Below are 72,089 nucleotides of genomic sequence, written 5' to 3'. Positions count from 1 at the left end.
CATGTTTATACAAAAGAAACAGTTTATTTATGACTATATTTTTTTATTTTTAAATTTTTTAAGTTAGAAAAAAGCAAATAATAAATAATGTTCATATTTTCTACTAACTAGCATATAAACAACGAGCACGAAAGAAAACAATCATACACCACAAATATTATCTATTCTACTTACCTACATATCGGTACATATGTATGTTTAACAGTATGTTTGTGTTAATAACTTTCTTAGTCTCTCTGTCTCTTTTCAGATACGAGTGCATGTTGCGTACGTGTGCAAACTTTATTAGCTTCTTATTAAAGTCGGGTAAACATAGAGGTTGAGTAAACACAATTTTAAGACCCTTGAAAAATTTTGAATTGTGGTGAAATATTTATACTTTAAAATAGTTTTTTTACAAAACAATAAAGAAATAATGCTAATTCTAAAATTAATCTATCATTTTTAACATGCACATAATTTTGAAAAACAAAATGAAAGAAGCCTACCTGTACAAGTAGAACAGAGAGAACGAGTGTGACAGAAAACGATTGATGGCTCTTTCTATTTCACTTACTCCTTAAAGTACTGCCAAACCACCTTTTGCATTTTTTTAGATGTTGCGCTTTTCGAAATAAAAGTAAAATTGCTTATTATTAAAAATTGTTTACTGTACTTGCTGACATTTTTAATTTTTGTGTATTTCAAGCCGTTAAAAAATATAAGGAAAACGAACCTTAAAAACACGATATTAACATTATGCGACCGTATTAAAATAATTATAACTATTGTATTTACGATCAGTGGGCTAAGTAACATATAATTTAAAGAGCGGCCAAACATCGCTAAGTTTTGTAATTTATAAGTTTCTTGGTTGGTATTCATTAGTTATAAGAACAAAGATTAGATCAGCGTGCTGCATAGAACAATAATTAAGTTTTAATATCATGTTTAGAGGATTCAAGATAAGAAAGAAGCCAATAATATTAGTTAGAGTGAATCCATTTGAATTTCCTAACCATCTTGCGTTTCGAGTCATAGTGTCCTGAGCAGAACTGCGTGTAAGCCAGTTTTTCTCGATAGTTGTCAAACTGACATTTTAACAATTGTCCATCTCTCTAGCATGTATCTCATACCTAATTTCTTTGAATAGATGGCAGGTAGCGTTGTTCACCAATTATGTACTTGCTATTGCCATATTACTATCTAGGTTTACTAACATGAAAGAAGCAACGTGACGGTAGCAGACGCAGGTCCGTATGTTGAATGGATGTACGGATTTAATCAATATTGTAATAAGTTGCAGATGCGAATGGTTGCCAAGCATGAATTTCATGGTAAGCAATAGACCCATAAAAGGTAAAAAGTGACTAAGTGCTTAGAACTCCTTAGAAAGATTTTGGAGCCTATGAATAGTGTGCAATACTTTAATTTTAGTGAACATGAAGTCCCGGTAGTGTCTCCAGATCATGCTCTACAAAACACAGTTGTAATGTTGATGATATCACCGGAGAAAAACACGATAATATAAAAGTTTTCTATAGCATGTAAGGATGTAAAATTATTGATTACTTTCATTTTTGTCAGTCATATGCATTAGTACCCAAGCACCTTTTAAAAGATAACGTTAATCTTCAAGCTCCCATTTCTCAAGATGAACTGAATTTAAAATATGAGTACGATGATCACATTAATTTTAATATGTCCTATAGTCAGTTTAAAGATTTATGATCAAGCTATTGAAATCAGTCTACTATAAGACGTGAAAGCGTCATCATGCATAAGGGAGAAAGAAAAGTTCTTCATTAGCTGGTGAAGGTATGAGAAGCTATTAAAAAGAATTATAGATTATGGAGATTTCGAAAAAGTAAGATTGAAAAATAACTAAATAAGACTTTTGAATTACTCGTTGATCTTCTACAGCAAATTGTGGCGCTATCACAGAATATAAATAAAAGGAGTCATTATTTAAGTTATAATTGTTTTAATAATACCCCTGTATTCAAGCTGCCTATCAAACGAATAAAAACAGTAACAATGCAGCAATGATGAAGATACAATGTTTGAATCAGCTGCCATTCACAATAAGAATAATGATGATATTAATGATAATAACAATATTAATGTCACCATGTTTATAAATATCAAAAAGATTTATTAGGTTTGTTGATTGGGCATTGAAGAAAAAATGAAAAGAACAAGTTTGAGAATAGACCATTATGTCTAGATAATAATGGACTAAGAATCAATAAGATGAGTTTTCTTACAACAGTTGGATTTATAAAGCTACCTGTGAATAAAGGTCCTGATAATACTTGCAGCATTCAAGATAGTTTGGATAAATATTGTGTTCTTCTAGAAATATAAAGTACATATTGGAAAAGATTTAAAAAGAAAAGACCTATCTAAACGTGTAATAGTAATGGATTGAAGAAAAGTACAGCTTTCATGTTTGATCTTGTCGATGATAAAAAGAAAAGATTATTTTTAACCAGGAAATTTAAGCCACAGTAATGAGATATTATTAATTATTCAAGAGCTACAAAAAGGGGGATGTATATATACTACGTTATAGATAAATCGAAGTTAGTATTCTAATAAACATTGACGTGTTCAAACGTAAGATAAGAAAGACTAAGGCAGCAGCCATGGTACTCCTGATATTTAATATAATGTCACTGCTCGTGGCCAGAATAGCTTATAAAACATAAGATTAAACAATTTTGTAGCAGCAATAAGCTCAAACAATGCCATGAATCTTAGTATTCCTTAGAAAGACAAAAAGTTCCAGTTGATGAGCAAGATGAGCTAAAAGCAATGTTGAGTAATTTAAGTCATTCGCGCAGTAAAGAAATAGTAAATGACAAGTAGAAAATACATACTACAGAAGAGATGTTCTCACGAATTGACAACAATACTTCAGAAGGTAATTAAAGCAGATGAATACATTGGTTTTACTTTTGATATTACCTCACCTTAATTTCCTAGATATCAACAAAAATGAATTGCAGGAAAAAAGTTGTAGTTGACAAATTCCATAAACTAGCTTGCCGGCACTACCTACGTTGAAAGTATTATACACAAGAATTGTATACAACAGGTTATAGATAAATGCTTACTATAATTTACATATTTTTAAAGCATGTATAGGCTGTACAAGTGAAACAAAAAATAGGAGATAACGTCACAGAAGCAATGAAATTTACATGACATTGGGAAATAGTATGAAAAAATTTACGCACCAAAAGAGGTAAGGAATTCGATCACAAAAGTTGTGAAAGTCTTATGAAAAACTACATTGTTAATCTTTGTTTTACTTACAGTAACCTTTAAGCATTAACCTTTAAGACTTACTTAGTCGCTCATTTGAATAAAAGGACGTGTGCTAAATTAAGGTGGGCTACTAAATTAAAAGATTTAGTAAATGGCAACTTAAACTGATTGAATTTACAGCCAGATTTATTAAGAAACTATGATAATTATTATACAAGCAAAAGATATCATAAGGACAAACAAAGCCAAGCTTTTGAAACGCTTTTTTTCTCTAAGTGAGCCTGGGAGAAAAAAACGAAGCTACAGGTGAATCATAAAGGGCATATAAACAACGCAGAAAATGCTTATAAATAAGAATTAATTAAATATTAAAAATAAATTCAGCTACTTTTTATTTAAAAAGATTACAAAGATTACCCAGTGCCCGTAGGCTTTTATGAACAAGAAGTTAGAAAGGCCATGTATTCTGATGTCTATCTCGTGAAGAAATTTCCTTAAAAATGCAGTAATTAACTCTTATTTGTAAAATCTAATAGTTCTTATAGAAGTTAAATTAATATATCTGATATTTAATGAGAAAAATAATAAACTAAGAAAGAAAAAGTAGAGGGAGCCTGACGAACGCTCTTCCCTTGTGAAATATCCTATTTTTCATTTTTAAATTAACATAAAGAGTGTAAAAGATTTTTGTAAAACCACCTCATGGGTATGAACCGTACAAGAGACAGGGTGAAATCATTTTTAAGCTACCTTTAAGTTTACTTTCAGACGTCTTTAAGTTATTTTCAGCCATATTTAAGTCATTTTCAAGTTATCTTTTAAACGGTATCTGATAATGCTAAGAACCTCTTTAAGTTGTACTCAAGACATTTTGTGTCCATGAGACTTTTTTTAGACATATAAGTAAAAGGTACTTACAAACTTTTTGGTAACCTGCCTGAATATCATCTCAGAGACCAAGTCTTGAATCTGATTAAAAGTTTTTATTTTTGAATTTATAACTACAAAAAATAAGGGCTCCAACGTTTAACGCTGCCTTCTATTCTCGGATGATTAGAGTGGAAGTAATGTGCACATGTAAATGCAACTAAAAAAGATGTGGATTAGCAGAACCTCTATCTAAACAGGCTGCAAGCTACAGAGAACTTATTTATCGACGAGTCGTTGAACTGGAAAGATCGCTTGAAGGAAAAACAGTGTAAGAAAGCCATGGAGATCATCATCTGTGCATGTGTGGTGAAGAGCCAGATCTTTCTGCTGCGGCCGGTATGCTCCCGACTAATTTTAAGCAAAGAATGATGGCTCCCATGCTTGGCTAAAATGGCTTAAAAAGTTTTTTTCTTTTTTATTTTTTTCTATACTTTATGGTAGAAGGTAATGTTGATAAAGAAATTTCTTTTCTTAGACGAATAGTGAATTTTATCTAAAAATTAAAAGTGTCTTAGTTTCCTCTCTTTTATTTAATTTTTTAGTAGTCATTTAAACAAATGAATTACTAACGTAAATAGTGCTTATAGTTTAACTATGTAAAGCTGGAAGTTCGAGCATTTTCTTAAAATTTCCCTTATTCTCTAATAGTACGATAATTTTTGGGGTATATGCCGTTGGAGTATCTAACTCCATCTCTTTATCGTAAGGCAAGTGTTAGATGATTTAGGTTTTTTTTAATTCTCCTCAATTTTGAATTTCAATTTAGTTGGTTCATGTTTGTTTGGTTCTTATTTTATAGTAACTTGGGGTTCTGTAATCAGTATATTAATAGTGCGTTTATAAATTTTTCTGAGACACTACAATTTATAGTCTTCTTGAAACAACTTTTTCTTTGCTTATAATTATTGCTATTATAATTATAATGATGATAGCAATAATCTCGTATTCAAAGTATTCCATGAAATTACGTATGAAAATAAGTACAAAAGTTAGTTTTTCCTCTAGTCAGTAGAATCACATTTATTTAATTTGATTTACTATGTTTTGTACAATCAGTTCTTCAAATGACCATGCTTTTTCATTGAACCTTAGTTTTCGAATTGATTTAGTTTATGTTATACAGTTTAGCTCAAGTTCACTCTTACCTAATAGGGATATTGTATCTGAGTGATGATCTTATGTTCACTAGTTCAGGTTAGTTTGTTTATTTTTTTCCGTACACTCATCTTTTATTCCTAAAATAATTATACCTTTTACTCGTTCTTATCGATCATACATTTATTCAGACGTTGAATTAAATATTTTTGCTCCAGATTCTAGTAGCATTAAAATTTTAGATTTGTTTATGGAATAGGGTTCCTTAAGTAGTTCCATAGCTGAGCATATCAAACCATATACTGTCTTATTACAGTGATCAAAAGTAACTTCACTTAATCATGAATACGAATAATGGTCTGCTGCTACTGCTAAGTAAGGGTACAATATTTCGATATAGGCAGATCTAGTTTGTTCAGGCTGAAGTATCATGACTGGATGTAGTCTATAAAGATTATAACGGATTCGATCTATAAACATTAAGTGTGTTATCACCATAGTTGCATTATCTTGATTAGCAACATCTAATTTCTTCAAGCTGTTTATTCTTTCAGTATAGAGATTTTCTATTAGTGCTACAAATTCTAAGTCCTGTACTAGGTTCTTTACATCTTGGGGTATGGTTCTAACTATCTTTAGAGAAAATAACTTTGAATGCGCTTGACCAATTTGTAGATTATGCAAGATAACCATCAGATTTCTATAAAAACGAGTAATATGATCTTAGGTAGCCTCAGATCGTCTAAGGTAAGTTGATAAATGTATCAGATATCTGTCAAGAGTAAAATCTTGTCCTGAAGTGTATACGTTAGCAACTTGTTTTAAAATATACTTATGGCATTTCGTAGTCTTCTCGTTTGTAAAGCTGGCCAAAAAAAATTAAAACTCGTCTGATAACTCATAATAAAACTTACCTTAAAACAAATTTTAAACCTAATACAAAAAAGATTTTAAAATTAATCTCATAATTAGTCCCAAAATAAATTTTAGAACAGGTTCTAAAACTTATTTCAGAATTTGTCTCAAAAGTTATTTTGAAACAAATCATAGAATAAATCTAAAAGTTAGTTCCATAACATATTCTGTGACAGATTATCCAATTAATATAGAAACAAATTTCAAATAATCTCATACAAGGCTTCAAATAATCTTAAAACTGGTCTTAAAACAAATTCCAAACGAAAACTTAAAACAGGTTTCATAACGAATCTAAAAACTAATTTTGAAGCATGTCTTGAAACTTATCTTGAAATTGGTTTTGAAAACCGTCTTACAATAAGTCTTTAAAACAATATTAAATCTTGTCTTTAAATAAACGTCAAAACTATTGTCAAAAAAGTTCTTAAAACTAATATTTAAACTTGACTGAAAAGTAGGCTTACACCAGGTCTCAGATAATTGAGAGGACTAGCATTTTGCTGTGTGAAGGCTATGCGATGTTTTCATTGTTTTAACGCACAAAAATAATTGTCTCACAGTAAGAATAAATATCGTATCAGTTTGAGTTGACTGAAACTATCATTAATGGAAGCAAGTTGAAGTAAAAATAATCTGTGGAACTAGGGGAACTACATCAGCTGAGTAACGTCTATGTGTATTTTAGTTGTTTTAATATATAAGAAAAATTTTTTTGAGTACTCACAAAAAAGCATCCACTTATTTTCTGTTTAATACTTGGATTTTGTTCTACTTTGACTATCGTTTGATCGTCAAAGAACACTTAGCAGGTTTCGGGATCGTCAAGGGATACTTAAAGTACTTATTAAATACTTGAATAGATTTTCGATCGTTACGGAAGACTCGGAGACGTCCTCGATCTTTGGAAAATATTGGGAAGGTTTTCTAATCGTCAAAAGATTTTGAGAGAGTTTCTTACAAAGGGTTTTTCAATCGTCAAGAAATTCTCTGATAGTTTTTTGATCATTGACGAAAACTTGGAGTATTTATCAATAATAGAAAAAAATTCACAGGTTTTTTCTGTTTCTTACATGTACTCGGAGGGTTCCTCGATCATCGAGGAATACTTTGATGGTTTCTCACTTAGCGGGCTTTCATCGTCAAATAATACTCAGAGAGATTATTGATGTTAAAAAAAAATCAAGAGTCTTTCTTGACCGTTAAGGAATATATTGGAGATCTTTTAAATGTTGAGAAAACCTAAGAGTGCAATTTGATAGTTTTAATACATTTAGAAAGTTTGTTGCTTGTAAAGAACTACTCAGAGGATTTTTTTATCATTAAAAAAAATTTAAAGAATCTCTTGATCATTAGAATAAATTTGAATTGATCGTTAATCATTGAGAAGTACTCGAAAGATTTACGGATTGTCGTACACGTATAGATATTACAAGTCAAATATCAAAAGAAAAAGAACTATAATTAATGAAATACAACTTTTACTGGTTTTAATAATAATTTATTAAAAATAATTATAATAAGGGTGGAAAATGATGTAAAGTGGTTTGATGCAACTAAAAGAATAACTTGCTTATGTAATGTGAATGCTATACTGTTTTGTTTTATTTGGTGATCTTACCATTGTGAGATTTTTGCACGACAATGAAAAAAAAGAAAAATTGTAATCATTGTACCTGTTTAGAAAAGAGCTTACATATTGAATACAATGAATCTTCAAGATGTTTATATTAAACTAGTTATACATGTTTATATTAAACTAGTTATACATGTGCATTCAAATTTCATTATTAATAAAGGTGCTGTAACTGTAGAAATAATATATACATAAAATTTTGAAAGTTAAGGTGTTTAGTGCTGTAGATGAACAATACTTACATAAATTAGTTTAAGTTCAATCCAAAATATCTTATTATAGATATTGCACTATAAACATCACCAATGTTATACACTACTATTACTATTATTATCATTGGAATAGTGATTTTTATAACGGTTAGAGTTATCAATTAGTAATAAAATTTTTTTTTCATCTGTTACTTAATCGACTATTGTTGATTGTCTTTTAATGACTATATTTAGTTGTATTCAGCTAATGTTTTATAAAAAATTATTGATAAATACATAAAATATTTTTCAGAAGTAATCGAAGACTCAAATAGGTGTGGTCGTATCCAATGTGAAGGTAAGTTCTCAAAACAACTATGTTCTTAAAATATAACGTACTATTGAAATTACTTTAAGAAAATTTGATTTTATTTTAAGCAGAACGTATGTAATAATATTTATGAGTAAGTTTGAATACACTCTTACACTTTTTAAGGAGGAAATAAAAAGTTTATTAAGTGTACCACAAAGAGCTAGACGGAGTTAGACAAGAAATATCATAACACCTTGGCATGAGAATCTCGTCTTGTTAGTAAGAAACTATTATAACAGCAGGTGTAGTAGAACAAGTGTGCATCATTTTGTCACGAGGATTCTGTATTGTGATGTTAGCCATAACGTTGTTGTGATGATCAAAAACCAAAGGCACAGCCCCTAAATAGAAAAATCAATAGTTTTTGTCAAAATAAAGGACAGATCTTTGCTCATTTACTCAAATCAAAGAAGGCAAATTTTTACCCAGACAAGGTGGATATTGCTGTCCAAAGCGTTGTCACAACAAAAAAGGGTGGCATTCTAATCAGAGCCAAAGGTAAGAAGGATGCTGATGCGTTCTCACAACACGTAGAAAATTTGATAGCAGGACAAGAAACAGTGGAAATAAGCAACAGAAAATTGACACTGGAATTTTCAGATCTAAATACCATTGTCAAAGGAGAAGAGGTCAAAGAGGCTTTTCATGAAACTTATACATCAAAAGCACAGCGTTCAAAGAAGTTCTTCTAGATCCTTATACCAGAGGACAGAAAATGGTGCTCACACTGATAAGTAAAGCTACGGTACACCAAACAGAGAATATTGACAGACTAAAAGTCAGCTTTGTCAGATGCCAAATCCAAAAAAAAGTGGTACCGAGATACCTGGGATACAGACATGTTTCAAGTGACTGTAAGGGGGTTTATAGTAAGTCTAAGCTCTGCTTCCAGCGTAAAAGCTCTAACTACCAAAAGAAAGAACTCTCTAGCCCAGCAAAGTGCTTTCTCTGGCCAATGGTAGAGAACAAGTACGAAACTGGCAGTGAAAACTATCTGACGTCCACCTGTGACCACGGCGTCATTTAGATCCCTGTGTATGCTGAATAACTCAAGAAAAATGCTGCAAAGGATAATCCATACGCGTTCACATGAGGTAGTAAGTCTAGCTGACAACTAGCATAGCTTCAGAATAAACAGATTAGCTGGCCACGTGCTGACCAAGATTTTAGAGTACGTAAAATGAACATGGTTAGCTGCTTACGAGACAAGACATGCTTGTATTCTGATTACTCTAGATCTTAAGACTGCCTTTGACTTAGTAAGTTGGTCTGGCATAAGAAAGACACTACATAAACAGGATGTACTGACTCACTTAGGAAATATCCTGAATCTGTCTTCAAGACTTAGCAGAGCATGTGCTTCAGTACAACACGAAAAAGGGGCCATGCGAGATAAAACGAACATCGGGGTAAAGGTGGTAGGCTTCATGAATGATATTGTCCTGGTCAATCTTTCAAGATACCGGACCTAAGCTGAGCTCAAGTTTCAGTTGGGAAACTTGAGGGTGTCAGAGTAGCTGGAAAACCACAGCTTCAAGTTGGCTGGACTCAAAACAAAGATAGTTGTCTTCACTAGGCAGCGATGGTTTGGTGAATACTTTCGTGTGAATGTTGTAGGGGCGACAATCTGTGAAGGCTTTGAGGTAAGGATCCTTGAAGTGTAAATTGACTCTTAACTTACATTTGGGAAACACACTTTGAAAACTGTAAAAAAGGTCCTAACGATAACAGGAGCTGGGTCATGACTCTTTCCAATTATTAATGGGCCGTAAAAGTCCAAAAAAAAATGCTGGCATCGGTGGTAACCTCATTCATGTTGTACAACTCGCAGTATTGGCTGTATGCCATGGCGATAGCATAGTTCTGAAACCCCTTTACATCTGTATAGCGATATGAAGTTCCGATAGTCGTCTGTGGTGATGATGACTACAAAAATTTTGCCAACTTTCCTTTTGGTTTAAAGGCACAGTTCAATTTATATTGGGTAGAATGATGTCAGACGATGCTCGAAGGAAGGAGAGCTTGCAACGATGACAGTAGAAGTGGAATGAGGCTGGTGTTAGCAGGTGTACTCAGAGACTTGTACAAGTCCTGAGTCTATGGCTAGAGTGCGGCCATAGTGAAATAAACTATAACCAGACCCTGCTTCTCTCAGGCCATGGATAGTTTAAGGCATATCTTCACATCCTGGCTCTGAGAGAAAAACTTAGTTGTGGTGACTGAGGAAGAAAGACAGACAAACAGATCGTCTGTGCTGCAGAAAGCGCTGGCCAGTACGTATATTTAACTTCTTATAGAAGGCACGCCTGAAAAAGTTTTACTAAAAAAACTACTGCTACTACAACTATGACTACTACTACTACTACTACTACTACTACTACTACTACTACAACTACTACTACTACTACTACTACTACTACTACTACTACTACTACTACTACTACTACTGCTACTACTACGAAGAAGAAACGTACGTTAACGCTTGGAAGTCGTCATTTGAATCGCTGCAGTGGAGGGAAAAAAGGCGAGATAATTTTCGACGGCATGTTCAGAAAAAGACCTTGAACACTGCCCTGAAACAAATAGAACGTAGTAAAAGAAACAGGAGCCCATCGGACAGCCCTGAGAAACGCCAGCATATTATGTCTTTAAAAAAAAAGAAAACAGTTAGTGGCAAACAAGAAGAAATTCCCCTGAATGACAAAACAAACCAGAAGAAAAAAGTAGACGCCACAACAACAGTAGTAGTGAAGATGGCTGGAGGACAAACCTTTGCAACGGTGCTGAAGACGATGAAGGCGAATTTTGACCCCGATAAGACTGACGTGTCAATCCAAAGTGTTGTCACTACAAAAAAAGGAGACATACTTATTAAGGCCAAAGGTGTAGAGAATGCTACTGCATTCTCACAGCAAATTGAAAAGTCGGTAGCCGGACAAGGTACTGTCAAAATAAGCAGCAGAAAAGTGACTTTAGAGGTCCGAGACCTGGATGCCATTGTTGAGGAAGACGAGGTCAAAAAGGCTTTCGCTAAGACTTTTGGACTTAAGAGCCAGGAGCCAGAAGTTACTCTCTTAAAGCCAAATGCCAGAGGACAGAGGCTGGCTTTAATCAAGGTGGACAAAACAACTGCCACACAAGTAGAAGAGGAAGGCAGGTTACGAGTTGGCTTCGTAAGCTGCCGAATACGAAGAAGAATTGAAGTAATAAGATGTTACAAATGCCTGGGATATGGACACGTCTCGGGCAACTGTGAGAACGAAAACAGATCCAAGCTGTGCTTTCGGTGTGGAAGCTCAAACCACCGGAAGAAAGAGTGTACAGGCCCAGCACGGTGCTTCCTTTGCCCAACAACGGACAACAAGCACGAAGCAGGCAGCGGAAGCTGCCCTTTATTCAGAAGAGCCCTGAAAGAGGCCAGGGGTAAGGCCCAAGCAGGATCAAAATAAGGCAGAAAGGCCTTAAGTTGAAAGACAGGCTTATGTGGACCCCGCTGCACTGGGTACTTCTTACCTATCAGCAAGGGAAAGCATTAAGCTAATAGTGGTGCTGGCTGAGTAGGCGGCCTACTATGGAGCGCTAGACAAGGTGCTGGTCCTCAGGGACCCCGAGTCCTTTTCAGGACTCGAGAGCATCAGCACCTCTAGCAAATGGTGGCGAGTTAGCTCGTTAATGCTGTGAGACGCGATGGTCTCCCTGGTGGCTCCACCCCGAAGTAATGCTAACGCGGTTCCGGGGTGGATCAAAAGCCACGCGGCATGGGGGGGGTTTTAGTGGGTATGGGTGGTCTAATAAAAAAAATCCACCGAGTCCCACACTACCGCTGTCCCTGCGGTGTGCCTCAATGCATTTCCCCTCCCTCCACAAAAAAAAAAAAAAAAAAAAAAAAAAAAAAAAAAAAAAAAAAAAAAACTACTGCTACTACTACTACTACTACTACTACTACTACTACTACTACTCCCGGGTGGGGTTTTCGCTAGTTTCTCCATACCAAGCGCTTTCCCGGGTAGCGGATAGGGGCATCCTCTTAAAATAAGAGGTGACGATGGGCAGCTGGGGTGGCTCTCTGTGGTGGTTGTCGGGGGTGTGGATCGAGGGGCGTGTGTGGCGTTGGCGTGTGTATCTGCCGCGATGTGGACAGGGGACTAGTGCCCCATGCCTCCATCGGTGTGAATGCATGGGCTGGCTCTGCTTGTGCTTCTTGTTCTTCGCTTTTTGCTGCTTCCGCGGGTGGCACTCCATTGCTTGATGCGGGCCAACAAAAACAAGCACCCGTCGTGTATAGAAGTAAGCGGCGATTGAAACATTCTTCTTAGATACATGCATCACACACTCTTACTAAACAAATACAGGGACACTTACGGATTGTTCTGGGTTGCGTGTGGCGGGTCCTTTTCCGGGCTTGCGTTGGGGGCCCGGCGACGGGTAAAGCCGGATGATGAGGCCCGGATAAGTCTGGGTAACCACATCTGATATAGCTGTACGCCTCATGAACAAAAAAGACGTGGTGGGCCGACTAATCTAGGCTTACTACCACTGAGGAGGCTATATGGTGGCACCTTAGTGCCTTACGCCAGCCACTTTTTGTTGGGTTGTCTGCGTGGTCTCGGGGTTGTACACCTGCTGCTCGTCTCGCTGGGATGACCGTTGTGTACCAACAAATACATACATTACCCACGAACACCCTTCTCACACTTGTAACTCAACGCCAGGGCAGTCTCCGCGGGTGGGACTGAGGGAGAGTGGCGACTCCCGGCCGGCCTGAGCAAGTAGCGGTCTTCTCTTGTGACAGAGAGGGCTGCTGCCCTGGTTTTAACCTTTCCCAAATACTTATTTCTAGAAAAATGGGTAGTGCTGGCCTTCGCGGGTCAGTACGACACTAAAAAGATGCCAAAATAAAAAACGTCGATGTAAAACAGGTACCCCAGGCGGTAACCTCTCTGAGGGAATCCGCCGTCAGTTCCGATCCGGTGAAAGCCCGGGTGACTGACGCAGGCCCCACGGATTCTGGGAAGGGGGGGCATAAAGACGTGTCTCATGGCCAACAGGGACTGCTAAATGTTCCATGGCCTTTTCTAACGGACAAAGGACGAAGAGGAAGCCTGTCGAGTATAGGCACTAACGACACCGAGGACAGCAACGTGTTAGTATTCAGCAACTAGACTAGGGAGGAGCTTGCCTCTTTTGAAGAAGATGGTGCTAAGCTTAGAATTAAGCGACAGCAATTGGCTAATAAAGTCCAATCAGCAACGGAAAATACAACAGAGACGCTACAATTAATTAACGATAAGAACGGCAACACAGCGAACGCTGTTAAGAATGGGCTAAAAGCTGCGCTAGAACACCTTCAAGAGGCAGAGGTGCTAAGAAAAGGCTTTTTTTACGAAGAAGAAAGGTACGCAAACGCTTGGAAGTCGTCATTTGAATTTCTGCACTGGGTACTTCTTACCTATCAGCAAGGGAAGCATTAAGTTTATAGTGGTGCTGGCTGAGTAGGCGGCCTACTATAAAGCGCTAGACAAGGTGCTGGTCCTCAGGGACCCCCAGTCCTTTTCAGGACTCGAGAGCATTAGCACCTCTAGCAATTGGTGGTGAGTTAGCTTGTTAATTCTGTGAGACGCAATGGTCTCCCTGGTGGCTCCACGCTGAAGTAATGCTAACGTGGTTCCGGGGTGGATCAAAAGCCACGTGGCATGGTGGGGGTTTTAGTGGGTGTGGGTGGTCTAATAAAAAAAATCCACTGAGTCCCACACTACCGCTGTGCCTGCGGTGTGCCTCAATGCATTTTCCCTCCCTCCAAAAAAACAAAAAAAACTACTACTACTACTTGAGAGGAGAAGTCAGCCTCTCAGAAAATCAGTATGGGTTCCGTAAGGGGCAATTGACGGTTATGGCTGTAGCTGAGGTCCTTGGGTCGGTCGAGGAGGCATGGAAACCCTCTTATAAGACGAGGAGCATCTGTGTCATAGCGACTCTTGACGTGAGGAATGCCTTTAACTTGGCGAAATGGTCCGACATAATGAGGGCCCTGAAGCGCCAGAATGTACCGGACTACCTGAGAAAGATCCTGGACAGTTACCTCTAGGATCGAGTACTCCGGTACGACACGAAGAATGGACCAAAAGAGAGGCGTCTGACGTTGGGAGTCGCTCAGGGATCTGCCCTTGGCCCTGATCTCTGGAACCTGGTCTACGACAAACTTTTGCGCCTTAAAATGCCTCTGGGGGTCAAGCTGACGGGCTTTGCTGACGACATAGCATTGCACGTCACAGCGAGATCGCGAGAGGAGGCCGAGCGCAAAATACGGTGGGCGGTCGCGATAGTGTCGGAGTGGCTCCGGGATCACGGTTTTGAGCTAGCTGTAGGAAAAACGGAGATGGTCGTCCTCACCAGGCAGAGGTGGTTTGGGGGTGACTTTTGCCTAAGCGTTGCGGGTGAGGTAATCTGCGCGAGACCGGTGGTGCGCTATCTCGAAGTCTGGATCGATTCACGACTCACGTTTGGGGAGCACATCAGAAGAGCAGCCGATAAAGCCGCTTGGGTCTCTGGGGCGCTTTTACGGTTAATGCCGAACGTGGGGGCCCGCGGGAAGCCAAAAGACAGCTCCTTGCGTCGGTCTCCAACTCGATCCTGCTGTACGGTGCGGAGGTGTGGGCGGACGCACTTGCGAGGAAGAATCTCCGAGAGCGCCTAACCTCGGTGCAGCGCATCGGATCCTTAAGAGTCGAGTGTGCCTACCGCACGGTCTCCTCCACTGCCGCTATGGTGATAGCACAAACGATACCCGTTGTGTTGCTTGCACGAGAGCGGTGAAGAAAATTCATGGGCTCCGGCGACCAAAGCGATAGCGACAGACGGGAGGAAACGTTGACGACGTGGCAACAGGAGTGGGATCGGGCTGTAGTGGGTAGATGGACGTACCGCCTGATTCCGGACCTGCGGCCATGGGTGGAGAGAGGGCATAGAAGGTAAACTACCACCTCACCCAGTTCCTCTCCGGGCATGGTCAGTTCGATGCCTATCTCCACCGCATGGTGGTGAAGGCATCTCCTAGATGTTCTTACTGCCCTGCGTTAGATGATGTCGTCGAACATACGTGGTGAAGCCGGATGATGAGGCCCAGGTAAGTCTGGGTAACCACATTTGATATTGCTGTACGCCTCATAAACAAAAAAGACGTGGTGGGCCGACTAATCTAGGCTTACTACCACTGAGGAGGCTATATGGTGGCACCTTAGTGCCTTACGCCAGCCCGTTTTGTTGGGTTGTCTGCGTGGTCTCGGGATTGTACACCTGCTGCTCATCTCGCTGGGATGACCGTTGAGTACCAACAAATACATACATTACACATGAACACCCTTCTAACAATTGTTACTCAACGCCAGGGCAGTCTCCACGGGTGAAACTGCGGGAGAGTGGCGACTCCCGGCCAGCCTGAGCAAGTAGCGGTCTTCTCTTGTGACAGAGAGGGCTGCTGCCCTGGTTTTAACCTTTCCCAAATACTTATTTCTAGAAAAATGGGTAGTGCTGGCCTTCGCGGGTCAGTACGACACTAAAAAGATGCCAAAATAAAAAACGGCGATGTAAAACAGGTACCCCAGGTGGTAACCTCTCTGAGGGAATCTGCCGTCAGTTCCGATCCGGTGAAAGCCCGGGTGACTGACGCAGGCCCCACAGATTCTGGGGGGGGGGGGCCACAAAGACGTGTCTCATGGCCAACAGGGACTGCTAAATGTTCTATGGCCTTTGCTTACGGACAAAGGACGAAGAGGAAGCCTGTCGAGTATAGGCACTAACGACACCGAGAACAGCAACGTGTCAGTATTCAGCAACCAGACAAGGGAGGAGCTTGCCTCTTTTGAAGAAGATGGTGCTAAGCTTAGAGTTTAGCTACAGCAATTGGCTGATAAAGTCCAATCAGCAACGAAAAATATAACAGAGGCGCTACAATTAATTAACGATAAGTACAGCAACACAGCGAACGCTGTTAAGAATGGGCTAAAAGCCGGGCTAGAACACCTTCAAGAGGCAGAGGTGCTAAGAAAAGGCTTTCTTTACGAAGAAGAAAGGTACGCAAATGCTTGGAAGTCGTCATTTAAATTTCTGCAGTGGAGGGAACAAAGGCGAGATAACTTTCGACGGCATGTTTAGAAGAAGACCCTGAACACTGCCCAAAAACAAGTAGAACGTACTAAAAGAAACAGGAGCCCATCGGACAGCCCTGAGAAACGCCAGCATATAATGTCTTTAAAGAAAAAGAATACAGTTAGTGGCAAACAAAAAGAAATTTCCCTAAATGACTAAACAAGCCAGAAGAAAAAAGTAGACGCCACAACAACAGTAGTAGTAAAGATGGCTGGAGGACAGACCTTTGCAACGGTGCTGAAGACGATGAAGGCGAATTTTGACCCCGATAAGACTGACGTGTCAATCCAAAGTGTTGTCACTAAAGAAAAAGGAGACATACTTATTAGGGCCAAAGGTGTAGAAAATGCTACTGCATTCTCACAGCAAATTGAAAAGTCGGTAGCCGGACAAGGTACTGTCAAAATAAGCTGCAGAAAAGTGACTTTAGAGGTCCGAGACCTGGATGCCATTGTTGAGGGAGACGAGGTCAAAAAGGCTTTCGCTAGGACTTTTGGACTTAAGAGCCAGGAGCCAGAGGTAACTCTCCTAATGCCAAATGCCAGAGGACAAGGACTGGCTTTGATCAAGGTGGACGAAACAACCGCCAGACAAGTAGAAGAGGAAGGCAGGTTACGAGTTGGCTTTGTAAGCTGCCGAATTTGAAGAAGAATCGAAGTAACAAGATGTTTTAAATGCCTGGTATATGGACACGTCTCGGGCAACTGTAAGGAAGAAAATAGATCCAAGCTGTGCTTCCGATGTGGAAGCACAAACCACCGGAAGAAAGAGTGCCTAGGTCCAGCACGGTGCTTCCTTTGCCCAACAATGGACAACAAGCACGAAGCAGGCAGCAAAAGCTGCCCTTTATTTAGAAGAGCCCTCAAAAAGGCCAGGGATAAGGCCCAAGCAGGATCAAAATATGGCAGAAAGGCCTTAAGTTGAAAGACAGGCGTATGTGGACCCACGCTGCACTGGGTACTTCTTACCTATCAGCAAGGGAAAGCATTAAGCTTATAGTGGTGCTGGCTAAGTAGGCGGCCTACTATGAAGCGCTAGCGTAGGGTTTTAGTGGGTATGGGTGGTCTACTAAAAAAAATCCACCGAATTCCACACTACCGCTGTCCCTGCGGTGCGCCTCAATGCATTTCCACTTCCTCCACAAAAAAAAAAAAAAAAAAAAAAAAAAAAAAAACTACTAGTACTTACCGATAAAGCCGCTACGGTCTCTGGGGTGTTTTAACGGTTAATGCCGAACGTAGGGGGCCCGCGGAAAGCCAAAAGACGGCTCTTTGCGTCGGTCTCTAACTCGATCCTGCTGTACGATGCGGAGGTGTGGGCGGACGCACTCGCGAGGAAGGATCTCCAAGAGCACCTAACTATGGTGCAGCGCATCGGATCTTTAACAATCGCGGGTGCCTACCGCACGTTCCCTCCACTGCTGCTATGGTGATAGCACGTACGATTCTCGTCGTGTTGCTTGCTCGGCAGCGGTGAAGAAAATTCCTGGGCTTCGACGATGAAAGCGACAGCGACAGGCGGGGAAAAATGTTTTCGACGTTGCAACAGAAGTGGGGTCGGGCTGTTGTGGGTAGATAGACGCACCGCCTGATTCCGCGTCTATAGCCATGGGTGGAGAGAGCGCACAGAGAGATAAACTACGACCTCACCCAGTTCTTTTCTGGGCACGGTCAGTTCGATGCCTATCTCCACCGCATGGCGGTGAGGGCATCTCCTAGATGTTCTTACTGCCCTGCGTTGAATGATACCGTCGAACATAAGTTTTTCGTGTGTGAGAGATGGCACCGTGAGCGACAGCAGCTGGTGGACAAGATCGGCGTGGCACCCGCTCATGAAACCATCATCTCTGAGATGCTCAGCAGCGAAGACGGGTGGACGGCAGTAGATGGCTTCGTCGGGTCAGTCCTCCGGCAGAAGAAAGAAGAGGAGAGAGCTGCCGAGCAGGTAGCGGGAGCCCCTGAGTAATGGATATGGACTCAGGCTGCGATGAGTATTTATACTTATCAGCAGGATAAAGCATCATTGAAGCGCTAGAAGACGGGTGCCGGTCCTCAGGAACCCCGAGTCCTTTTCAGGACTCGAGAGGACTGGCACCTCTAGCAACTGGTAGCGAGCTTGCTCGTTAATAGTGTGAGACACGATGGTCTCCCTGGTGGCTCCAACCTAATAAATGCTAACGCGGTTCCGGGGTGGATCAAAAGCCACGCGGCATGCGGGGGTTTTAGTGGGTATGGGTGGTCTAATAAAAAAAATCCACCGAGTCCCACACTACCGCTGTCCCTATGGTGTGCCTCAATGCATTTTCTCTCCCTCCACAAAAAAAAAAAAAAAAACGACTACTACTACTACTACTACTACTACTCCCGGGTTGGGTTTTCGCTAGTTTCTCCATACCGGGTGCTTCCCCGGGTGGCGGATACGGGCATTCTCTAAAGACATGAGGTGACGATGGGCAGCTGGGGTTGCTCTTTGTGATGGTGGTCGGGGGCGTGGGTCAGGGGGCGTCTGTGGCGTTGGCATGTGTATCGGTGGTGATGTGGACGGGAGACTAGTGCCCCTTGTTTTTACCGGTGTTGATCCATGGGCCAGCTCTGCTTGTGCTCCTTGTTCTTAACTTTCTGCTGCCGCCATGGGTGGCACTTCATTGCTTGATGCGGGCTAACAAAAACTAGCACCCGTCTTGTATAAAAGTAAGCGGTGGTTAAAACCTTCTTCTCAGATACATGCACCACACTCTCACTAAACAATTACAGAGATACTTACAGATTGTTCCGGGTTGCGTGTGGTGGGTTCTTTCCTGGACTTGCGTTGGAGGCCTGACGGTGGGTCAAGCTGGACGATGAGCCCCAGATTAGTCTGGGTAACCATGTCTGATATGCCTGTACGCCTCATAAACAAAAAAGACGTGGTGGGCCGACTAATCTAGGCTTACTACCACTGAGGAGGCTATATGGCGGCACCTTAGTGCCTTACGCCAGCCTGTTTTGTTGGATTTTCTGCATGGTCGTGAGACTGCACACCTGCTGCTCGTCTTGCTGAAATAACCGTTGTGTACCAACATTTACATACATTACACACAAACACTATTCTTAGACTTGTTACTCTTCGCCAGGGCAGTCTCCATGGGTGGGACTGAGGAAAAGTGGTGGCTCTAGACCGGCCCGAGCAAGTAAACGGTCCTCTTTGGTAACAGAGAGGGCTGCTTTCTTGGTTTAAACACTTTTCAAATACTTATTTCTAGAAAAAAAGGATAGTGCTGGCCTTCACGGGTCAGTACGACATTTAAAAAGATGCCAAAATGAAAAACGTCGATAAAAAACATGTACCCCAGGTGGTTACCTCTCTGAGGGAATCTGCTGGCAGTTTCGATCCGGTAAAAACCCCAAATGACTGTCACAGGCCCCATGGATTCTGGGGGGGGGGGCCACAAAGACGTGTCTCATGGTCAACAGGGACTGCTAAATGTTCCATGGCCGTCTCTTACAGTCAAAGGACGAAGAGGAAGCCTTTCGAGTATAGGCACAAACATTACCGAGGACAGCAACGTGTCAGTATTCAGCAACAGGACCCTTGGGGAGCTAGCGTCTTTAGAAAAAGATGTGCTTTGCTCAGAGTAGTGCGACAGCGAGTTGCTGAAAAAGTCCCTATTAGCAACGGAAGACATTACAGAGAGAGAGAGACGCTACAAACGATTTACGATGAGTACGGCAACACAGCAAACGCTGTTATAAAATGGGCTCAAAGCCGCGCTCAAAAACCTTTAACAGGCAGAGGTGCTATTAAAAGGCTTAAGAAAAGGTGCTAAAGTCGATAAAGGCGAACTTTGACCCCGATAAGGCTAATGTGGCAGTTCAAAGTGTTATCACTACAAAAAAAGGAGACATACTTATTAAGGCCAAAGGTGTAGATAATGCTACTGCATACTCACAGCAAATTGAAAAGTCAGTGGCTGGACAGGGTACTGTCAAAATAAGCAACAAAAAAGTGACATTAGAGGTCTGAGGACTGGATGCTATTATACAGGAAGATGAGGTCAAAGAGGCCTTTGCTAGAACGTTTGGACTTAAGAGCCAGGAGCCAGAAGTAGCTCTCTGAAAGCCAAATGCCAGAGGACAGAGGCTGGCGTTGATAATAGTGGATGGAGCAACTTCCAGACAAGTAGAAGAGAAAGGCAGGTTACGAGTTGGCTTCGTAAGCTGCCGAATACGAAGACTTATTGAAGTAACAAGATGTTACAAATGCCTGGGAAATGGACACGTCTCAGGAAACTGTAGAGAAGAAAACAGATCAAATCTCTGCTTCTGGTGTGGAAGCTCAAACCACCGGAAAAAAGAGTCTCCAGGCTCAGCATGGTGCTTCCTTTGCCCAACGACAGACAACAAGCACGAAGCAGGCAGTGGGAGCTGCCCTTTATTAAAAAAAGCGATAGAAGAGGCCAGGGGTAAGGCTGAAGCAGGATGGAAATAAGGCAAAAAGGCCTTGAGTTAAAAGGCAGGCTAAAGTGGACTCACGCTGCGTTGGGTACTTTTTACCTATCAGCAAGAGAAAGCATCAAGCTTATAGTGGTGCATGCTAGGTTAGCAGCCTTTTATGGAACGCTAGAAAGGGTGCTGGTACTCAGGGACCCCGAGTCCTTTTGAGGACTCGAGAGCATCAGCACCTCTAGCAATTGGTGGCGAGTTAGCTCGTTAATACTGTGAGACGCGATGGTCTCCCTGGTGGCTCCTTTCTGAAGTAATGCTAACGCGGTTCCGGGGTGGATCAAAAGCCATGCGGCATGGGGGGGGGGGCATTTAGTGGGTATAGGTGGTCTAATAAAAAAAATCCACCGAGTCCCACACTACTGCTTTCCCTGCGGTGTGTCTCAATGCATTTCCCCTTCCTCCACCAAAAAAAAAAAAAAAAAAAAAAAAAAAGACTACAACTAAAACTACTTTTACCACTACTACTACTGGTACTACTACTACTACTAGTACTGCTACTACTACTAGTACTACTACTACTACTACTTCTACTCCCTCTACTACTACTACTACTACTAATACTACTACTACTACTACTCCTACTACTACTACTACTATTACGGCTACTACTACTGCTACCACTACTATCTTAAGCTCTAGCAGTTGATAGTCAGGTTTAGCGCGGCACCCACAGCCGAAAACATATGCTCTGAAATGTTTCGCACCAAAAACTCTCAAAGAGCTGTGGATAAGTACGTTTAGTTTGCTATCCGTCGAGAAAAAAAAAGGAAGCCACCTCGCAGAATGCAGTGGTTACTGACTTAGCCTTCTGAGGTGACAATATTTCGATGGTGTTTGATGTTTTGTATTCTTTAAGATAACGCGGTTGTCTCTTATAAAATAATTTCTTATAACTTCTTGTATAATCTAAAAAAAAGACTAATAGAATTTTTTGAAAGTAAAAGAAGTAATACTTTGGTATTCTTGAAGTCATCTTATGTAATACTGTAGTATGGAAGTTATAGTGAACTTTTTTATGAAAAGAACGCCTACAAAATTCTTTTGTTGTGAGAAACCATTCATAGAAGGAATCTAACTTGACACTCAATTATGGTTTTAATAGTAAAAAAGTATGTATTGCATTTGGGTGTCAACAGTCCGTTTTTAAGTCTTTGTTTTATGGATGTACGTCATTATAAAACATTTTAAATGAAATAATGATTGAGTCATAAAAAAACATTTTCATTAAATGTTTCTTTTCTGTGACCATCAGGTGAGATCTCACCTAAAATCTCAGGTAACAAACTCATGCCTAAGAATTTACCTGAAAAATATACGATTTTCTCAGTCGAAAATTATCAGCTATTATATTACCTACTTATCATCGCTGTATTTATAGCTGTAATTCGCTACAATAATAGCTTAGTTAGTTGTTTGAAAGTCGCATAAAGTTTATAATTGTAAACAGCTACTTTTTATAGTAATTATTAGTACACAATTATAGCTACTTAGTAGTCAATTATACTTATAATTGTAGGTTTTTATAGCTGCAAATAAAGCTATAATTTATAGATAAAGTAAAAGATAATGAGTTTTGACTGAGCCAGCTTAAAATTATTTATAAAAACTGTTGAAAATTTCATGCCACTTCTGGTTTACGAGACGATTGACTTTAATACCTCTTTGAACTATTAAAATTAACTTGTTTATGAACCACATCAGCACAAGTGCAGTTTGTTATTGATATGAGTAAACTTAAGTTTCATGAAGCCGATTTATATTTGACTTTCAGTATATAATTATTAAAATTAGACAACCTATCTTAGTCTGCTTTAGCTCAATCTTAATTGTTTAAGTGTCAGGCAACCACTCTATAGAATCGAAGTTCAATTCCCTGTTGCTGCAGATGTTTTTAATCATTTTCAGTAAAAGGCTATTAATGATAAAAAGATTGTTAAACAGTTAATGTAAATAAACAGTAGTGTACTTAACAAACTGGACCTAAAAAATTTAATTTTTTGTAACCATTTAAATCAGTAAAAAAAATTTTTTAAACTTTTTTTTGGAAAGAATAAAATTTAATGCATTCTTTTAAGAATCCTTGAAGTAATTTTATCACTGCAAAAAAAAAAATGTTTTCTACACCCAATATAGTTGTTTTCATTAAACAAAACGAATTATTTAAGAATTCTTTCATAGAGAACATTCGCGACTACTTAAAAAAGTTAATAAGTATTTATTCTTTTTGATGATTTGCGGAAAAAAAATTCTTTTTCAATTCCTATAGAATCACTACAATAATCTATTTGCGTATTAGGATGCTAATAGTTCCATGGTGAAACTAAACCAAGGCAGCACGTAGCGTCTCTCTTAAGTGACATGTAAAGGCTGAGCTTTCTCACTAGGGGGCTTAGTCACCACAGCCTTGTTTTTTTTCTCCTATCCTTAGACCTATACTTACACACCGTTCTGGTCTAGACGTCAGCTACACAACCCTTTAAATGCAGCTGAGGTCAAAGCCATCTCGCTATTTTCAACCCATTTTTTTGACGTTGTTTTAGGGTTTTGAATCTCTCCCCTTCGCCCTCACTCTCTCATTTTTGTTTTTATTTCTCTTCTCTGTTTCAATTTACACATGCTCATCAGATTTTTTAAATTAAGCCTGATAATGTAAGAGGTGCGCCTGCAGCAACTGCCACTAGCTCGATGAGATCCTTTATGGTCCTCGCCGTTTGCCACAATAACTCTTTGCCCTGAATTCACTCCAACAAGTGCGTCAAACGCACTTTGGAGATTACCAGTATTGGCGCCCTTCAAAAGCTCAGTTTTTCTTATTATTGCCGATGAAGCCAAGAGTAAGTGACTCTATACCAGAGTCAGCCCACTCCTGCTGTGATCCCTCCTTTGTCTTCTTTGTGATTGTTCTGTTTCCATCGATGTTTGAAGGGTGGCATCCGGATCGGGTGGATAATCTCTGGATGTCGCATACCCTGCCACAATAGTTTGCCTCTACTTCGTTCAGTTTTACGCTCTAACCAAGAAGTGATCAACTCTGGAGAGTTTCCGGCAGACATAATGTAGCAGAACATACTTACTACACTAAAGAAGCCCTGCAGCCACGAAGATCCAGTAACGCCACATCAGCCACCCTGCCAGTCTAAGCAAGCGCTTGCCAGACCAAGTAGACATAGTGATCAGGCATTTGATGCCTAGCCCAAAGCCGGCTGAGCACCACGGGCTTCCGCCAACCCAGCAAAATCCCTGAAGCAGCACAATCAATCCAATTCCAGACCACGGGGCTCCCCCAGTGTTAGCCAGTTGACTAGACTTGGATTGGGACACAGATTAGGAATCGCCTTGCTGTCCAAGATCTCATTTTGACTGCTAATGAATTGCACCACACGGCAAACATGGCAAGCACTCTGCACTCAGCTAGGGATCATTTTTTAGAAGTTCCCAGGAATAGTAAGCTGGGTGATAGGATATTGTTAAAGTGTTGGTCTGCGGTTCTTCCTCATCATGTCTATTCTAGGCCACAAGCCAGGACTAGACAACCACCACTACACAAACTCTACACGAGCAAGACAGTACCAGCTACTATGCACTAAACGTGCCTTTTACATAGGTTCCTTAATTAAATGGATAGTCATATTTTCTCTATTTATGGAAGTTTGTCTTTATCAGTGGTAAAAATACGCAGGCCGAGCCCTGTTACTGCATCGATTTTTACCTCCTACTCTTGCCTATGCACATTATTACGGATGGCAGCCATTTCCTGCAAATGGTCTAAGGCATCCAGGTCACAAGGGTATGTCAGTATTTATGTATCTGAGTGCTCATGGAATTTTGTAAGAGGATACAGTTTTAAGAGAAGTATAGGAAGGTATATGTCGTTAGTTTGGAGCTTTTTTATCTGACCTAGGTTGCAAGCAGTACTGTCTTAAGCAAAGTGGCGCATACTGCGGAGAGGTACTTTTACGACTTTTACTACTACTACTGCTACCTAAGGTGATAACCCTTCTGAGGGAATCCACTGGCAGTTTCGATCTGGTAAGAGCCTGGGTGACTGTGACCGGCCCCACGGATTTCGGGGGGGGGGGGGGTGCACAAAAACAAGATTCATGGTTAACAGAGACTGGTAAATGTTTGATGGCTATCTCTAGAAAAAGAAAGTATATCTAGTCTTACAAGCCTCAGTAGCAACAGCAAGGGACAGTAACATGAGCATCTTTAGTAATCAGGCGCAAGGCAGAGTTTACTCCAGGATTCAACGTAGAGTTGAGCTCAAAGAAAAGCAAACTTAAAAGGTAGAACAAGCTTTATTTTTTTAAAAGGAGCTAAAAAAGTTCTTCAAGACCATCAACCAGAGGCTTAGCATCACAGCCACGGTTATCAAGGTTGTCCTTAAAGATACTCTTAGCAAACCGGTTGCAAGAGAACACTTCAGAAAAAAGGTCTTTAAAGAAAAAGATAGAGGCAATAAATATTGGAATTAATCTTGCAATTCCTTGCACTGAAAGGAAAGAAGAAAAGGTGATTTTCACCATTATGTCCAGAGGAAAACCCTGAACTGCGCCCTTAAGGAAGCAGAACAAGCCAAAAAGAACAGAAGTCCTTCAAGCAGCCCGGAGAACTGTCTTAAGTCAGTAATCTCCAAAAAAAAGGTGCAGGCAATGAAAAAAAAAGAAAGTCTCTCTTAGTAATAGAAGTGGGCAAAAGAAGAATACTGACCCGATGACAAACGCCCTCATAAAAGTTTGGAAAGGAAAAATCTGCGCAGGGGTACTTAAAATAATAAAAGCTGGCTTTAACCCTAAAGAGACTGAAGCTATCGTGTACAGTGTTGTTACTACCAGAAAAAAAAATTTGCTTTGAATAGCTAGAGAAGTCAAGAATGCCGCAGATTTTTTCTGAAGTCAGTAGTTTGCGGTAGTCAGTCATTACTTGAGTTTTTTGCAAAAGTGAACCACAAGACACGTGATATTATACCTCATTTCTCAGTAGGTGAGCTATAAAGATTGTTTATTGTTGTGGATAAGAATTGTTTTATATCTTTCCCTACTGCCTTTACCCTTTAACATGCACATTACTGGGCAGTAGTGACAAACACCACATAGGTTATGTTGGTGCACAGTAGTTGTGCTGCTGAACTAGCTGCTCTTAGGTGTTGAGGTGGTTATTAAAAAAAAAATTAAAAAAAAAAAAAATTATTCATACAACTGAATTAGTAAGGAATTCGTAGGCAAATCGGAATTGTTTATTAAATTTTTATATCTACAAATTTATAAACATCATTATTATCCATTCCATGGACATATTTAAATCTGGAGAAATTTTCTTGTAGAGTCTAACATAACGACTCGCACAGTTGGCCTTGTACGCCCCATTGTGATACGCACAAACAGTGACTTATTTTATTTTGTCAGTTAAAGCATAGCCTATATCAGAAACATTATAAACGATGAATTTAAACTTTTCTAACCATGGTTTCCTCAATGTGCCGAATAATTTAGTTTTCTAGCATTTTGTAGGTAACCTTATGAAATTTTTCCTATAGTATTGTACAGCAAATTTCCTTACTCCCACAGCATACCACGGAAATAGCGTTCTAACCATAAGTCTTCTCTTCTGCATTTGTCTGAGTGTCATTGCCATGGAAGCGGCTTTTTAAACATACATACTATTCGCTAGAAGTATTGCTGCTAGTGACCTCTAGTGGTTCCAAACAAGGTGAGCTCTCGGAAAAATCATATATCTCTGTCTATAAAGTAGGAAAAAACCGTACAGCTTATTTTACTAAAATCTTAAGAGAAAGCATAATTTTGACTAACAGTATTAGTAAAAGTTATAGATAACTAAAACAAGAGTTTATACTGTCATATTTGACAAGGATGTATTTAGTAACTATAATTTTATACATGATGATTTATATAATCCCCAAATTTTCTGCTAACACGCACTGTGCTTGTGGAGTGGATCACAAAGAAAATGCAACTTGTTATTTCACTTGGCTTACCATGTGATAATCAGTCATCGTATTACTATTATTTTCTATAAAGTAAAGTTATATTGATGGCTTATTTCTTAATCTACAACTTTTCTGCACGTAACAGGTTAATATAGGGTCCAGTCTTAAGATTTAAGAGAAAAAAGTTAATCGGAAATACAATTCAGGCTCTAGTGTTCTAAGAGCTAACAATATTTTCACCACCATGGGCACTTCGATTGATTTTTTTATTCCCTCTTAGCTTAATGTTCTCTTTCCAAACAAAACACTATTGTTATTGCTTTTTTCTGATTCCTTTTTCTTATTATGTTCAGTCTACTTTTCATACCTGTTAATACATTTTTACGTGCTTTAGATTTTCTATCGTTATTTTTTTTTCTGCCTTTTAACCTTGTCCCATGACTGCTCATAGACAAATAATTTTTAAAAAATCCAAAAAATTATTTTTTAATTTAAATTTGTCCCCAGATCTTTTCTGCACCGATTTCTTCTCCTCGTATCTCTTGCAAAATTTTCACACTCTTTTTATCTACGCTTATTCTCTTCTTTTTCTCTGCTCCAGCTGCTGTTGCTGCTGCTGCTGCTGCTGCAACTTTTCTCCATGACGGTTAAAAGACAAAAAAAAATGTTAAGAGAGCTAGGCATGAGTACTTATTGTTTTACCTTCACTACTACTTAAAATGGGTTTTTTGACGTCTCCGCTCATCAAATTGTATGAAACAATTTGATCGTTAAGAAGTAGGCAAGTGAAAGCCTAAGTCTTACAAACATGGATGAATTCTCCGTCCTGGTCAACTAGATATTATTATTTATTACAAATACTGTGCCTAACAATCAGTTAATTAATTACCTGTCGAGAAACCACAATGGTTCTAAATTCTGGTGAAACTGATAGGAAAAATTCGTGAATTGTATAAATCTTTTTCTTATTCATATAGGCTCTGCTTGTAATGTCACACTTATTTCTAAATGTGTGAAATTTAAAAATAGCCACGGATAAGTGTGAATTATGAATGACATTATCTTTCATGTACTCGTTTTGTAAACTCAGAGAGCCTTCCTTTGAAATATATCGGTCTGCAATCGATAGTATTTAACATGTTGACACTACTAAGTGTATTATTGTTAAATCTTACTTAAATATTCATATTAAAAGATTCTAATACATCCACTAAAAATGACTGGATACCTTGAATTTCGTAGCTGCGATAAGAATCGCAAGCACCAATGACCACAATTGAAAGAATTAAAGTTTTGATATTTTTGACAATAATACCTAATCTGCTTAACTCCTAAATATAGCAACAAATTTTAAGGTGGCTGCAAAGTGCCAATGATTTTAAAAGGACTAACATTATTGCCACATTTTTTATACGCTTTCTAATGAGTTACAGGTCAATTCTTATCGGCAAGATTTACATCAGTAGTTTAACGTTATTAAAGCCTAATAGAAGGTAAGTTATTTTTAATAAGTACGCTACAAAAATTAAGAATTTTAAGTATTTAAGTGTCTTTAAGTAAATCAATTTTAATTCCAACTCGATCAGTAGTTTTTTTTTTCATTAATTTTTTTTAAAAATTTTTTTCAGCATATAGCTTCAAATAAATATATAATATAGTTTTATATGGCCAAAGTTTGAGAACTTTTTTAAGTTTACTAACCTCCATAATCTTATTGTGCCTTAATCTTTTTTTAAAATACTGTTTTGCAGCCTCACTAGCATTTTGATGTTCTAATATTCCAGCTACATCAGAAGCTAGTGCACTGGTTGCATTTGAGATAGCAATTAAGGGAATAAAAAGGAGTGCATCGCCAGTTTGAGCAGGAATTGGTGAGATTCGTTGTATTTTTACGCTTTTCTTCGACCTGCTTTCATAACTACACTACGTACCCCCTTCAAAGCCAAAGTAATAACTTCGTGTGGATGTTTGCTTTTGGTATTTATTTTTTATGATGCATCCTTAATAAGTACACTTGTACGCAAGGTAGGCCGTTATCTTTTCTTACTTTTCACACTCATACTTAATTTACTTTTAAGCTTAATGGAACTCGAAAAAAGTAGAGAGTCTGCTTTTTGTCCAATCCTTAAATTTCCGATTTTAACTCTTTGCCAACCTATTTGGTTAGGACTATATTTTCTGAGTTTTTAGCTTCAATGTTCTTTCGGTTTTTAGAATAAGCTATATCATCCTCTTTGCACACTTTGTCAAGTGGATTTATATCTGGATAACCTCATACATTTTTAGTACCTGGACTGCAATGCTGACAGCCTAGTATGTGAAGTTTGATGGATAAAATATTTATAATCTTATTCAGAAAACCACGTTCTCTTTTATGTATGATCATAAATCCTCTAATCTTGTATTACAACTGAGTTTTAGGTAAGAAAACTATCGTATTTATAATCTGCAAGTCTAATAATGTGCAAACGTAAGATTATATCAAAAATGTTTTAATGGGCTGGACGTCAGTCGCAGTTATACTGTTATACAGTGCAGAGATAAAATTTAAAGAGGAATTTGGAAAATCTTAGGTTACGAACTTCGATGCTGTTGTCCAACAGAAAAAGCGCTCAAATTAGTATAGTGACTCACTGTTTGACAGTATTTAAGCTGTTTTCTGGAGTCCATCTTATTGTGGTAAGATGAACAGCTATTAGTGCTTATTATACATCCTAGTAGACTAAGATTTTGAAACATTTATCTGTATTCCAAGTTACTTAACCAATAAAAAAATAAGTTATTAAAGAAGGTAAAAGGTGACTAAATGCTTAGAATCGCTAAAAAAAATTTCAGACCCTATGAATGGTGTGCAATACTTTTATTTTAATGAACATGAAGCAGTAAAGCATTAGTGTTTCCAGTTGATGCTCTACAAAACTTTATTGTAATATTGATGATGTTACCTGCTAAAAACAGGATAATGTAAACGTTTTCTACATCATGGAAAGACAAAATTATCGATGGCTCCTCTTTTTGTCAGTCATGTGCATAATTACCCAAGCATCTTTTTTAAAGATAATATTAAATTTTAGCTCTAACTTCTTAAGATAAATCTAATTAGAAACATGAACAAGATGATCACGTCAATTCTCATATGTTCCATTATCCATTTAAAGATTTATAATTAAGCTGTTAGACTGATGATTAATATGGTTTCGTTTTTATCAACAAGAATAGGCACATGAACAACAACTGGTACTGTTAAAGTTTCGAAAATTTTGCTGTAAATATGGGACATACATAGCACAAACTTATCAGACTACTTTGAGCCGTCAAAGCTTTATCATGTACGAGGGAGGAAAAAAGTTTTTTATTAGCTGGTAAAGGCAAGAGAAGCTGTTAAAAATAAATATAAATCATTGAAATTTAGAAAAAATAAGGTTGAAAAATTACTTACTACGACTTTTAAATCAATCACTAATATTCTACAGAATCTCCTGACGCAAATACAGAATAGGAATAAAGGAGTCATTTATTGACTAATAATTATTTTAATAATACTTCCACGCAAAAGCTACCTATCAAACGAAGAAACAAAAGTCACAAAACAGAGATAATGATGATACGATGTTTAAATCTGCTGTCAGTCAATGTAATATCAATGAATAATGATGATGTCAATAATTATGATGGTATAAATATCACTACATAAATAAATTCCAAAAAAATTAATCAGATTTCGAGTATAGGCATTAAAAAAAAAAAAAAAAATAAAAGAACAAGTTTGGGAATTGACAAATCAATTAAAATAAAAGTCAAGTTTAAAAAAATAAAATAAGATTTCTAATAACAGGTGGATTGATAAAGCTACCTACGAATAAACGTTCTAAGTAACTCGCAGTGCTCCAAATAGCTTAGACAAATATTTTAAGCTTCTGGAAACTTAAGCTGTATATTGGAAGTAATTTATAAATAATGGACCTATCTGAAAGCATAATAGCTATCAATTAAAGAAATTTATAGCTTTAATGTTTGATCTTATCGGCAATGAAAAGAAAGAAGTGTTGTCACCTCACTATGAAATTGCTCAACAAACGCAGCAGTAGCAGCAAGTAGATTGTGTACACTGAATCGATCAATATGAGCTGATAGGGTGTCTTTGCTTACTTGGAGCTAAAAAATCAGCAGGAAAACTCAGCACGATAATGAGATAATATTAATTATTAAAGAGTTATGGAAAGAAGGACATATTTGTATACTAAGTTATTGATGAATGTAAGTCAGTATCGTAATGATCATCAACGTATTCGGATGTAAGCTAAGTAAGACTGAAGGCAGTAGCCACAGTACTCCTGGTATTTGATAAAATGTCACTGCTAATAGCAAGAATAATTCACAAATCAAAAGATTGTGCAATGTTGCAGCAGCAATAAACTTAAACAATTCCATGAATCTTAGTAGTTTTCAGGAGTAGAAAAAATTTTAGTTGACGAGCAAGATCAGCTTAAAGCATTGTTGATCAAAAAAATGTTACAACAGATTTGCAACATAACTTGAGAAGATAATTAAAGCAGATAAATATACTGGTTGCTTTTGTCATCTTTTCTCGCATTTATTTACCCAACATCATCGAAAATGGATTGCAGAAAAGAAATCGTGGTTGAGAAGCTCCACGATCTAGCTTCTCGTTACTTTTCACGTCAAAAGTATGATATGCAGGGGTTGGATAAAACATAACAAGCTGATCTCGTTGGAATTTTTCTTTAAATTAGAAAAAAACAAGCTTAAAGATGCATGCTTACTGTAATTGATATATTTTTAAAGTACGCATGGGCCGTACCTCTAAAATAAAAAAACAAGGGATGATGTTACAGCAGCAATAAAATTAAAATTAAATTAAGAAATACCAAAAAACTAAAATTTTTATAGAATTAAGAATTTAATTAAAAAAGTCTTAAAGATCTTATGAATAAGTCAAAAAACACACTTTATTCAACTTACAGTAACTTTAAGGCATCATTATCTAAAAGATTTAATCACCTATTGAAAAATAAACTATTAATTCAATTTAGTTCACATCGTAATTTCAAAAGGCTTGATATATGTATATATATATATATATATATATTTATATTACCAGATTTATTAATAGCTTATAATAATTAAAAACATTACTCAATAGCTATGAAACCATAAGATATTATATTGACAAACGAAGCTGATTCTTTGTAACACTACAGTTCTCAAGGTGAATCTGGAATAGAAAGTCTAAAATTAGAAGTTAATATTATAGTCTGCATAAGCAAAATTAACGAAGCCTTTGAAAAAGGTTGAAGACCAAATGACCCTAGACAGATTCTTCACTCAATAAATATTACAAAAACATTCAATCTTTTTACATTGAAAAGAATGTGAAGGTTAAGTAGTGTCTGGTTGCTTTAACAAAAAAAAATTTAAAAAGCTTGATGAAATGTCTATGTTGTGGAAAAAGTTCGTACCAAATGCAGTGATTAAATTTACTTAGAATGATTATTTATTATTCTCATAATACTTATATTAAGAAGTCTGATATTTAGGGGAAAAAATAATAAAACATGAACTTTTTTTACAAACCTACAAATTTAAAAGAATTATTATCATGACGAACTACAAATACTACGAACAATTAAGTATACCTTTAATTATTTTTCCTCAATACATTATACAAGTTTTCCTTTTCTTTGATGGCTTTTGAGACGCTATCTGGAATAAAGACTAAAAAGTGATCATCGGTGGTGACAATGTCCTTGTTTCTAATGCAGGTATTTATCTTCCTAAGCTCTGTTTTTATTTATTTTGTATCTTAAACGAACCAAAAATTTTCCCTCTATATGCTATAGTTTACAGTATACAAAGTAAAAGCAGTTACTAATCTAAAGGCTAAGATTAATCTTTTGATGGATAAGAATAGTTAAAACCGTTGTATTTCAGTTAGAGGTGGACTCAGTGTACTTTCTGACTTGTTTGACGTTGAAATGATTTCCGCAGGTTGGTATACCTTTTTATGTAGTGCTACTTTCTGTATCTTACTTCGAAAAGGACTTGATGTGCTCTTTTATTTGTTTAGCATTAAAATAAGCTCCACAGACAGAGATAATTTCTGATATATGGATATTTCTTCTCCAGAAGCTTCTCTAACTCCAACATCTCTAACCTTCATTGACTCTTACTGTCTGTCTTGTTTTACTTTTCCGTCTTTCTGCAGTAGGATTTATGAAAATAATTGATCCTCCTCAACCATTATGAGTTTATCATCCCTAGTGCAGTATACCTGTAAGGTTTAGCAACAGACGGTGCTCATCATCTTTCGGACTCAGAGTTATTTTTTTTACGTTTTTGAATGTTAACTTAATGGCACTTGAAACAAATGAGATTTTGCATGCATGCTATTTTAGATTTGTTAAATAATCAATCTTGATAGTCTTTCAATCTTATTTTGAGTTTTCACTACTTTTGTTTTTTTAATCAACTTATCGTCTTGCACACGATTGCAATACATTTTACTACGAAGACTGATAAGTTTAAGAACAATTTTGTTACTACACTTATTTTTCATGAGCTCAATCGCTTTCTCATTTTTTCGAGGTACATCAAAACAATTATCATCTGTATAATCTGACGTTTTGATCATCGAGTATACTGAGTTCAACGTAGATAGGCTTTCTAATTATGATGTGTGTTAGTGCAAGCTGTATAGACACAAGATATTCAGAAAATATTGTACGACTGTTGAGGTTCACTTGAGCAATTAAGATCCTTAAACTGTAGCGCTCATACCATTTATCAACGAGCTTCACATGGAATCTTTTTTGTTTGATGATTCAAAAAGTAGGTTCAATAATAGCTTAAAAAAAGTTTCTGAAACTTTTTTCCAGCCCTCTTTCTCTTCTCAGCATTTAAATTAATGTAATACTAAAACCATGTACCTTGAACGAATTTCAATGCTCTATGTAATAAACGTGAAAATAATCCATGTTTTATGCTTGCTTGAGAGCTCAATAGTGTATAATATAATTTTTCTCATTATAAAATACAGTCATCAGTTTCTTTAGCTTTGTACCAGGTCATGTCATATTTTCAGGACATAAAGAAAAATCACTGTGGTAATCGTGTAAGCTCCAGCGATATTACAAATTGACTTTCAATATGTAACCGTAAAAGTGATTGTCCAGATCATGAAAAAAATTTACTTTGATCATTCACCTATTAAAAGCCACCTCTTGGTAAGATCTACGTTATAGTTCAACCATAGAGATTATAAGTATCATATTACATAAAAACCGGTGAACAGAGGGTGCTTGGGTATCCAAGTATGAAGTTACAGTTCTATAAAATTATATGGCAAACAATGTAAGTTTGAGTGTAAAAATACCTTCTATAAAATAATATTGTGTACGAAGGTGGTGCAATTATCATGAAAACGAGTATAGCTACGTTAATTGGGTGCAATGTTCATCAATATTGAATGAGTTAACGATTAGAAACAATATATTACGGCACAAAACAATAAATATAATATATAGGCTGGCCAGTCCAAAACTGTACACTTTCATTGAATCCTCCGGTGATTTTAAAACAACATTCTACTGCCTACGCTGATTACATCTGTAATATTACGCTCACATCTATCACGTACGATCCCAGATTTATTTCTCGTCCATATTTAATACCCAAAATATAATTGTATACAAAAAATTAAGCAAAATCATCCTGTAATATAGTTTTTCTCGATAGGGTAGTATTACATGCCAGTGAATGTCCCTTCAGAACGATCATTACATGTAAATTTTTTTGACAAATATTACTCAATCGTCAAACGTATATTGTAAAAGCATAAAAAATACCCTTGAACATTACAGCTCATTTGACTGTACTATTATTTTATACATAATTCATTGAAAGAAATGGATATTTAACATGTAACAATATAAAAAAATTACATTAACTTGCATTCATACGATTTGTAGGAATCTTACTAATATATGAAGCCAAGTCACTAAAACCATTGTAATCACTAACCGCAAAAACTACTGAACCGATTTTGCTAAAATTTTGAATACCAATTCTTGACACTTTCTAAATGGTTTTAGTACAGTTTTCATCTTGAAAATTTTAATAACAATAGTTATAATTAGGATTTAAGTTTTGCAAAAATGCGTCAGCTTTTCACTTTAGTTCAGCAGGATTCGCTAGGTGGCGTTGACATAGAATCCAAGCTACCTGATACAGAATTAAATAAGTGTGGTTATCATAGCCCAGAGCGTCTCAATAATTTCAGCAGTTGTCTATCGGTAGTTCAGTGAGCTGCATAGAGAATGTAGATAATATTCGTGCAGCTGAGTATCCCGGTTACCAACGATACTCTTCTCCAATAGGCAACCTGAACTTCTGGGATTGACGAGTGCCACCATAAAAAAATTGTTCAAACCGATAACGTCTCAGGTAGAATACCAGGAGACATGTCTAGCCAGAGCACAATCTGCTCTAACAATGAAGATATATGTAGCCGTTCCACCATTCGGCCTGGTGCCATCAGAGAATTTTTTACTACAAATGTAGGCCAGGGAAGACAGCCCTAAGAAGCACAGGCAGCTACAACGGCTTCCTGCTATGGAGTTGTACCAATGGTATACCCACAGAGAAGGTATTCTCTAGGCCCACTTTCCCGACTAACAATGAGCGGTTTGATATCCGGGGAACGAGCCGAAAACGAGATATCCTTTGGTCAGCGGTGTACCTCCCTCCATCACAGTCTCCGTATACAGAGACTTCAAGGGTAAGAGTCAAGCTACCCACAGATAGTTCTTCATCATCAAGAATATTAATAAAGAATAGCTGCAAGTTTAACAACTGGCCCTTTTCAGGGCGGTTATAAGTATTTACGTTCTCTACTTAACCATCAATTTCATCGGATCTTTTAAAGGCCACCTTAAGTTAAACTACCTTACTAACAAATGTATTTTTACCACCATTTCCGGAAATGATTCGTCGACTAAAAGACTATGTAAAGCCAGCCACTATTAAACCAAGTCAGTCATTCACTGGCAGTCGTCACGAGCGGAGTTGTTCTTCGCAAGTTTGGGAACCCCACTGACCGTTGACCCTATATTACCCTCTTGACTCTAAGCATTCAACCAGAAATCACCGATCCTCTCCAAGGTCTGCGCTGGGCGAACCCAATAGCTATGAAGGGAAAAATAACTTAAGCCAACGGGACAGCCTCCAACGAGCAAGCATCACGAACCCTAATTTTTCACTAATTTTTCTCCCAATCAGTCTGGGGCTTTAACAGCAGGCCAGAGAAGATTATCCTGAGGTATTCAGGCAGTCACAATTGCTGTAAACTTCAGTCAAGAAGGAGTTTACTTAAGAAGCTCACCGATCTTTTTTAAGGTAATCGGACGTTGACAACTATCTTTCCAACAAATATATTAAAACTTAACAAAATTAACAGAAAACAGCCCTTAGGGGTTACAAAAGTCGTTAGTATGCCAATAGTCGCAAGAGGGTATATTGGAGAGAAAACTTTAAATGTATCTAATGAATATAATTTAAGGCGTCCAGAAACTGTCGCAGAAAATTTATCAAGATAGGAACAGCAGCACGAAATCAAAAAATAAAAAATTTATTACGTGAGAGATCAGCTTTTCATTGTACCCTCACAATAGTTCCTTAAATCTTCAAAGATCTAAATACAGATGCTTTAATAAGTAGAAAATGTATTTGTATTTTTGTGGCAACTAAAAATGTAGAGATTAAGCTCCAGGACTTCGTTGCTCTGGTAATAAAGTTGTGATATAAAAGAAAGAAAATTTCTTTTTTAATATATATTTTTTGGGAGTTTTAAATCTTAATAGCTTTAAAAAATAGCCCTATTTGTAAATTATACAGGACAAACTGCAAATCAATCGCCTTTTATGGCCAATGATCTTTTTAAGGCATAAAGAACGCATGGTACTTATTAAAATACTTATATTTTTTTTAATTTTTACTGCTTATTATTTGACCAAATAAACTGTATGGATTCCGAAAAAACATGTTTTTAATAATAAGATTTTTGTTCTGAGAAGTGTCAGAAATAGATGTAAAATTTTTAACTAAAAACGTTTTTCATTAAACGTCAACACAGTACGGTGTTCTATTTCGTAAATCTTGGGTGGATCCGAGACGAGGGGGCTGCTAGTCTCCTAATATTTTGGGTTCAAAAGATGCCTTTGAGAAAAACCTATCAAATTTCCGAATAGACTCACAAATTGAATTTTGGATGAATTAAAAAAGAGGGGATGAGGTGTATGTGAAAGCTTGTATATGAGTACATACATAAGAAAAATGTACATACATACATACATGCATACATCCACATAAGAAGAAGAATTGCTCTACACATTAACGTTCCTCTTATTTCATTGAATGTTGCCCACAATTGCATAGTATGTTGAGAACGTCCTTTAGTGACAAAATTACTTCAATCACGAATGAAAAAATTTTAAAAGAATAGAGCATAAAAAAAATTAATTATTGTCTTTGCACAGTACAAAAAAATTTTTTGTTATTTATCAAAATTTAAAAAAATACGAAAGAATAGTGAAAAAACTATTTATTTATTGTAAAAGTAACAAATTAAATAGGTAGGAATCAATATCTAATAATGAATTAGAACGGTGCTCTGCTAAAATATACTAATCACCTAGTTTTTTTTAAAACCATTAAAAAAAAGAATTATTTTATTACGTAAATTATTAATTTATTTAATTTATAACTGATCCAAATAAATTAATGTACATTAAATAAAAATTATTATGAAAAATAAGTTGTAAACTGTAAGATAACATAAAGTAACTGATGCTTTTATGTTGGGCCTGCTAATAACAGAGTAGGTAAGGGCCGTGGCCAGATAGTAGGAGGTAGAGGGTTCTAATCTCTTTGAAAACTGTTTCTTTTTTTTTTGTAATTGGTTGAAAAAAAAAAGAAATAAAATTTATAAAATTTCAAATGTGTAGCATCATGTTGTTAAAAAGAAACCGGAAGTACGTTATAAGGGGTTGGGCGAAGGGCTAGAATCAAGAAAAATCCACTTCCGTTCCACTTTTTCTCAATGTCAAAATACAAAATCGTTAATGTACCTCCGTGCATAACACGCCTATAGAAGTATAACTTCAAAAAATTTTTTCTTCTACGGCATTATATCCTTCGTTTATTTCTCTATCGTTTGCCTTTACATATCGGTAACAACATTGGCTGAGACCACCTCTAATACCTCTTTCAATGAATAATAAGATGTTTATATCAGTGAGAAGCTCTTATTAGACTTGTGTGTATTTTAATATGGTATCACACGTTGAAATAAGTGTCGTGTAGTAGTGTGCAGAATCAAGTCCATACGCATTTATACAAGTTGTGCAAATATTTTTGAAAACATCTGCAAGCAATACTACGTCAGTCTTCTAGTATTAATTTGAGCATTGACAAGGAGATTTGCTACTAAATGTTTAACATACATTTAAGAAGGTTCAGTTGTTTTCCCCAGGGTTGAGCGGGTGTGCGGGGCCTCTCATGCCATGGTGGGTTAAGGTGAGTTGTAGTAACCGTACATGAAAACGTCTGTCTACTGTATTATGGTTTATTAAACTGTGTTCAACTCGTCAGTGCTCAAAAGATGATTCATTAAATGTGATGAATAAATTATGGTACGTACTGTAAAGCAGCTCGTTTTTGATGGTTCGAGTAAAAAAACCTTGAAAACATGTTATTTGCATGATAAAAAATAACCTAAAAAAACTAAGAGAAGACTCAACCTTTATTAACAAAAGTGTGCTATAAATTTTCGAAAAACAAACTTTTTTTTACACAGCATTATAGTTTAAAGTCTTAAGGAAAGTCAGGCCAAGTTTCAGATCATAATTTTCAGTTTAATAAATTCTAGAAGCAGTTTTGTAAAGACGTCTTGATCCATGTAAAAAGACCAGCTGACAGCAGACGATACTCGCTTTCCTCCCATACACTTAGCATAAGACCTGCTCGTAATTTTGTTTACGTTTGCACAGATATTTATTTCGAATGCCTGATAAGGTCCACATTTTTTATAAGAGAGTCTTTCTAACAAGTTAAGCTATCAATTTGAACTTTCTTCTTATCATGAATAAATCTCTAGCCTCAAAGTTTGTGCAACAAAGGCTGAATAATCGCTCTCGCCCGTCAGAGCAATGTTAAATCATGCAATTCCGGAAATTTTTTTCTTGAAAATTTGGCTGATAAAAGACATTGAAAAAATTCATATGAGCCTCCTGCATGTTAAAGTACAACGTTTTTTTTCACCGAGTGAATAAATCTCCCCAAAAACGACCGAACATCCTTAAAAAATGATGATAGTCATCATCAAAAATGTCGCTCCTGGTAAGTTTGCTATAAAAGTCTTCTTCATTAGGACATTGTGAAGCTATGAGTTTCTTGAAGAAACTGATGTTATTTAACAGAAAATCACCTTTCCTTTATGATAACCTTATTTGATCTTGAGTGTTACCATCTTGCAGAAATACGCTCAAAGTTAAATCGTATCGATCCAAATAAAATACTAGCTTTGTCAAGGACGACGGCATACATTTGAATGAGCCAATGTATCTAATGTTAATGTCACTACTATTATTCTATTTTGTGAAAGATATGTATTTTACTTTATTTTCAGCAATTAGTGTGACACAACCTTTGAAGTCTGCAACTGTCACTATTTCCTTTATCATGAAGTGAGGGTCATTTCTAGTCAGATTAGGAAATACAACAGATATCTATTACAAATTTTTATAGTTTATGCTACATCTTTAATAAATGGCAATGATCTCTCACTTTTTTTTCTAGAGATTTCCTCCTAAAAATGACATGGTTTTACTAATGCGAAGCTCAAAATTTCTCCATTAGTAAGATTCATTGGCTTTGGTTTTGTATACATTTGGTTTTGTTTATTTGCGAGAGCCTTAATATTATTCACAAACTACTCTGTAGGATTTTCAGCTCCATTATTATCTTTCTTTTGTCTGTAGCTATGATGAACTAAAGGTGGACCGTCAAAACTGCACTGAATTTAATATCTAATATTGTAGATATGTAGATTGTAAGCTTTATTTTTTTTAATTTTTGATAATTATTATCAACGTATTTTAAAAGGCACTTAAAGTCAGAATACATAACATAAGGAACTTTTTATCTATAATTAAAATTATTAAACTAAAGCACACTTTCATCCTTCGTTAGAAGTTTTACTTTACACTCATTAACACTACACAATTGATTTCGTGCTTTTTAAGTTTATATACAGTATCAAAGAAATTCAAACATCTATCACAAATAAAGCACTTACGTTTATTGCGTATCAGTTAAATTCTAACTTAACAAAATTAATTCTTATTCCATACTGTTAACTGTTAGATCTATATTTTTTTTGCTCTGGTTAATTTTGACATGGTTAGCAACTCTACTACTATAGCAATCACTTTCAAAGATTATTGCAGCCCTCTACGCAAGTTTGAGTTACCTATACTCATGCTAGCTGTATAATTTAAAGACTGCAGTAAAATTTTTCCTGTCACTTGAAAGTATTGCAAGTCTAAAATGGTATATTAAATCCTTAATTCATCTTAAATGACTTCTAGAAGGTTCAAACGTAGAACGATTACATTTTCTCTGAACGATTACATCTGTTCTTCTTCGTCTTTTTCATCTTTCCCTTTATCTAATGGGGAGACTACTTGAGTTAAAGGATATTTATCATCATGAACGTTATAAAAAAGATTAATATAAACGTTGTCTTAAATAATCGTATCTTTTTTTTTTAAGTATCTATTCTCAAGTTCTTCTTCACATGAATCTAATTCTGGTTTAGAAGATGGCTTGGATTTTCCTCTATTCTTAAGTTTCTCTTCATAAGAATCTGATGAAGAAGGTGGCTCATTTTTTGGAATCGTATCTAATCAGCACACCCATTGTTTCAGTTAAATATATTGAAAAATTCAACGACATTAGCAGAGATAATGTTACTAAAGAAAATTTTTGTTATCTGACAAAAGTAGACAACAAAATTTTCTTTTCTTATGATTAACTAAACACACATAAGGATACACTCTTATTTCGATAATGATGCTTATTAATACGCTCCAAATTTACACCAAGTAAAAAATGATTCCTCTGCTGAATCACCCCTTACATCAACTCTCATTAGAGTGAAGAAGTCGTAGATATCTGCAAAACTTTATGAAAAACGTTAGAAAGATATTTGTAACAGCTTAAACAATGACAAAAGAACTTATTATTTAAATATTCACTTAAGATAAATCTAGTGTGTGCTAAAAGAAATTTATACACACTGAAAAACTCGCTTGTGAGCTACCAATTACTACCTTTTTTTAAAAGGAAGAAGAAGATACTACTTATTTTTTATAAACGATTTTTCAATTTATTAATAACTACTTAAAAATTTAATGATAAAAAGACAAGTAATTGGGTGAAAATGATAAGAGTTGGCTTTTCACAAGTAAAGGTGTTGGATGAAGCCCTTACTAATTCTTTTTTTTCTTTAATAATTCTATAATAAATTAATATACACCTAGTTCTGAAGAATACCATTTTATTAAACAATCTATTATTACTATTTAAACATTGCCGTTTTTCTCAATTATTATGGTGAGCAGTATATAAAAAAATAATCTTAGGATATTTATACAAAGAAAAAGGAGTAGTAAGGGCCCTGACCTATGCCTTTTACATTTAAATTAAAAATTGTAAAAAATATAGTACACAGTATAAAGGTATAAAAGATATAACTTATTAATTTGATATATTTTTTTTTTTTTATGTTTTGATGGTGTAGGAACTGGGTTAGATAAAGTGGGCTATTGTTTTCAAGCTCTTTTTACCCGTGCAATTTTTCTACCCCACAGCACCATTCTTTTATTAAAGAAAGCTATTTTAGTATTCTCATTATAACAGGATGGTGATTAATTGAGCAATTTAATATTTTTAGGTGTATCTTCTTCTTGTAATAATATAGGACAATAACTTCTAGTAGAAAAAAAAGGAGTTGAAATTATATCTGAAATGTGTGTTGGCTGTATAAGTGTTGGTTGTAATAAATAATGAGCTGCGACAGAGGTATTAAATATTTAATGTAGAGGCGATTATAATAAACTTAATGTTAAATAGTTTACAGTTAACAGAAGTGTTTAAAATACCAACCTCTTATATTCTGCTTTTCTGATGAATAATGAATCAGAAGAGTCCTTTGATTACTAACTTTAAAAAAAGTTTAACCTGTTAAAGTTGAATAGCAACTTAGAGACGTAGAGGAGAATTTGAATGTAAAATCACGGGTAAAGCTGAATTTGCACGATGATGTAAAAAAAAAAAAAATATAAAAAAATTGTTGATACGAATAAAATATTTTAACAACATACCTCTTTAATCTAATCTACATCATTCATCTAAATCTTCCACCATGTCTAGATGTGCTCCTTTTTCAGCTTGTAGAGAGGGGCTGAGTTGAAAAATTTCGAAGACTAGACATTGTGATTTTGTTGATAATAAAAGCAAAACGAAGACACAAATAGTGATATTATAAGCTGCAGATCAATAACTGTTAACCATTATTATCTAAAGCAAAGGCAACAAAACAGTGAAAGCACAAACCACCAATTAACGAGATATGCTGCTGTAAATAACGTCATCATCGCTGTCAACAGAGACAGCACCAAGTTATTGTCGAAAGCATAGAGCATCGTCATTATCGTCATTAGCGAGGGCAGAGAGCATCATCATCGGCTGCAGCAGAGAGCCCTTCGTCATTACCAAATCATTAGTAGACATAGAGAGTAAAAGAGAGTAAGATAAATAAAATAAACATATGTATTATGTTTATTATGACTACACTAAAAAAAAAAATTACAAAGACACGTACTCAAGGACGATGCTCGCACTAAGGTCTTGATATTTCGCCTGGTTTTCAAATGACCTAATGCATGCCATAATGCCTAATTTTAGACATTTTGCCTAAAATCTATGACAGTTTAACTAGTAATTTGTTAGTATATATCAGTGCCCTCCGGTGAATTTGGAAATTCAAAGTGATCAGTGATCCGTTGGGGGCGAAATGTAAAAAAATAAATAAATACAAGTAAAGTGTATTTAAATTTTCCTGCGTTGATTTATTGATGCGCAACGTTTCGCTGACAATATGCGTCAGCCTCATCAGGCTACAAAATTAAAATTAAAAACACACAATGAGTGATCTGGAAGGCTCAAACACAAAAATACAATAAATTTTTTGTAAATTGTTACCGCTGGTACGCGAAAATTCGTAAGTTTGGTTGACTTACTCGTCACCTGTCGTGCTGTCGACTGACAATAAATTACAACCACAAGCCAGCGCTTATATAGGCGGAGCCGCAAAGGTAGACGGTAAAGGGCGATGAACTCGATCGGGACATTTAAACTTTCGTAGTAAAGGAAGGTATGCTCTATTAAAGAAAAGCACATCCTCCTTTCTATTGATGTTGTGTTTGTCGAGTTTTATATAAAGCATTTCGGAAATAATTCTTTTTTCATAATTGGATTCTTTGTCAAGGATTTTAAAGTTATCCCAATCGAATTCATGGTCAAAATTGATTTGGTGTGCACAAACAACGGAATCGGAGTTTTTACTTTTCATATGTTCACTGATGCGGACCTCCGCCGCTCGCTTTGTTTCACCCACATATGACGCAGGACAATTTTTACAATAAAACTTATATACTACATTTGTCTGTTTATGTTTATTCGTTGTATATTTTCCTAAGCGGACGATATGCTGCAGTTTATTGTTAATAAGAGGGTAAGTGTGAATATTGTAGGGTTTTAACATGGTTGAAATTTTTTCAAAATTGTTGTCACTATATGGTATGCCAATTTTGCAGAGAGGGTAGGTGTTTGTAGTGCTTCTGTTATGATTACTATATTTGTGTCTTTTTAATCTGACCTTTATGTTTTTATTAATAAAGTTAAAAGGGTAATTGTTTTTTATCAACAGGTTTTTCACCCTAGCAATATTCACACCGTGAAAACTTGTACTGGCAAGTAAGATCGCCCTATCAACCAAATTAAAAACAACATTTCTCTTATAGCTAACTGGATGACCAGAAAAATAATTTAAGATTCGTCCGGAAGAAGTAGGTTTTTCAAACCAGTCAAAATTAAAATAATTAGAATTTCTTATTATCGTCAAGTCTAAAAAGTTGAGTTTCTTGTCAATCTCCATTTCATATGTAAATTGTAGTTTGGGATGATATGAATTAAAAATATTTAAGATTTGGTCAATATGGTCAACATTAATTAAAAGTAATACATCATCCACGTAACGAAAATAAAAAGATGGAATAATATTATAGTTATTTTTTAAGATGGAGAGACAATCATTTTCCAGGTCGTCCATTACAAGGTCAGCAAACAAAGGTGAAATAGGAGAACCCATTGGCGTGCCGAAAATTTGTTGATAAAAAATGTTGTCAAAAGTAAAAAAAGTATTATTGAACGAAAATTCTGTACATTGTCGAATTTCATCAACTGGGATTCGACATTTATTCATTATGGTCACAATACGTCGATCGATGCTCCGTAGTTTCAACTCTAGAGGAATATTAGTAAATAGGGAGCTGACATCTAAAGACATTAGTCTATAATTAGTAGTGGGTTTTATATTTTTTAGTTTGTTTTTCAATTCAAAGCTATTATTAATGTGTGATATTGGAACGTTGACTGACTTCTTAAGTTCATCGTAAATTACTTTTGCTAGAAAATATGTAGGGCTATTGATAAGAGAGACGATAGGACGTAAAAGGGCATCGACCTTGTGAATTTTCGGCAAGCCATAACATTTAGCTAGAGTTGTATCTGTGAGCGACAAAGCGTTCGGATGGTATGTTCTAGAAAGGAAGCCGTTAGAGTTGAGATTCTTTAAAATGTTAGAGGTTCTCTTTTGTAGAGAGTTTAATGGGTTTTTTGAAATAATTTTATACGTCGATTTATCAGACAGTAAATTATGCATTCTTTCCGTATAGTCACTTTTTTTGAGACAAACCGTAACGTTGCCTTTGTCAGCAGAGGTGAAAAATATATCGGGATTTTTGTTTAGAAAATTTTTTGTTGATTTTAAATTTTTTGAATATTGGCGGTCCTTTCTAGAAATAGCTGGCTTTTGTTTACAAGCATTAACTAAATATTAAGATAATTTGTCACGGATTTCGGTCTTTACTCGATCGTTCGTATCGAAGTGTGAGAGACCAACTTCTAGGTTTTTGATAATACATAAAAAATCGCGTTCACGAAAAGATGATGGGAGATTGAAATTCGGTCCAAGTGATGCAATTTCGGCGACATCTTTAGGAATGGCTATATTCGTTAAATTGTGTATTGAATTATTATTACTGGTTGTGGTGTTTGTTTCCGGTAAGATTTTTTTAAATTTTTTATGTAACGTATGATTAGATCTTCTGTAGATGGTGTTTTGTTTGATGTTGACAAATTTATAATGTCGTTCACGAATATTGTAGTCTAATTTTAATGACGCGATGTGATCTTTTAAACGGGAAATTGAGTTTTGCAAGAATCTAATATGTGTGTTAATGTCACTAATTTCGAAGTTCAGAAGTTTCTGACAGAAATGTAAGGTACTTTTGTTGAAATCGGCATGTATCGGTTTGCAACGGAAATTGACACTTGAACACTTATTGTAGAGGTCTTTTATGTGCTTAGGAAGTACCCTCGCGTACCTGCATTTGAGTAAAAATTTTCGTTGTGCCATACTGGTTGATAGTTGTATGTGCAGGTCCTTCCAGCGTTTTAAAGCATTGGAGGTATGAGCCCCAAATCTCCCCGTGATGTTTTGGTAGAAGTGTGGGATGGTGTCCGAGTCTTCCTCTGATCCAAGACTCATGTTAATGATTTGTTAGTATATATCAGTGCCCTCCGGTGAATTTGGAAATTCAAAGTGATCAGTGATCCGTTGGGGGCGAAATGTAAGAAAATAAATAAATACAAGTAAAGTGTATTTAAATTTTCCTGCGTTGATTTATTGATGCGCAACGTTTCGCTGACAATATGCGTCAGCCTCATCAGGCTACAAAATTAAAATTAAAAACACACAATGAGTGATCTGGAAGGCTCAAACACAAAAATACAATAAATTTTTTGTAAATTGTTACCGCTGGTACGCGAAAATTCGTAAGTTTGGTTGACTTACTCGTCACCTGTCGTGCTGTCGACTGACAATAAATTACAACCACAAGCCAGCGCTTATATAGGCAGAGCCGCAAAGGTAGACGGTAAAGGGCGATGAACTCGATCGGGACATTTAAACTTTCGTAGTAAAGGAAGGTATGCTCTATTAAAGAAAAGCACATCCTCCTTTCTATTGATGTTGTGTTTGTCGAGTTTTATATAAAGCATTTCGGAAATAATTCTTTTTTCATAATTGGATTCTTTGTCAAGGATTTTAAAGTTATCCCAATCGAATTCATGGTCAAAATTGATTTGGTGTGCACAAACAACGGAATCGGAGTTTTTACTTTTCATATGTTCACTGATGCGGACCTCCGCCGCTCGCTTTGTTTCACCCACATATGACGCAGGACAATTTTTACAATAAAACTTATATACTACATTTGTCTGTTTATGTTTATTCGTTGTATATTTTCCTAAGCGGACGATATGCTGCAGTTTATTGTTAATAAGAGGGTAAGTGTGAATATTGTAGGGTTTTAACATGGTTGAAATTTTTTCAAAATTATTGTCAATATATGGTATGCCAATTTTGCAGAGAGGGTAGGTGTTTGTAGTGCTTCTGTTATGATTACTATATTTGTGTCTTTTTAATCTGACCTTTATGTTTTTATTAATAAAGTTAAAAGGGTAATTGTTTTTTATCAACAGGTTTTTCACCCTAGCAATATTCACACCGTGAAAACGTGTACTGGCAAGTAAGATCGCCCTATCAACCAAATTAAAAACAATATTTCTCTTATAGCTAACTGGATGACCAGAAAAATAATTTAAGATTCGTCCGGAAAAAGTAGGTTTTTCAAACCAGTCAAAGTTAAAATAATTAGAATTTCTTATTATCGTCAAGTCTAAAAAGTTGAGTTTCTTGTCAATCTCCATTTCATATGTAGATTGTAGTTTGGGATGATATGAATTAAAAATATTTAAGATTTGGTCAATATGGTCAACATTAATTAAAAGTAATACATCATCCACGTTACGAAAATAAAAAGATGGAATAATATTATAGTTATTTTTTAAGATGACGAGACAATCATTTTCCAGGTCGTCCATTACAAGGTCAGCAAACAAAGGTGAAATAGGAGAAAATATGTAGGGCTATTGATAAGAGAGACGATAGGACATATTTTCTAGCAAAAGTAATTTACGATGAACTCAAGAAGTCAGTCAACGTTACAATATCACACATTAATAATAGCTTTGAATTGAAAAACAAACTTAAAAATATAAAACCCACTACTAATTATAGACTAATGTCTTTAGATGTCAGCTCCCTATTTACTAATATTCCTCTAGAGTTGGTACTACGGAGCATCGATCGACGTATTGTGACCATAATGAATAAATGTCGAATCCCGGTTGATGAAATTCGACAATGTACAGAATTTTTGTTCAATAATACTTTTTTTTCTTTTTACAACATTTTTTATTAACAAATTTTCGGCACGCCAATGAGTTCTCCTATTTCACCTTTGTTTGCTGACCTTGTAATGGACGACCTGGAAAATGATTGTCTCTCCATCTTAAAAAATAACTATAATATTATTCCATTTTTTTATTTTCGTTACGTGGATGATGTATGACTTTTAATTAATGTTGACCATATTGACCAAATCTTAAATATTTTTAATTCATATCATCCCAAACTACAATTTACATATGAAATGGAGATTGACAAGAAACTCAACTTTTTAGACTTGACGATAATAAGAAATTCTAATTATTTTAATTTTGACTGGTTTGAAAAACCTACTTTTTCCGGACGAATCTTAAATTATTTTTCTGGTCATCCAGTTAGCTATAAGAGAAATATTGTTTTTAATTTGGTTGATAGGGCGATCTTACTTGCCAGTACACGTTTTCACGGTGTGAATATTGCTAGGGTGAAAAACCTGTTGATAAAAAACAATTACCCTTTTAACTTTATTAATAAAAACATAAAGGTCAGATTAAAAAGACACAAATATAGTAATCATAACAGAAGCACTACAAACACCTACCCTCTCTGCAAAATTGGCATACCATATATTGACAATAATTTTGAAAAAATTTCAACCATGTTAAAACCCTACAATATTCACACTTACCCTCTTATTAACAATAAACTGCAGCATATCGTCCGCTTAGGAAAATATACAACGAATAAACATAAACAGACAAATGTAGTATATAAGTTTTATTGTAAAAATTGTCCTGCGTCATATGTGGGTGAAACAAAGCGAGCGGCGGAGGTCCGCATCAGTGAACATATGAAAAGTAAAAACTCCGATTCCGTTGTTTGTGCACACCAAATCAATTTTGACCATGAATTCGATTGGGATAACTTTAAAATCCTTGACAAAGAATCCAATTATGAAAAAAGAATTATTTCCGAAATGCTTTATATAAAACTCGACAAACACAACATCAATAGAAAGGAGGATGTGCTTTTCTTTAATAGAGCATACCTTCCTTTACTACGAAAGTTTAAATGTCCCGATCGAGTTCATCGCCCTTTACCGTCTACCTTTGCGGCTCTGCCTATATAAGCGCTGGCTTGTGGTTGTAATTTATTGTCAGTCGACAGCACGACAGGTGACGAGTAAGTCAACCAAACTTACGAATTTTCGCGTACCAGCGGTAACAATTTACAAAAAATTTATTGTAATTTGTGTTTGAGCCTTCCAGATCACTTATTGTGTGTTTTTAATTTTAATTTTGTAGCCTGATGAGGCTGACGCATATTGTCAGCGAAACGTTGCGCATCAATAAATCAACGCAGGAAAATTTAAATACACTTTACTTGTATTTATTTATTTTCTTACATTTCGCCCCCAACGGATCACTGATCACTTTGAATTTCCAAATTCACCAGAGGGCACTGATATATACTAACAAATCATTAACATGAGTCTTGGATCAGAGGAAGACTCGGACACCATCCCACACTTCTACCAAAACATCACGGGGAGATTTGGGGCTCATACTTCCAATGCTTTAAAACGCTGGAAGGACCTGCACATACAACTATCAACCAGTATGGCACAACGAAAATTTTTACTTAAATGCAGGTACGCGAGGGTACATACTAAGCACATAAAAGACCTCTACAATAAGTGTTCAAGTGTCAATTTCTGTTGCAAACCGATACATGCCGATTTCAACAAAAGTACCTTACATTTCTGTCAGAAACTTCTGAACTTCGAAATTAGCGACATTAACACACATATTAGATTCTTGCAAAACTCAATTTCCCGTTTAAAAGATCACATCGCGTCATTAAAATTAGACTACAATATTCGTGAACGTCATTATAAATTTGTCAACATCAAACAAAACACCATCTACAGAAGATCTAATCATACGTTACATAAAAAATTTAAAAAAATCTTACCGGAAACAAACACCACAACCAGTAATAATGATTCAATACACAATTTAACGAATATAGCCATTCCTAAAGATGTCGCCGAAATTGCATCACTTGGACCGAATTTCAATCTCCTATCATCTTTTCGTGAACGCGATTTTTTATGTATTATCAAAAACCTAGAAGTTGGTCTCTCACACTTCGATACGAACGATCGAGTAAAGACCGAAATCCGTGACAAATTATCTTAATATTTAGTTAATGCTTGTAAACAAAAGCCAGCTATTTCTAGAAAGGACCGCCAATATTCAAAAAATTTAAAATCAACAAAAAATTTTCTAAACAAAAATCCCGATATATTTTTCACCTCTGCTGACAAAGGCAACGTTACGGTTTGTCTCAAAAAAAGTGACTATACGGAAAGAATGCATAATTTACTGTCTGATAAATCGACGTATAAAATTATTTCAAAAAACCCATTAAACTCTCTACAAAAAAGAACCTCTAACATTTTAAAGAATCTCAACTCTAACGGCTTCCTTTCTAGAACATACCATCCGAACGCTTTGTCGCTCACAGATACAACTCTAGCTAAATGTTATGGCTTGCCGAAAATTCACAAGGTCGATGCCCCTTTACGTCCTATCGTCTCTCTTATCAATAGCCCTACATATTTTCTAGCAAAAGTAATTTACGATGAACTCAAGAAGTCAGTCAACGTTACAATATCACACATTAATAATAGCTTTGAATTGAAAAACAAACTAAAAAATATAAAACCCACTACTAATTATAGACTAATGTCTTTAGATGTCAGTTCCCTATTTACTAATATTCCTCTAGAGTTGGTACTACGGAGCATCGATCGACGTATTGTGACCATAATGAATAAATGTCGAATCCCGGCTGATGAAATCCGACAATGTACAGAATTTTTGTTCAATAATACTTTTTTTACTTTTGACAACATTTTTTATCAACAAATTTTCGGCACGCCAATGGGTTCTCCTATTTCACCTTTGTTTGCTGACCTTGTAATGGACGACCTGGAAAATGATTGTCTCTCCATCTTAAAAAATAACTATAATATTATTCCATCTTTTCATTTTCGTTACGTGGATGATGTATTACTTTTAATTAATGTTGACCATATTGACCAAATCTTAAATATTTTTAATTCATATCATCCCAAACTACAATTTACATATGAAATGGAGATTGACAAGAAACTCAACTTTTTAGACTTGACGATAATAAGAAATTCTAATTATTAATTTTGACTGGTTTGAAAAACCTACTTCTTCCGGACGAATCTTAAATTATTTTTCTGGTCATCCAGTTAGCTATAAGAGAAATATTGTTTTTAATTTGGTTGATAGGGCGATCTTACTTGCCAGTACACGTTTTCACGGTGTGAATATTGCTAGGGTGAAAAACCTGTTGATAAAAAACAATTACCCTTTTAACTTTATTAATAAAAACATAAAGGTCAGATTAAAAAGACACAAATATAGTAATCATAACAGAAGCACTGCAAACACCTACCCTCTCTGCAAAATTGGCATACCATATATTGACAATAATTTTGAAAAAATTTCAACCATGTTAAAACCCTACAATATTCACACTTACCCTCTTATTAACAATAATTTGCAGCATATCGTCCGCTTAGGAAAAGATACAACGAATAAACATAAACAGACAAATGTAGTATATAAGTTTTATTGTAAAAATTGTCCTGCGTCATATGTGGGTGAAACAAAGCGAGCGGCGGAGGTCCGCATCAGTGAACATATGAAAAGTAAAAACTCCGATTCCGTTGTTTGTGCACACCAAATCAATTTTGACCATGAATTCGATTGGGATAACTTTAAAATCCTTGACAAAGAATCCAATTATAAAAAAAGAATTATTTCCGAAATGCTTTATATAAAACTCGACAAACACAACATCAATAGAAAGGAGGATGTGCTTTCCTTTAATAGAGCATACCTTCCTTTACTACGAAAGTTTAAATGTCCCGATCGAGTTCATCGCCCTTTACCGTCTACCTTTGCGGCTCCGCCTATATAAGCGCTGGCTTGTGGTTGTAATTTATTGTCAGTCGACAGCACGACAGGTGACGAGTAAGTCAACCAAACTTACGATTTTTCACGTACCAGCAGTAACAATTTACAAAAAATTTATTGTATTTTTGTGTTTGAGCCTTCCAGATCACTCATTGTGTGTTTTTAATTCTAATTTTGTAGCCTGATGAGGCTGACGCATATTGTCAGCGAAACGTTGCGCATCAATAAATCAACGCAGGAAAATTTAAATACACTTTACTTGTTTTTATTTATTTTCTTACATTTCGCCCCCAACGGATCACTGATTACTTTGAATTTCCAGTTTAACTAGTATTATTGACATTTTAACCAAGCAAAAATCTTGTTTAAACTAGTAAAACTAATAAGCTATTTCTTATAATATTTCCTCTAATGATTTTTTATTATGCCAGTAATTGAATTTATCGATATTTCCCATCTATCACAAGATTTTCAAGCCAACTTAATTTTATTATTTAAAACTACGATTTGTAGAAAAATTGTCATTCGTAGATATTGAAAAATAGTGCCACTTATGAAAGACTTTTAACTGAAAAAGTCAAGTAGCCTTGGCAATCTCGTAATGGATGGGAAATGTCGATGAATTTAGTTACTCACAATAATACTTACCCATCGATAAAATTAGATTAATTTCTAACATTCTTACATGCGATATGTCATTATGCCTTAAATTGTGACTTTTCGTTTAATTAAAATTATGTTCACGTATCTTAACTTGTAAATCTTTTTTCATAACATTTCACCTCAAAGCTATGTTACTTTAGCTAAAATTTTATCTTTTTATCTAATTAAAAGTCTTATTTAAGCTATTAAAGCTCAAACTTTTTCTCCTTTTGTTTTTCCTAAAAGCTGTGCCGTTTTGTATAAAATTATAACGTCTCACTCCATCAAAAGTTAAGCTTAAAAAACTAAAAAAAATTTCCATGTTCATTCTCCTAAAAGCTATGTTATTTTGCCTACCGTTACGACGTTTCACTTAATTAAAATTTTTATACAAGCTATCAAACCTTACAAGTATTTTTCATGAGTTATTGCCCAAACCGTTTGTTTTTACAGTAAACATGAGAAACAATACTTTCACCGAAATCTTTTATAAAAAGTGAACCTTTTTAAGTTCATTTTCAAACAAAGCAAAAAGCTTCGTAAAACGTTATCATGTTTCTGCACTTACGTCTATAGTTACGTATTGGCAACATGCAATGTAAAATATAATCAATAAATTTCTTTCCCAGTTAAACTTTAATTGTCTATAAGTTTTATACACATTCTACTCGGACCAAAGGTACTTGTTATAGTATTATACTAGAAGTTTCTCTTTCATTGAGTAGAACAGCATTCAAATATTTATGCTACGCTATCAAACATATTTCAATTTTATTTTATTTATATTTCTAAACCTACTTATGATACAAAAGTTGATGTGTCATACTGTACGCAAAAGCAAAAGATAGAAACAAAAAAAACGTTCTTTACTCAATCGTTACGGACGTACACTACAATATATTGAACAAGTTATCCGATGGGATGGACTAACAAATCTAATGTTTACTATTGAAATGAGTAAGACTACTATAAATTTATTTTTACAGGAAGTCAGTAACATATCACACGTGGCATGTAGAGAGCATATAAAAACTTAGGTCATCTTAGTCTGCATCGTATTTTGTAACAGACAATTTTTTGGGACCAATCACAGGAATAAATTACTGCCCAAAATTAGTTGCTTGTGAAAAAGAATTCATTTCGATAAAAAAAATTTCTATGATTCCATTCCTGTTGACATAAAAAAAATTACCTTTTAATGGAACATATACTAAATACAGACAAGTTTTAATTTCTCTGTGAAAAGTATGTGTTGAATCAAAATTTAATATTTAAGATACAAATTCAGATTAGCAGTTTCTACCAGCGCTAAAAATATTGGCTTTTTACTTAAGTTGATTGAAGTATTGTTAATAAATTAGGAAGCTTTAAGTATCCAACGAGCGTTCGATCAAATTTTTATATTGTTTGTGTGATGCTATAAAGTATTGTTTCCTACTCTATGATAGACATTTTTAATTGTTTACGAAGGACAAGGTATATTTGTTTTACCGTAAGAGTTAACAATTTACTTTAAAACTGTCCATTCAAAATAAGGGAAGGAGTTACATTAAACTACATTTATACTTTTAAATAAAACACGTGTCTTTGGATAATTCACTACTTACTTATCGATTCCATCTATGTGATGGAACATTATTACGTTACCATTAGTTGGGTCCAACGACTTATAAGATAACGTTCTGTTGGTAACCTTAAGTTATTAAAATAAACGAGAACTTACGCGTGTATGTACATGCTTTGAATATTACGAACAAAAAGTAGAAAGGGAAAAAGAACCTAATGTTAATACTCTTTTGAGTTCTTAAACCACCATTTATAGTTCCTATCCACCTGTACCTTTATGAATATCTACCATAAATAGTATACAACGTTAATGTAATTGTATATAAATTGTATGTAAATGTAAATTGTACATAAAATAACAAAAAAAGCAGCCACTTAAAAACTTTTAGGAATCTGACAAGCTAAAATTTTTTCCAATCTATTGCGAATTTAATTAAAAATTTTCTATTAAAAAAAAAGTCATGATTTATTTTAAACAAAGGAGTGAGTTGATGGTATAGCACAAACTTATATGTACATATTACATAAGTGCTGCACACTTAAACACTCTTGGAATCCCTTCTCAAATTCTCTTAAAACTCACTAAGAACTCTCTAGCTCTTTTTAACACTTTTTTACGGTGGTTTACCAGTAAACCGAAATGTCACATGAACTGGATAAAATTGTAACAAGTTTTTATTGTAGTCCCAATGTACCTACACTGAAAATTTTAGATCTGCTCAGCATGGAACATTTTTGCGAAATAACTGTATTGAAATCATACTTACAAGCCGGTTCATCATAGAAACGTTATGGGTTTTTACTAAAACTTTATAAATATAACTGTCATAACTCTAATGGCAGTAATATTGAAATAACAGATTCGTAGCTCAGATTACGGGCTTTTTCCTCGTACTTAAGAAATTGGGGGTTAACTTGAATTTTACTTAGATATTCTGCGGAAATTTTGTCTGTTTATCAGTTTGTCTTGTGCTAAGATTAGAAGGTAGGAGAGTCTTGTACAATATAGTTATAATACAAAACATACATTACATTTCTTGCGCATGTGCACAAAAAAGTAGTAAGTCTTCGACGTAATGCATGTAAATTACTATATCAAGTTTCTACTACCGTAACTAAACCCTCTGGCAAACCACCTTGAGTTCAGTAGTTCTCACAGCCGAGTAGGATAATTACAGAGTTGAAGTAGCGTGATATAAGAAGAAGAAACAGGTTTAGAGAACTACAGAGAATGTATAAAAATATTAACAGTAGCAAAGAGAAGTCATAAGTAAAGTAAGAACAAAGCTCATACTGTAGCTTGTTATTTATGCCGTGGGCTCAATTCCTTAAAAATAAAATGTTTTCAAACTTTTATTTTATTTCAAATAAATCATGTAAAATATTAACCTGTATGGATGTTTAAATTTTTGAATTGTTATACAGTGCACAGACAAATCATATTCTGAGGCAAGTTAGCATCAGCAATGAGGAATGCAACAGATTTTAATGTTATTGAGACATAAAATATGCTCTGAGGCTAGCAAGCATCTATATTTAGAAACTCATTAGTTTTTTAAGTGTTATTAATTAATAAAATAAGCTCTTAGGCAAGTAAGCATCAGCGATTAGAAACTCAACAGTTATTCAGAATTATTAATAAATAAGATATGCTTCTAGGCAAGCAATCAATAGTTATTAGAAGCCCATCAGTTTTTGTATTATTAATAAATAAAATAAGCTTTCAGGCAAGCTTGCATTGGTGACTAGGAACCCTACAGTTGTCTACTATTATTATGACAAGAGTTTTTTGAAATATGGCCTTCACTGTTTGATTTAAGAGTCATTTATGGGTCTTTCAAAAAATTTTTTTTTAATTAAAAAAACTTAAAACAATCAATCCTTATAAATATAATTTAGTTAGGTTATTCTAAGAAAGCTCAGTATTAATTATGTTACTGATAAATAACTTTCGTAGGCTTGCTCGATGATATTACATGTATGATATCATATATTGTAAAATAACAAGGCAATAGTACCAATCTTAACTTTCTGACAGGTATGTTTAGGATTCTTAGATCAGTGGTGATGCAAGCTCGTGTCAGCAAAAAAAGAAATACAAAATAAAAGTTTAAGTGTGACAAACGAATTTACAAATTTCGCCATCCTATTAAAAGTCTTATAGTTAACTTTTAATATGATGGAATGATTGAATTTACTTATCAAATCGGTATAAGTTATTGAAAATAAATATTTATTACGAAATTTAATTAATCATTATTACGAACAATACACTTTATGCATACATACATCTAACGTTCAGTATCAACGTATAGATGCATTTTAACAATCAGGTTGATCACATCATATGTCAGCATATTATGAAATATTTACCTTAAAGCTAATACTAACAAATGCATGTAAGTGACATATAAGCTCTACTTGTCAAATGAGCTTGTATATGTGTAGCGCCACAACCTGGCGCACAATCTTCGCGCCGAGCACGCAAGCAGAAGCTGGAGCAGAAACAAGAGTTTGACTAGCCGAGTCAAGCTCCTTGTCGCCCGCGCAAGCCAGCAGACAGCAAGCAGAGCCGCGCCTGATCAACGGAGTTCAGCTGCTGTCTCTCTCGCTCGCATATCACCTGCGGACAACTAGAGCTGAGGCGACGGAAGCTAGCCCGCCATCTCCTTCATTAATCCAGCGTCCAGCCTTCCAGCTGCTCAAAGCCGCGCGCACGGTGCTCTATACTAAAGCACGTGCGGGAAAAGACTTTCTTTTATAATCTGAGTTTTCTTTATCAATCATGTATTTTGTAATTAATTTATTTTCTTATTTGTTTTAATAATTAGTGAACAAGTTTAAGCGAGTGTGTATTTTTCACCCGACACTGATTCCTCTCCCGAAAGTATTCTATAAGTGGTGACCCGGACTTTGAACATTTTCCTGACGTGAGTTGTTTATAATAATACTTTTCGTTTGCGGAGAATCAGTGCACGCGGTTCACTACATTAAAATGTAAAAACTCATCGGCTTTCGTAAGGCACATAAACTTTTAACTCGCGAGTGCAAGTGCCACGTGGACGCTCTCAAGACGGAGACACGCAGCCAGGCATGCCTTCGAGGCCGTGGCCGTCCCCCCCCGCTCGAGCTCGACGAACATCAAGACCCAGACCACCCTCCCGGTAACCGCGCCCGCAGCTGGTCTCCTAGACGCGGCAGAGGGAGAGGTCGCGCTGCTGGGTCCCGTCGAAGCAACAGCGAGAACAACAGGCCTCTACGCGGTTTCGACCTCGCCCCCGTGCCAGGCAGCCCAGACGACCCGCTGCTAGGTTTCGCCGTCCTACCCTTTGCTGACAGCAACTACATCGACAGCGAAGAAGAGTCGATTTCGTCGAGAGGATCACCTCGTAATTCTCCCAAGGTAGGCGGTATCCAACATAACCTCACAGAAAATCCGACAGAGACAGAGCAGACCATGTCGGCACAAAAGACACTTCAGCCATTTTGGCGTGAAATGCCCGCGTTGTGGTTTATGCAGGCGGAAGCGCTTTTCCATACCAATAACATTACCGACGATGCGGCTAAATTTTACGCTGTTTTTGGCGCGTTGGACCGAGAGACAACATCAGAGCTCGAGGACATTGTTAGTGCACCCCCGGCATCAGACAAATACAAGACGCTAAAGGAGGCAATTTTAAAGCGCACTACAGAGTCCGAGGAGCAGAGGCTTCACAGCCTTTTCACCGACCTGAGGCTGGACAACATGAAGCCTTCGCAACTGTGGAGGAAGATGAAGGGCCTTGCGGGTACTCGAATATCCGACGAGACACTCAAAGTTAAATGGCGTTCTCTTCTTCCAGTGCACACACAAAACCTTCTTAAGATCTTTAAGGCTGAAGACACGGAGGATCTTATACAAGCAGCAGACGAAATCATCAGCACTGCAGGGCCAACAGTGTATGCAATCAACAAGGACCCGATGATCGAGAGGCTCGCTGCCCTCGAAGCAGCCATGCTCCAATTCATCGCAAGCCACAAGGTCCCTCAACAAAAACAGCAGCAGCAGGCACGAGGCCGCTCACGCAGCAGGTCACGGTCCAGGAAGCGCAGCCAATCAACAGGGGGAGATCAATCCTGGTGCTGGTATCATGACTAATTCGGGGACACGGCACGCGCTTGCCAGCTACCCTGCTCGCACCCAAACGCGACGAAGGGCCCCCAGGGAAACCAGTAGAGCCACCTCTGGGCCAGGCGGCAGAGGTCGGTTTGCAACCCGAAATCCGCCTACACTTACACGATGCGCAATCTTCCACGAGGTTCCTGGTGGACACAGGCTCGGCTGTTTCCTTGCTGCCTCTCTCAAGAGCCACTAGAGGTTTGCAGCAACAAAAGCTGGTGCTCTACGCAGCCAATGCAACGCCGATTAACACCTATGGCCAACGTCAACAAATTCTCAGTATCGGTCTTCGACGAGAATTGGCTTGTGACCTCGTCATCGCCGACGTGCCCCACGCCATCCTGGGAGCAGATTTTTTGGCGAGGCACGGCCTGCTGGTCGACATGAAGAACGGCTGCATCATCGATCCACTGACAGGGCTGACTTCGAAGGGGACGCTCGCCCGTGCGGTTCTCCATTCAGTTTCCACGGTAGCGCCAACTACGTCCAGACTCAGCGATACCCCGGCAGCCAGGTACGCAGCTTTGCGCCAGGAGTTCGCAAGCATCTTCGAGCCAAACACCAAGCCCAGCCCAGTGCCCAGACTCCCGGTAAGGCACACTATCAACACCACAGGGCCGCCCGTTTTCGAACGCCCTCGCAGGTTAGTCGGCGACAAGCTGGCAGCTGCGAAGAAAACTTTTACAGGTCTCCTGGAAAAAGGCATCGTCCGACCGTCGGCCAGTCAATGGGCAAGTCCACTACACATGGTGCCCAACAAGGATTCGTGGCACGTCACAGGTGATTACCGTCGCTTGAACGCCTGCACACTCCCGGACCGCTACCCGCTGCCCATCATCGAAGACCTCCTCCAGGAGAGCCAGGGCAACGTATTCTCAACGATAGATCTGCGCAAAGCTTTCTACCAAATCCCAATAGCAGAGGAGGACGTGGAGAAAACGGCCGTAGCAACACCTTTTGGCCTGTTCGAGTTTCTGGGGACCCTCCTAGGACTGCGCAACGCCGCGCAATCAATGCAGAGGACCATCGACTACGTGCTGCGCCAACTCCCGTTCGCCAAGGCCTACATTGACGATATAATTGTCGTCTCGAAGGACCATGAGGAGCATCTTGTCCACTTGCGGCAGCTTTTCAAGACGCTACGCGAAAATAAACTTCATGTTAATGAAGCCAAATGCGCCCTAGGGCACGATGACGTCATTTATCTTGGTTACCAGGTTTCTTCGAAGGGTTTTCAGCCACCACCAGCAAAAATTGATGCCATCAAGGCCTACCCCAAGCCCACCACAACTACAGAGCTGCGCCGTTTCCTAGGGATAGTCAACTACTATCGACGCTGCACTTTACATGCCGCGGAAGCCCAAGCGCCACTCCACGACCTGCTCAAAGGCCTACCCAAGAAAGCCAAGCTGACTTGGACTGTCGAGGCTGACCAGGCTTTCCAGGATTGTAAGAGTGACATCATCAATGCCACCTGCACTATCTTTTTCCTGCCCAGCGCTCCACTAGCGCTCTGGACCGATGCTTCTCAAACAGCCCTTGGAGCGGCGCTGGAACAACAACAACCAGACGGCACGTGGAAACCTCTGGGTTTCTTCTCAAAGAAGCTGGATGCCACGCAGCAAAAATACAGCGCATACGACAGAGAGCTGCTGGCAATATTCTCAGCGGTCAAACACTTTGAGAGGATCCTCGAAGCCCATCCTTTTACTGTTTTCACAGATCACTGTCCACTAGTCCATGCGCCTTAACAGCGCTTGGACAAAGCTACACCAAGACAAGCTTGACAGCTTGAATACCTGATGCGATTCAACGCCAAATTCAAGCACACACGAGGCGCTGACAACGTCGTTGCAGACGCCCTATCCAGGACGTGCGCCATCGCGCAGTCACTCAACAACGAGCCAACAGCTGACCAGGACAAAGAAGAGAAGGCCCTCGAGATCGCCACAGTCTCCATGCCTTCCTCCCTAAACGCAGCAACCGTTGCCGAGGCACAAGCCCTTGATGCTGAGCTACCGACGCTGTTGGACTTAGCACTTCAACTGCAGAAACTTCCAATGGATGGACACGAGGTATTCTGCAACATCAACAACAACATCGTGCGGCCGTATTTGCCAGCCCCTCCGCGGCGCCTGGCTTTCAACACCTTCCACGGTTTGTCCCATCCAAGCGGCAAGGCCACAGCCAAAACCTTGTCGCACAAGTTCGTGTGGCCAGGAGTTCGCAAGGACGCCAACAACTGGGCTCGTCACTGCGAAGCCTGCCAGAAATCAAAAGTCGGTCGGCACAACAGAGCAGAGTTTGGTCGATTCACGGAACCAGACAATCGATTTGAGCATATTCATATCGATTTAATCAAACTACCCTTAGTGCAAGGTATGCAATACTGTCTCACAATTATAGACAGGTTTACTCGCTGGCCCATGGCAATTCCACTGCCGAACATCAAAGCTGATACAGTCGCTAAAGCCTTTACAAATCATTGGATCAGCTTATTTGGCACACCTCTCCAGATCACTTCTGACAGAGGAGCTCAGTTCGAGTCTGAACTTTTTACTGAACTCGCCAAAGCCATTGGTGCCAAGGTAGTTCATACCGTTGCATACCACCCGCAGTCAAACGGGATGGTGGAACACTTTCACCGTACTTTAAAAGCAGCCCTCAGGTGCTGCCCGCACTCTTGGATTGACTGCCTGCCTACTGTTTTGTTGGGACTCAGGACAGCTTTCAAGCACGACCTGGAAGCATCACCTTCAGAGATGCTCTTTGGAACGACACTCAGAATTCCAGGCGAATTCTTTGTCACTGACTCCATCCAGGCCGACAAAACAGCTTTCGTCCAAAGTCTTCGCCAGCTCTTCCAAGCAATTCGTCCAGTTCCTGCATCCAGGCATAGCTTAGCCCACCCATTTGTCTTCAAAGACTTACAATCATGCACTCACGTTTTCAAGAGAGTTGACAGCATTAGGAAGCCGCTAGAAGCCCCATACACTGGCCCACATCGCGTCATTAGACGCACAGAACAGCGGACATTTGTCATCGACGTCAATGGCCAAGAGAAGGTCGTCTCTTTAGACCAGCTGAAGCCAGCGTACCTGGAAGTAGCAGAGCCTATTCCCGAAGAAAATCCAGCTCAGCGTTTACCTCCAGGCCCAGCTCAGTCTCAGCAGGCCAACCAACATCAACGACAGACACCTCCACCGGCGTTTCCAGAAGATGACCTACCAACTTCACCTCCAGTTGCTCAGCCTAAGAAGCCCGAGCGTCATGTCACGTTCTCAGCACTACCCGCGCCAGTCACTGGAGGGGGAGTAGCTGTAGCGCCACAACCTGGCGCACAATCTTCGCGCCGAGCACGCAAGCAGAAGCTGGAGCAGAGACAAGAGTTTGACTAGCCGAGTCAAGCTCCTTGTCACCCGTGCAAGCCAGCAGACAGCAAGCAGAGCCGCGCCTGATCAACGGGGTTCAGCTGCTGTCTCTCTCGCTCGCATATCACCTGCGGACAACTAGAGCTGAGGCGACGGAAGTTAGCCCGCCGTCTCCTTCATTAATCCAGCGTCCAGCCTTCCAGCTGCTCGAAGCCGCGCGCACGGTGCTCTATACTAAGCACGTGCGGGAAAAGACTTTCTTTTATAATCTGAGTTTTCTTTAGCAATCAAGTATTTTGTAATTGATTTATTTTCTTATTTGTTTTAATAATTAGTAAACAAGTTTAAGCGAGTGTGTATTTTTCACCCGACACTGATTCCTCTCCCGAAAGTATCCTATATATGTACACATGAAGTCTTGTATGGTTTTGAAAAATAAACTCGTTTTTACTAATAGTGGGATATGTCTGTATTAACTCGGGACATAGCACTATTAATAATGAATAATATACGCTTGTAGCCAAGTAAGGGTCAGCGATTAGAAGCACGTTTTTTAGCACTTTTAATCAATTAAATAAGCTTTTAGGCAAGTATACATCGTAAATTATTTAGTATGGCAATGAAAAAAATGTACTCTTAGGCAAGCAAGCGTTGGTGATTGTCAACCCAACAGCTTTTTATTATGATTAATAAATAAAACGTGCTCTTAGGCAAACATGCGTTGGGCATTATCAACCTAACCATTGTTTAGTATTATAAATAAACAAAACATGCTGTTATGTGGGCAAGCATGGTCCATTAAAAATCTTATGAATTTTCAATATTATCATTAATAAAATACGCTAAATAACACGCTAAGATGAGTAAGTAATGGTGATTCGAAGCCCAAAAGATTGTAGTGTTGTTAATAAATAAAATACGCTGTTATGAGAAAAAGCATAAGTGATAAGACACTAAACAAATTTAAGTATTATTAACAAATATAATATGCTCTTAAGCGAGCAACTAATGGCATGAAGAAACCTGTCAGTTTTTCAGTATTACTTGTCGATAAGATGGAATAAAATGTGCCTTCAGGCAAGCAAGAATTAGAGATTAGCGATTTAATTGATATTTAGTCTAGTGAAGTAAAAGACAAGATTCTCGGTCAAGCTAGCACCCGCAATTAGAAATCCAACTGTTTCTTAAGAATTGTGCCTACGTGATGGAAATGATCAGCCATATAATGCTATTTAATAACGTAAAGTGTAATACACATCCAATAAGTTTAATTTTTTTCATGAAATATCACGTTATACTGTCTTATAATTGTACAAATTTAGGCAAAACTGGTCCTAACTAGAAGCGTGTGTGCGCACGTGTGTGTGTGTGCGTGTGTGTCTGTATGAATTACGTGAAGTTTAAAATTATGTTATAAAGAAAATGCCCAGAAATTTTTGGCAATGTCTGGAATGAATGGGCTGGTTTTTCCTTAATAAACATTACTGGTCTTTGCACTTAAGTATGGTATGCACCCTGCGGTTCAAATAAAAAGGTTGTTTAAATTGTGTCAGTTAATTGAAAAAAAAAAAAAATATAGTAATGGTGAATTTATAACTATTTGAACATCTTTGAGCTCAAACTTAAGAGTTAAACAACTGTATTATTATTATTCTTGATAAACAGATAATATATTAAAGATATAAAACATTTGAATAGTATTCTTCAACTAATATAAGTTACAAGGATTTATAAGCTTTCTATCCAGAAACTTTCGTAAATTAAAAAATAATAATAAACTTGTATTTGTTTCGAACTCACCCAAACACAACTACGTCATTTCTACCGTAGTGTGCATATTAAATCTTTATTAAAATTTGAGTTATTTTGTCACATCTTCCAGTATTGAAATAGAATTAAATTACTAAATGTTTACGTCAGACAAACAGCCCTATAAAAAACAGTTACTTTGGAAATCACCGTTGCTTGTTCGGGAATATGTACACTTTATAAGATTGTAATACCTGTAACAGTTGGATTGGTTCCCTAGAGGCCTAATCATTTATGAATAAAATTAAAGAACAGTTAAGTTGCTAATTCCTAATACTTGCTGGCGTAAAAATAAATTCTATTAACACCCAGAGTACCCAATAAAAAATATGGATTGCTAATCACCAAAATTTTCGTACAAAATATCACTAAAAGAACAGTTATGCTACTTATCGCTAATAGTAGATTGAACAAGGCTTTTTTCATAGCTCTATAATAAAAAAATGCAGTTAGTTTTTTAACCAATAGTACTTGATAGCCTGAGAACAAACTTTTGTAATATGCAATGCTGTAAAACGGTTAAGTAGCTTATCACCAATGCTTGCTCACTTAAGTACACATTTTAATAATAAATACACTCAAAATTTTTGGGCTTTTAATCGCCGATGCATGCTTGCCTGAGAATTTATTTTATTTATTTCAAATACTAAAAAATCGTTTGGTTTCTTATCAGGAATACTTGCTCACTTAATATCTTATTTTATGTATCAATAATACTTCAATACTGTTGGGTCTCTGATCACAAATAGTTGCTTGTCTAAGAGTAAATTTTATCTACAAATAATGCTGGAAAACTCTGGTTTCTAATCGCCAATGCTTGCACGCCTAACTGCACATTTAATAAATACATGCACTGAAAACTGTTAGGTTTCTAATCACCAAAGCGTTCTCTATTTATTAATATTACTTAAGTCTGTTGGGTTTTTGATCAACGATACTTACTCGCCTTATATCGTATTCTAATTTTTGATAATACTGAAAAATAGTAGAGTTTTAAATCATCAATACTTGCTTGCCTATAAATGTATTTAATTTAATAGTACTAAAAAACTAATAAATTTTTTAATCTTCATAACTTGATCATCCGAGAGCATATTTATTGTTAATACTGAAATCTTTTGAGTTTTTTAATTGCTGATGCCTGCTCACCAAAGAGAATATTTTATTTATTGGTAATAAAAAAATCTGTTGGGTATCCAATTGTCGATGCTTACTTTATAAGAATCACATTTAATTTCCCCATTATACCAAATTCAGTTAGGTTTCTAGTTAATTGTACTTACTTGCTTAAGAACACATTTCATTTTTTTAGAATGCTCAAATTTAATGAGTCTTAAATCACTTATTCTCACTCGCCTCAAAACGTATTTCATTTATTTATAAGATAAAAATTTTTTTACTCTTTTAACCGATGTTGTGAGCTCTCTTAAGATCGTAAATTTTTTTTAAATAATACTTAGAAACGGTTGGGCTTTTAATAAGCCATGCATGCTTGCCTAAGAGCGTATTTTATCTATTATTCATAGTAAAATCATTTAGAATTTTAGTCGCGGATGCTTGCATGCCAAACAACATTTTTTTTCTCAATACTAAAAGGGAACTGTTAAGTTTTAAAACTTTAAAACCTCACAGCCTACAAACATATTTTATTTATCAAGAATACTCGAAAGATATGTAGATACTAATCGCTGACGCTTGCTTGCTAAAGAGCACATTTAATTTTAATAGTCTAAAAAACTGTTAGGAGTCTAGTCACCTACGCATGTTCCCCATAAAGCATCTGTTTATAATTAACACTCAAATCTGTTGGGTCTCTCATCACTTATAATTTCTTCCCCTAGAGCATTTTTTATATATTAGTAATGCTGAAATCTATTCGGTTTCAAATTGTTGATCTTTGCTCCCTTAAAGGTGCATGTTTTTTATAAATAACAATAAGATTAATCAAGTTTAAATCGCTAATGGCTACTTATCTAAGAACTAACTTTAATGATTATAAATACTTAACAAAAGTTGGATCTCTAATCTTTTGACGCTAGCTCGCCTATGAGCATTTTCTGTTCAATAAAAATACCATGATATGTTTTGTTCCTAATTGCCAATGTTTACTCGCCTGATAGCTAACTTTAACTATTAAAAATACGAAGAAACTATTGGGTTAGTAGATAAGGATAATAGGTCACTTAAAAGCATATTTTATTTATTAACAACACTCACATCTGTTAGCTATCACCAATGCTTGCTTGCCTAGAAGTATACTTTATTTATTAATAATAGTGAAATATGTTAAACATCAAGTCGCAAGGGATTACTCGCCTAAAGGAGCATTTAATTTATTATTAATACCCAAATATGTTGGGTTGTATATCCTAATGCTTACTCGCCTAAAAGCAAATATTATCTATTATTTGTATTATTTTGTATTGTAATCTGCCTTTTATCGTCGATGCATGCTTGCCTAGAAGCTTCTCCAATTTAATAATAATACTAAAATGAACTGTAGGTTGTACGATCTATTTAAGAAGCAAGGCTTCCACGATATTTTTATATAATGAAACTCATCCTTTAAATTATGTTATTCTTTGCCTATTATTTTTTAACATTATTTTAACTAAAAAAAAAAAAAAAAAAAAAGTAGGTTTGGGTGTCAGGATCCAATTCACATGTTATTGAACTCGGTATAACAGAAACTAAGAGAATCTGATATCACCTTATTTTAATAGGTCTTAAATAATCCAATATTAAAATATTAAAAATTAAATTATTATTGTTATTATTATTATTACGTATTCGAGCACGTGCGTGCGTAATATACATACACTTATGCATACTACTTATGTTACACATGATTCGCGCATTCTAAGTAATTTTATAGATTTGATATGATGTATGTATTAATTCATGTACGAATTGTTGGTCATGTAATGCAGAACGAAATAAAATTCTTACCATACTGCTCCGAAAAAAGGTTCTTTCGTCTAGTTACGCGGGTCTAAAATTCCTTTTTCATAAAACTACTATGCGTGCGTTTAATGTAATATCATATATCTACAATTAATCCTTGTTTGAATTATTGTACCCAACAAATACAAATTTTTTTGACTTTGGCTACCACAAAAGTAAAATAATCTACTCAACACCATTGAGATTAAGAAAAACGATAGATTTATAGCTATTTTCTGTTTTAAGGGTGTAATTTTCCATTTAATTCGTTTTCTATGGTTATTTATGGTTTAATACTAAATTTCAATCGTTCTTATAGTTAATTTATACTCATCTCAAATTTAATACTAGGAATATAGTTTCTAGTCACCTTACAATCATTCTTAAAATACATGATAGAAAGTACAAGATAAATTAATCTATATCTAGGATATGTAGGATGTAGCTTTGCCTTTGAAATATAACTTATAATTTTGAGAATTACTACGATTGTTTGTATGAATCCACGTAACATATATTATTGCACCACAGTAAATACTTTGTATACGTGGAATTTATTTTGCGTATCTGGCTACTCTTTCGAAATAAGACTGTTTTTTTAATTTTAAGAGGTTATGTTGTAACAACAATTCTTCAAAGATTTTGTTAACATCTGTGTTAATGCTCGAAACGTGTCATACTTAATAAAAATTTTTTTTCACTTGTTCTTTTCAAGGAACAGTCAAAAAGCAAGAAAATAAACGTTATGTTAGCACATAGTCTAACTTTTTTCAATTTGTGCACGTTGATTATGTAATTTTTTCATAAATAACCTACAAAAGTGGTTATTTTAGGTTTATCTAGCCTTCTTTTCGAAATATGCCTGTTTTTCCAATTTCGAAAGGTTATGTCTAAATTTTCCAAACATGGCATTGAGGTTATGTTTGTGCATAGTCCAACCTTTCAAAATTTGTGCACCTCTATCACGTAGTTCCTCTCTAAATAACCGGTAAAAATTATTATTATTACGCCAATTTTGCTTTCATTTTGAGACTTTTTTTTTGTTTTCAAAGGTTAGGTTGTTGGATTGTACGTATTTAATACTAATAAAAACACTATAATAGTATTCTGTATACAAACAGTATACAACAGCAAAGCAAGGTCCTGACTCACTGGGATTCCCTTGCAGACTGGGACATACAACAAATATATTTACAAATACAAGTACAACATTTATACAGTGTCCATACGTTTACTTTGCCTCTAGTGTAGGTACATCTATTGTTCTTCTATTCCTTTCTCTTTTCTTTATACCTATACCTCAGCTTGAGCAAGCGCATCGGCTTAGTCGTAGCATAAAAACATACATACCTATAATATATGCATGTACATAGGTGTAGCCGCAGCGTGAGGGAAGGGAAGTGCATGGCATAGATGTGAAAGAGAGAGAGAAAGAAACGACGCGGTAGACAGTAGAGTGGAGCGCTCTGTGAAAGAGAAAGATGGAGCAAGAGGAAGTATATAAGATGGGAGATTGGGAAGACGGCTTGGGCTGCAGGGAGAATGGCTACGTTTCTCAGTATTGCAATTCCTTTCACGCGGCTGTTCATGGCCAAACATTAAAAGTTTTAGTTCAAAAATTATCAACGCTTATTCATCATAACATTCTGTTACTAGCTTTATAACTGTTACTTTCTTACTTTCTTACGTCACAGTACTTTCTTCTTAACTCTATTTAATTAAGGTTTTTACGTAGAATAACATTTAAGAGCTTACAAGGGATGTCAGTCATTTTAATAGGCACATTAAAAATATGCGTAACACATCAAGAACTAAATGCCTTTCATTCTTAATCACTACTCTTTTCTATTTACCTACATTTTACTTACAAACACAAACTTAAAAATTAAAAATAAACTTTTTGTAATTTAAATCATATTTATTTAAAGGTTATGCGAACTTTTATTTATTATTTACAAAAATCAATAATCTAACGTCAGAAAATGCATTAATTGTTTTTGAATAAAGTTGAGCATAATTAGGGTAATATAACCTACAATATCTTTAGTATAGAGCTGTATATTATACCTGCCTGGTAAGCATCCTTGGTATATATACAATAAATCTCATAAATATACATTACAATTAATGGCCCTTAACAGAGAAATATAATTAAGTGAATTTTCCATGTGAATATAAAAAAATGTTTAAAGTTATTATTTACTGATTCAGATAAACATAATTTTCTCTGACTTTTAATTTTTTTAGCTTTTTAAAAGTGTACATAGTTACGTTGCAGAACTAATTGTCTGTGGAAGTTTTGTTCTTAAAAGAATGCTAATTTGTTTAAACCTTTATTTTTTTTTGAATTTTCTGAGTCTCACACACTCAAGGAGTTGATGTTTACCACACTTTTTTATAGTCATCTTGACGTAAAAAAAAATCCATGTCCACAGGGCTAAGATAGCAGATTTTTTTCCATTTTTTATATCTACAGCGTATCTTATACGCTAGTCACATAAGGGTGGAGCGGAGGGCTGGTGCCACTAGTCACATTAACATTGTGGCTTATGGGCGTTTAGGGGAACTTTGCCAATGACAGCCACTTGAACTATTTTCTTCCATAAGATTTAACATGAGTTTTAAGGCAAAATGAAGGCAGCACCGGTTATGCGCCTGGACTATAGTTAAAAATATTTTATGTACTGAGGCTGATAAAATTGTCTTTAACACCAGTCTTCTACTTTGAGTTTCATAAATATATTTTGTAGTCAATAATTTGTTTAAGGAAATAATTTAAATAATTTGTAAGGCCTATGCCATCCAACAAACTTCCTAGATCAGTAAAACGTAAGAAAAATATGTATAACATACATACAAAAAATCAGTTATGCTCCATATCATGTATTATATTTTTACAATTTTATAGTTTTAATAAAAGTAGTTAAAGGAAAAAAAGTTGAGGGAAAGATAAAAAAGTAGTTGTTCTTTACTTGTAAGGTCGTTGGTCAGAGCCCTTACGACTTTTTTTTCTCCAAACGAATATAATGAAAAATTCTTTCTTTTACTTCTCACTACAATAATCAATAAAAATAGATAATATTGAATAGAAACAATAGATAGTCAGAAAACGATAACATTAAAGTAAAAGTAATAGATATATTAACGAAATGGTACTAAAAAGGACGAAGTGTATATGAATTTATAATAAAATTATTAAAAAGAAAAAGAATCTAGTAAGGGCTCTATCCAACGCCCTGACTCGTGAGAAAAAACTTCGTATCATTTTCTTCCCATAACTTCTCTTTTTCTTTATTAAATTATCAACTTATTTAAAACTGAATAACAAAATCAGTCATAATAATCAGTGGTATCTTCTTTTTTCCCTTGAGAAAATGGTTGTAATAGGTAGTTCACAAGCAAGTTTTTCAGTGTGTACACATTTCTTCTTGCACACACTGGATTTTTCTTTGGCAAATGGTTTGAAAAAAAATTTTTTCATTATCGTTTAGGCTTTTTGTTGAAGGATATCCCATTCCATCCACATTGTAGATTACTCTGAAATATAAATTGTTATGTAAATTAGCTTAAAAGCATCATAAGTACATTATACTTACTCATCATACAAAATTTCTCAAGGCACTTTTTTCCCTTTAACTTTTTTACAAATATTTTCCTAGAATTTTTCATAGAGTTTTGTAGCGTAAAAATTCTTTTAATTTAAGGTATAGAACCGGATGTCCATGATAGTGGGATAATATTGGGATAGTATAATGGGATCCTAACCATTAATTAGTCCAGCGTTCACCAGGTGATAGCTTTGACCACATGTAAGGCGCTTGAAATTTGTAAACTATAGGTGGAGCACCTCAAAGTGTCATGATTGCTGCCTCCTTCAAGATGAAGATATTGGAACACCTTTTGAAGCCCTGCAGGTTAACAACGTAGTTTATATGGCTTGGATTGTTGTTTAGCGCTTAAGCTGCTCTTCATCTAGAAGACCCATTCAGTTCAACGTAAAAATTGACTGTGGCAATGAATTAAAAGTTGCACAACTTAAACAAAAAGACTCTTTTCTTTTAGAAATAGCAAATTACATAAATAAGTAAATTTTTAATGTTATGAAACGACAAAAAAAATGACTTCGTCCTTTTTGATTGGTCAGAGCCGTAAGGACTCTTTCCTGCTCCCCCCACAAATGCCATAGTGCTATTCGCACTTTACAATTTTACTGACCTGAACTTCGGTACTTCCCCGTGCCCAAACTCAGCCAACACCTTGGCTGGTAACAAGACGAAGGAAATCACCAAGCTGCAGTAAGAAATTGGGATAGAGAATAGACGGGATGGAAGGAAACAGTAAAGTGTTTTATTGACGTGTATGGGAAAAAAACGTATGCCACCGTCCTCCCGTAATTAGAATAAATATATAGATCTGCCTGATGCGCTAGTTGATTATCTGCTCGTTTTTAGTTTGTCATTCGTTTCTTTACTTTTTTCTTTGTGTGGATAAAATAATTGCAAAGCCTTTATCTTCCGGTCAAAGGACTATGTTTATTACAAAATATAATACAATATCAAGGATAAAAGAAAAAAAAATACATAATAATAGAAAATGACAGAAGTTCGTAGGAATACAAAAAACAATAAATCCTCGACTTAGGATCGGTAAGAGAAAGCAAAAAGAATAAGAAAAAATATGAAGAAAAATAAAGAGGGGTAGGAGAAAAGAAAAAAAAAATTCTAACTGTAGGGTTAGTCACTGTACGCTTTCTAGTGTGGCGTGTTGGTACTCGCCTGCCTTGCCAAATAGGCTTGCCTTTCCACTGCCCAGAGATCACAACAATGTAGGCAGTTCGCGACGCTCACGCCCTTTTTGCCGCATTTGTGGCAAAACTTTTTGGCTGGGTCGTGCGTCGGACACTGCACATAGCGATGCCCCAGATCCCCGCACTCCCAACATCCCTGATTAGGAGCCGAAATGGCTTCCGGAATTTGCACCGATTCCTCTGCCAGGAGGTCAGCTTCTAAGATGAACGGTGAGTGTCCAGGCACTTCCCTTGGCCATGCCACCTGCAAGTCCAGGAGCCATGGAATTTCCTCCGTTTCTGGAATCACCTGAAGGGGTGGTGGTACTGCTCGTTGGAGTGGGCAGGACGGCGCCGATGCCGTCAAGGGCACGTATCCTCGCTGTGCCAGGTGAATCTGCCTGAGCACCAACTGGATACTCTCCATGTCACCCACTGATTGAGGTTCCTCCGCCGGGGTGCTGGCGATCTCCAAGAGCTGGTTCAACATCTCGGGGTTCAGTTGGCCCACCGGTTCCGGGTCGGGACGGATCTGGCGTGCTGTGGTTCTTGTGGGCGCCTGGGTCAGGATCAGTGGTGGCAAGTTATACCCTGGGGGGGAACTAACCACATCCGCCTCCCTCACTGGTGCCGGAGGCTCACTGATCTCCCTTGGTGTGGGTGGCCCCTCGGCCCCGAGACCTCGTAACTGGCCGTTGGATTGGGTCGGTACCCTGGGCTGTGGTCTCCTCCCCACTGGTGGCCTTGATTGGATGGTCAATCGTGCTTAGTGCATGACCACGCCTGGTCGTCTCCGCTCCTCTTCGCTTGGCTCGCGATACAGGTCGTCGAGCCAGGGATCCCGTCCTCGCCTCGACGCGTCTGCCTAGGCCTTTCAACTGGTTGGTTAGCGCAGGATTCTTTGCCCTCTCATGGTTGGTATCCATAGGGATATAGCTTACTTTAGATTCATTGTCAGCCAACAGGCGTGGAGGTGTGTACCGCTTGAGGTCATTAATATGAGTTCTTACTAGTTTTCCTGTCACGTTAACCCTTACTTTCACTACTACGTCCGAGAGCAATTGAGTTACTATACAGGGACCTACAAATTTGGGCGCGAGTTTCGCGGCAAAC

General features: G+C 36.6%; 1 protein-coding gene across 1 annotated transcript; it reads left to right on the top strand.

Annotated features, from left to right (window-relative positions):
- Positions 1 to 18,232: 18,232 nt before the first annotated feature.
- On the top strand, positions 18,233 to 59,818 carry LOC149375752 (uncharacterized). The gene is made up of 4 exons (XM_089596214.1): positions 18,233 to 18,481; positions 56,931 to 57,311; positions 57,429 to 57,963; positions 58,074 to 59,818. The coding sequence occupies exons 1-4, from the start codon at positions 18,233 to 18,235 to the stop codon at positions 59,816 to 59,818; spliced, it is 2,910 nt and encodes a 969-aa protein (XP_089452340.1).
- Positions 59,819 to 72,089: the final 12,271 nt, after the last annotated feature.

Source organism: Copidosoma floridanum, unplaced genomic scaffold (genome assembly GCF_036245765.1).
Source record: "Copidosoma floridanum isolate Cflo_tuat_1 unplaced genomic scaffold, Cflo_Japanese_pri ptg000004l, whole genome shotgun sequence".
In the NCBI taxonomy this organism is placed as follows: domain Eukaryota; kingdom Metazoa; phylum Arthropoda; class Insecta; order Hymenoptera; family Encyrtidae; genus Copidosoma; species Copidosoma floridanum.
The sequence above is the reverse complement of the archived record's forward strand: the minus strand, read 5'-3'. Positions and strand labels throughout refer to the sequence as shown.

Excerpts from the sequence above, each read along its gene's own strand:
- LOC149375752 (XM_089596214.1), top strand. The coding sequence starts at position 18,233 with ATGGCGGTGAGGGCATCTCCTAGATGTTCTTACTGCCCTGCGTTGAAT. Across the intron at positions 18,482-56,930 it reads AGGAGAGAGCTGCCGAGCAG|GCACATAAACTTTTAACTCG; the intron begins GTAGCGGGAGCC and ends GGCTTTCGTAAG. Across the intron at positions 57,964-58,073 it reads ACAGCAGCAGCAGGCACGAG|CTACCCTGCTCGCACCCAAA; the intron begins GCCGCTCACGCA and ends CGCGCTTGCCAG.